This window comes from Vanellus vanellus, assembly GCF_965231255.1.
Source record: "Vanellus vanellus genome assembly, chromosome: 15".
Classification (NCBI taxonomy): Eukaryota; Metazoa; Chordata; class Aves; order Charadriiformes; family Charadriidae; genus Vanellus; species Vanellus vanellus.
In genome coordinates this window covers 5,344,834-5,416,766 of record NC_138920.1, presented here as the reverse complement: position 1 = coordinate 5,416,766, position 71,933 = coordinate 5,344,834, and positions in this window count along the sequence as shown.

Genomic DNA, 71,933 nt, shown 5'->3' with positions numbered 1-71,933 from the left:
CTTGCTGACAGCTGAGAGAAGCAGAGGGATCCTTTCTTACAGAAAACACGGAGTGGGAAGGGAACATCCTGAGGGTCTGCGCTGCTGTCCGCTTGGGGTCGCTCCCCTAGTTTGACTGGAAAGGGACCGCGTCCTGTCTGTATCCCGCCGTCCCTTGGGGCCATGCTGCTGGGGCAGGGTTTACCAGCACAGGAGAAGGGGAGCGCTTGCGGCACGCGTTGTGTGCAGCGGGGAAATGATGCTCAGCCAACAGTGACCTGTGCTCTCGTGACCTGTGTCTGTGACAGGTATTGGTGGGGCGGGGGAGAAACCCGAATGATTTACTTAAGAATGGGAAAACTGCTCTCAACAAGTTATTTTGAAGAAAAGAGGCAGAAGTGTGATGACAATATCTGATTTGATACCATGAGAAATTATTTTCTTTTCCCAGGAAAGTGCATGAGATTTCAAATCAGAAGGAAGAGCTACAATCTGGATGGTTTTGCTAACCAGTCAATTCATTTTGTTTACTTGAACAGAATTAACATTATCCTGCAATTTTTTTTTTTTTTAAAAGTTCATCTAACTTTGAGAATTTTTTATTTGAACTTTAAAAATATCTTTCTGACCTTTTTTTTTTTAAAATCAAGAAAATATATGAAAGTTGCTTTTTCTTCTGATCAGCTTCCATTTAATAGATGTGTATTTTTCAAAGGGATGATTACATCAAACTTTTCTAATGAGCTCCATGGATTGGACATGGCCAAGAAAAGCACCTGGCTTAGGCCCTGCTTGGTTTGGTTTCTCCCATCTGTGGAATAAGTGGAGAAGCAATTTTATAGGTGACAGGATGAGATGGTGAAGAGACCACGTGCGAAAGAAAGTCCCTCATACCTGAAAATTTTTTGTCAGAGATCTAAAGAAAGCTGTCAGCCTCCTACAACAGCATTACATCTCATTAGTGTGACCACTCCTGGATTTTGATCTGCCCTGATACGTCTGGAAAATTACTTGTAATGTTTAGATACTGCCATTATATCTCCAGCTTTGGGAGTTCATTCCGGCTTGTTCTGGGTTCGAACTTCCCCAAGATCTAGAGGTTGTCAGAAGCCTGGAATGGGCTAATCTCTGGGGAGGGAAGCGGAAGTGCTCCGTGTTGTTTCTGTGTCTTTTAAATGTAAGTTCAGAGCTCTCTTGTTTGGTGCCTTGGAAAATAACTGATGACAAAAGAGATTTGGAGTTTGGATAAGATAAGAATTAAATTGAATATTTGTCCTGAACCAACAATGCACTTGAACTATTCCGGACATTCAAAGAGTTGCGCTTGGTTTTAAAATAGTTTTTCTGCTTATTTTGTCTCTTAGAATTCTCTGTGTTGATGTTGGACTCGAGCACTAAAACAATCAACGGTCCCAAACACTGTGGGACGACCGTAAATTTGTCACTTTAAAATTTGGTAATAGGGAACTTTCCCATCCCTCTTTTGTCATCGCAAAGTACCGCAGGAGTTACAAACATCACGTGGGACTCACAGCACCCCTGAACGGGAATTACATGCTGTGGTCCCAGGTCGGTGTCTCTGAGCCTTCTTGCTTTGGTAAACTGCTGTTTATTCCTCTTGGACCGAGGCCTAGTGCCTTCCTCCTTGGAGACGATTCCCATAATTCCTGTGTAATTAGATTAGCTCTAACTAGACGTACCTACAACGCACCGGCTAAATTGTTTTTAACCTCCCCAGATCCTATTGAAAATGATGCCTGTGGTCCCACCACGTGGGACCTTGTGCCCAGCAGAGATCACAGTGACAGAAAATACCCTTTTTAAAATTAAGAATTAGATAGCATTAATTAGCAGGACTAGTGAAGCTTAAGAGAAGATGTGTTAAATGATAAAGGCGCTCTGTTTTTGCTTTTAGTGCCTGAATACAGTAAACCGGAGTCCAGAAAGCAGAAGGTTCATCAGGAGGTTGGGGTAGGTACCGAACTGGCTGCTTCTTCATTGTCTCTTACTATTTATTTAGAAGGTGGTAGAAAAAATGCTGCATTTTCTGACAAACCTGCCAATAAAGTTGCTTGGTAGGCACCAATAATGAGCAGCACAGGGACATGGCTGACAGATGATAGCCCTACATGTTTGCAAGCAACTCAAAATCCATTACTGTGTGATGAAAATTAGGTAAGAGCCTAAGGAAACTCTGAATCAGTGTCTAAAGTCCAAGATATCTGTTGTGATATGCTACCTAGTAATCAGCTACAAGAAAACCTATCTTCCTCAGGTTGTATTTCTAGTTAGCACAGACTGTGAAAATTAAAGAATTAGCATATTTGTGGCAAATAAAATATTACGCTTTCAAGCAAGTGACTGTCCTTATTTAATGCCCCCCTTTGTATCTAGAGTAGCTGCAGAGGTGCATCCTATACACACTCGGTACAGCCAGCTGAATTATATGTTTAGAATAATTCATCAGATAAAGTCATGTCCATGAATAATCTGCATTCAGATCATGACCTTTACCAAGCCGTGCCTTTTCCAGAGCTCAGAGCTTTCAGCTGATGCTGAGAAGGAGCAGGAGGAGCGCAGAGAAGCTTTCTTCCTACCTCCTTTTTGGGAGCCCCTCATTTTGGGAGCAGGGCCGGAAAGCCTCAGCCCAAGGGATGTTTCAGACTGGAAAGAAGGGCTTTCTGAGTGCGTTGCCGAGCGGTGTTTTAAGTACTGGCAAGGGGTTGGGAACATGGCCCTACTGTAGCGAGCTGAGCTGTGTGTGGCCGGCAGTAGGCGCGTGAGTGCAGCCTTAGCCTTGGCAGCACCGTCACTGCCGAGCTGTGCCTGCTTTCACTAACCGTGGGCTGAGAGCAGAAGTGGCATCTTGCCAAACCCGAATCTCCCGTGTTTGAGCCCTGGGAGAGGCCAGAGGAGAGGGAGCTGCTCAGGGCACTGCTGGTGGCTCTTGCCCCGAGCCTGGGCTGCAGAGGTGGATCCATCCGGGCACCGGACAGTGCTGGAGTTGTGTTAAATTTTGTCTCACGGTTGCCGGACGCTGGGGAATGGGGCAGGGCAGCCTGTTCAGGTGATGTAAGTCCACATATGTTTATGCGCTGGACCAGCTGGCTGCTTACCCCAGCGCTAACCTGATGGGAGAAGCACTACTGAAGCGGCTCTCTGCTGATGGCAGCTCTCGCGGTGTGAGCTGAACTCATTTTGCACACCTTAGTGCGTTAGAGAGAAGAGGATAAAATTAAAATAGTGGCAGGACCCGCAGACGGAAGCTTAGAGAAACGCAGGTTAGAGCTACAGGCGGTTGTGAGCCTCGGTAGGTTTTACTCATCGTGCCAAAAACTGACAGGAAATAAAATAGGCAGAAAACAACGGGGCTGCGATGTGTCAGGGGCAAAAACTCAGTCAGAGATTTCCATTTAGCAAATATTATATCTTAGTATTAGATGAGTTTGGTGTTAGTGGTTTTAAAAGTGAACTTTAGCATTTTTAGTATGAAACATTTACATTCTCCCTCATTTGCTTTCGGCAGTTTCACAGAGCTTTGTACTGCTCTCACGCAGAAACGTCTCGTGAATTCTGCAGTGTTCTTTATTTGCTTCTCGTGTTTAAGATGGTAAGTAAAATAACCAGCTGCTGTGGGAGCGGGCTTCGCCTGTGGCACGTTCCTCAAGTCCTCTGGCTCATCTGGGTGAGGGGAAACTTCAGAGACCACAAGTCCTGGCGTCACTGTGACAGGGGACACCGTCTGTTTAGCTCGGGAGACCTTGATGGTTTGATACACTGGCTCACCCGAGGAGCCGGTCCTCCTGCAAAATGAGCAGGAGAACTCAGTCTTGGGGATGGCTTAAGTGTAGGGGGTAGTCCTGACTTTGCTGTTGCCCCTCTGGATGAAAGCGGTGCCTCAGTTTCCCTGTCTGTAAAATGGGGGACTCGTAATGATGTCTCATTGTAAGAGTTTGCAGAGTGGATGAGAAGCTCAAAGCAAAAGATATTGTCCTGTAGAAAACGTGTGTGAAAGAAAACTGAAATGGTTTCAGCATTCAGCCCTGTGTACAGTGAGGTTTATTTGCTGTTTCGGCTTGTTTGTTCTTTTGTGAAGAAATAGCCGTGGAACAATAGCCAAAGAAGGGGGAAGAGCTTATATTTTTTTACAGGCTATTACTGTTCCTGCGCCCTTGAACCAATGAACTGGCAGCAGGTTTGTGGTGCAGAATGCAGCAGTGTTGGATTCTTCCCGTTGGCACTTTTATGACTGCTGCAAAAGTATAAGTAAAAGTGGGCTTTCATTATTTCATAAATTTTTTTTTGTATTTATTTTAGGCTGCTAAAGAATTAACGTGACTAATTTTCCCATTTCACCATCTGCTTTAGGCTCCATCTCAAAGGGCTCCCAATGAGCGCGGCCCACAAAACCCTTTAAAAATGATCCTTTCTGTATTTCCCACGCTCAGCAGTCTGCTAATGTGGCCAATAGATCTAGGTGATGGGCCTGCGTGATTTCGAGAGGATCATTAGGGTTATGATGAGCTCTGCAACTGTCTTGTTTATTCACAGTTAGCAATTTCATCGCAGTGCCTTTTGTCTCAGAAAGATTTTTGCATTTAAGCTTTTACAGACAAAGTATTGCCAGAAACATTCAGTCGGTGAGACTTCCACCTTGGGCTCGGGAGCACGAGATGCTCCAGTGGTTTCTGCCTCATTTCCCTCGTGCGGTGGGCTGGGAACATCTGGTGAGCTCTCCGTGACTGATGGGAGGGTAAGCTCCCGTCTCCCACTGGCGTTCAAAGGGTTACTTGCAACGAATTTACGTGTCTTGACTGTCAAGTCCCTGTCTCCACGCATTTCCCACTCCTCCTCTCTCTTGGGTCCCAGGTTTTTTGCTTTCAGTCTTTGCCTCCCAGCGTCGAACTCCAGCGAAGCCTCTATTAAACTTCCTCACCACGATGCGCCTCGGTGCAGTGCACCGATGCCCACCTTCCCTGCCAGGAGGAGGAGGAGGAGGATTAGAAAGCTAAAGTATTTAACCTGCCTGTCAAACAAAATTATTCATGGCAGGTGAGTGGCTGAGCAGCATTTTGCAAGGTTCCCGTGAATAATACATAGGATGGTCAGTCTTAGCACGGGAGTATTACTCCAACTGTAGAATAATTCACACGCTTGAAAGAAAAAAGGGGCACATCTTAATTTTGTTCATTTTCTGTAAGCGATAGGAGCGAAGGGATCCTTTGACGGTGGGAGCTTGAAGGGATGCAGCTCTGCCCGTTGGGACCACGCGTGGGGTCTGCGCGCGGCTGCCGCCGGGGGCAGGGCAGAGGGGCAGAGACACGCGCGGCTCTGCCCCGCGCGGCCCCGAAGGGCTCCCAGTCATCGCGCATCCCCCGGCAGCGCCGGCGCGTCGGCGTGTGACTGTGCCCGCAGCCATGTGTGCGGAGAGATTTATTAGCGTGGGTAAAGTTGGATCGTAATGAGGTTACACGGCTCTGGGACTGCACCTAACTCATCTCCCGGCATCGTGGGACCAGTGGGGAGATAAACGTGCAGCTCCCCTCCGCCCTTCCCTCCCAATTTTGTTTGCCGTTCGGAAGACAGATGGACAGCCTTGTACACAAATACACTCAGACTTGTCCCTGAAGAATGATGTCATTCTAGGATTTTTTTATATTCGGGGTAAAATATTATAATGGCACCGTTTCCTTCCTTCAAGAAAGAAAATAGTTGAGCAGACCTGCTATTCTTATGAAAAGCCTGTGAGTCTATTACTTTGCGGGGAATTGGATATTTCTTTTTCTTGAAAGGGGCTGCTTTCCTCACCTAAAAAAATACCTTATTTTGGCTGAAATACAATTTTTACCGCCTTTTGCAATAGAATGCATAAAGGGCTCTGAATATTTTCTTTTTTGATTATATACAGAAAGTCTTAGCTCTACATTTTGGACTACTGGCATCATATAAATTAAAACAAACAAACAAAACCCCTCCAGCTTTTTAATTTGTATAAACTTTTATTTTTACCTGCCCTTTCCTTAGTGAACCTGCTTTAGCTTTTTACTCACCCTGGCAATCTACGTGATAACAAAAGTGAATACGAGTGTACTTGGAAAAAGCGCATCGTCCAGCACTTCACAAAGACACACACACATCCCTCATGGCTTGAAAACTGCATTTTGATTACTGATTTGTTAATGCTAACAGAGACGAGTCACAAAAACCTGTCTATTAACTTATTGGACTTTGGCTCAAGCATTTGATGTGCAGAAGGAAAGAGACGGAGAGCCGGGGCTGATCTCGGGAGACCCCATTGCCACCAGCGGTCCGTGGCGGCAGCAGAAGGCTGTGGTGGTCGGACAGATCAGTGGAGCGGGTGGGGGACATGGCTGTAAGGTAGGGCCGCAAGGGCGTTGGAGTGAGGCCTTTAATTTCACATCAGGAGTCTTCTCGTATTTGTTAGATAGAACAATATTAACCTTTTGAATTTATTTAGAAACTCATTAGTGCTTTTTCTATAGTCCATTCTTTTCCTGATTAGCTCTCCTCATTACAATTCAAATTTCTTTCTGCTACATTTACCACATTGTCCTGCTTTCTCTCATCTCTATTGTTGCTCGGCCTAATTTATTAAAGCAATGAAAAAGGAAGGAGGGGGCGGGGATCAGTTGACACAACAGCCTTCCCCGTCTTTGGCACTCGGGGAAGAAGAGAGAAGACGGGAGACCCCGGTGAGCTTGCCCCCCCCGCCAGGCAGGGTGCCCGGGGCGGGCCGAGCACGGTGGCCACCCTTTCTCTACAAGGCCGTGATGCAAGCGGGCTTCATGGCAGCAGCATCAGATGAAAGACCTTCTGGAGGTGCCTTAGCTTTTGCCCAAGGCCGCCGGCGAGGCGAGGCACTGAAGCGCTGGGGGAAGGCGGCTGCCTTCGCGGGTGCCGGCAGGGACCCGCGCTCCCTGCGCCGCTTTGGCTGGCGGGGGCTCGGCTTTCCTGCTCTCTCCTTTCCGCCGCTGCTCGATCTCAGAGTTTTCGAATGGAGTTCACTCTGGAAGTTCAGTGTCCTCATGGTGTCCTGGAAACGTATGCGGCTAATCCCTCTGGCTCCTCTGGCATCCCCTTTCTAAGGGGATTTTTAAAATGATGTCTATGCCTTTAGTAACATTTCTTCTGTGTACTTTTCCTCGATATCAAGATGGAAGCCGGGGAGTTGCTGTAATTGCTCTTGACTGCACGCATCTCCCATGGAATACGAATTGCCATCTTGGTCAGGTTTTTTTTTAGTAAGAGACCTGAGCATGTCCCCTGTCCCTAAGCCTGTCCCAGGGGGAGCTGGAATGGGGTGATGCTAAGCTTCAGACGTACATTTAAGCACCCACCGCCTTGCTTTGCAAAATATTTTCTGTTTGGAACATGGAATTTTTGCCCTTGGTTTTGTTTTTTCTTTTTTTTGTTTTTTCTTTTAGTGCAGCGCTTGTTTCTCAAGAGCGATGCTGCTATATCCCATGTGCTTGTGATTAAAGATGCATATGCTTCTGACAAGAGATGATTAAGTACAGCCAGATGATTGTAACCGTCCCAGGCGTTGTGGTTCTCTGATTATTGGTGTATTTGAACATCTCGCAAATGTGAACGAATGTGTTTTCGCAGCAGCTATCATAAAACAGGCAAGTGCCAGAGTATTTCATTTGAGGCACAGAGGGATTAACTCACTCGGCAAAGGTTATAGAGGGAGTTTTTGGCAGGACCACAAAAAGGATCTAAATTTCCGAGTTTCTACTCCAGTGCCTTAATCATAAAATCATCTTTTCTCTGAATTCTTTTCTGTCTGTGGTAATTATAGTTTTGGCTGGTTTTATGTCCTTTATAAAAACCTGTCTTTCACACATCTTGTGAAACTGAAAAAAAGACGAAGATAAAACAATCATAATTTTCCAAGTGTATAATTCTGGACTCCAGCAGAGGCCTAAAACAAGTAAGGTAATTATTCCACTCAGTTCAGCACCATTTGGAGAATTAGGCTATTTTGTGAATTGTAGTTTTAAAATAAGACACATGAACTGGAAAAAGTTCAATGAGCAACGTGTAAAATAAAATAAATGCTTGCAAATATCAACTGAAAGAGAAAAGGAGTCGGCCGTAAGCCTTTGGCATCAAGGTGACTGGAAGAAGACAGGAAAGATTAATGACATTGAGAGAAGGTTAAAAAAAAAAAAAAGAAGATTTTATTATTTCCTTTAGGTTATGGGGAAAATGCCAGGGCATACTTTCAGGGCTAAATTAATTCCTGGTGCAAACTAAAGATGAAAAGACTTTTCTTGAGGATGAACTTGGCCCGTGGGCAATCACAGGAGGTCAGTTGGGGGAAGCTGCCAAGAGGAGGTGGAGCCAGCATTAGTAGAGTTGTTAAAGTCTAGACTAGCCGTGCATTTGTTAGTGATGGTTAATTAACTTGGTCCTGGCAATCAGCCACTGGGGCAGGAGGTGGACTTGATTTGCAAGTTGTGATTGCCAAGAAAGTCACCCAGAATTGCTTGTGATCTTGTGGCTTTCTGCTTTTCACCTTGGTCTTGTGTTCCCCTGTAAAAGTTTTTTGTTTGTTTGTTTTGTGGTTTGTTTTTTTGGGTTGTGTTTTGTTTTTTTTTTCTCTCATTGCTTCACATAACACCATTTTTATGCTTATTGCTGCTGACGTGATTGAACGTCTGCCACAGCCTTATTTTGGGTGCCAGTACCCGTGGTGACTGGAGAACATCAGCCATTCACCCAGGTAAGAAGAGCAAAGCTACCTATGGTTGCGGAGGGGATTCAGGACTGTTACCCGAGGCTGAGGAGAGCACAGTGTACTTGTTTGTGAGCTGCAGGACACCCTTAGAGTATTTCTTTCTAGTTCTGAATAGCTTCTAGGTGCTAACAGCCCCACAGGATTGGTTTCTACCCCGTTCACCCAGGAAATCCTTCACTTTGGTTGCAGTTCCAGTTTATATTCTGTAGTATCTGAACACCCTCTGTTGTGCAGTAAGGGCCACCACTGAGATGCTACTCAGTTGTCTGGGGATGACACAGGGGCTGCCAAACAGGACCAACGTAGCTGGAGGATCATGTGTTACACAATCCTCCTGCCCTTGGTGGTGTGTCAAACCGCAGAACGGACGGGGCAGAAGGAATAACGTAGGCTTGGAGTCCCCACGTAGAAGGAACCAGCCAAAGGCTGAAATAATCACCTGTTTAATTAGAGGTATGAGTGCGTGTAACAGAAAGTAGGTTGACTGCACAATGCACGAGTAATGCAGAGCCAGAAGCTGAAGATCAGGAGGAAAGAAGGTTTGGGTTTATTCCTCTGTGTTTCTGGAGGCAGGAAAGCGGTGGAAGTTGCCATGCTGCAAGTTTCCAGTTGGCCAACCTTGGACTGTTTCTTACTTTTAAATGAAGCAAATCAGGAAGGAGGGAAAATGCAATAGTCTTAATTGTTTTGGGTTTTTTTTATTTCTATTTTCTGCATACAGAAGTGAAAGACAAGGCTGAGAAAGCTTGAATGCCTAAGTAGATCTTTCTAGCAACAGATGTATTGCTGGTAGGAAAGAAATGATATGAGTAGCATCTCAAATTACGGTCCAGCCTGTGGCATGGGCATGGAGAAGTCCTGGGGGGCTTACTGCTAGGGGGGCTTTCAGGCAAAGAGGTTGCTGGATCAGTGATGGTGCTGGGTTTGGGGCAGAGAATGTTGCATTTTGATGGCGGAGTGTCCACTGTCTGAAGAGAGAGTGGTATCAAATCTGTGCGAGGGGACCGGTTGCAGATGCAAGAAGAGACTGAGGGGAGTGGGTTGCTGCTGAACTGGAGAGGAATAAAAGCACGAGAATGACATTAGCATATAATTTCTGGCAGTTGTTGCAGCACATAATAACTTCAATTTAAAAGCTTCTCATTTCCCTCACTTTGTGCCTTATTAAGGCTCCAACCTATATTTAATGGTGCGAATATCACTTTTTGCTTCCCTAATTCTATGCCTGCAATTGATCTGCGTAACCTGCTAGATCTCCACTTGGATTTCTGAAGCATGTGAGGGCTCTCACTGTGTCCTGAGAGACACAAAATCATAACTTCAGCCCTCTCTTATGGTGCGTGTGTTATTTTGGTCCTTTTGAGCAGAGTAAAAAAAAAAAAAAGAGTGAAAAGCGTTGGTTTTGTTGGATCTCAGACATTTGTGTCATGTTTCCAGGGGTGTTTCCAGCACGCCGGGCAGGTTTCCACTCAAACCCTTCCCAATTTCTTTTCCTTTGCCTGGCAAGGTGTGGGTCCAGGACTAAGGCCACCCTGCTGCGTGGACCTGTAGCACCGTGGCAGTCCAGCCCAGCGGACACCTTAGAGGAGTGACTCCCTGGGCTTTCCGAGGCTCTTGCTGGGAAGAAAAGGTCTAGCTCTAACTGTGGCTTGGCGAGTTTTTCCCGCTGGTCAACACCTTTTGAGCTCACAGGTATCTTTTGTATATTTTATGTTTTAAAAGAGGTATATATCCAATTGATGGTTTTACGAAGCAGTTTTCATAGAGACTGAGCTTGGGGAAATGCCTCCTTCGGCAAATTTTCTTTAAATCTGTAGACTACTCACGTTTCACATAGTCTGGACATTTCTACCCGTGATGCATTGTTTAGTGTCAACTTCTCCTTTCATTTCCCTGTCTGTAGTTGTGCTGTAGATCTTCTCCAGAATATATTTTTTTTCAGTGTGACTCATCCAGCTTCCTGAGAGAAAGTGCAGCTTATTCAAACTATTCTAAATCTATTTATCCAGGCAAATATTTGGACATGTAAAACAGTAGTAAAGTGCTACGATGTCTATCAGGGCATGAGAGCACACAGAATCTTTGAAATTGTAAGTCTCTCCCTGGTGTGTTTTATCTGAAGGTATTAATTGGCGAAGAGCAGTGTAGAAATTTGAGTCGTTCACATACACATGCACACGCAGCGAGTGAAAGCTTTGTATGTGTTTGAGCTCCGTTTTCTCAGCACTAAATTTAGTTTGCACAGGCTTAGTGCTGTATCAGATGCTCCAGCACGAGGGGGCCTTGAGGTTAGGGAGCTGCATGTAGATCTCTCTCCTCCGTGTCGCTGGTTCAGTCTTTAAAAGCCAAGAGTTGTTGTGAGCTGATGGCTGTGTAATGGATTCCTCAAAAGCAGCTGGTATCACAGTTGTATTTTTCAAGTTCTTACATTTTATCCAGAATAGATTGGGTGTCTGCAGCTTGCCCTTGAAGAGGATTTCTCATGCAGCTGCTGATCAGTCTTGCCGCTTAGCATGCCTGAAAAGCCCTTAGAGCGGGGGTTGTCCCTGGGCTTGAGCCCTTCTTGCGGCGGGACAGGCATCGCACCTGCAAGAGAAACATCTGGGAAGAAGTGGCGAGGGATTTTGGACTGGTCAAAAATCCCTGTTTAAATTTTGCTCAAGTTCGGTTCAATGGGTCTTGACGATTTCATGCTCTCGTCGTGGAAGAGACTTCAAGAGAGGCTCCTCCTGTCCCCAGAGGGAGAGTGGCCTTTCTTTTCTGGAGACTTCTTCTCTGAACTGTTGACATAGGCAACTAGAACACACATGGGGCGATGGGAGGCATAAATTGCCATATAAGTGGTTAGGAATTTGGCAAGATTTCCTTGCTGCCAGGGCTACAGATGTGAAAGACTGGGGTTTGTTCTCTTTTTTTCAGCTTTAAACTTCTGGCTGTCTGAATTCCTGTATTTCTTATTGATTCTGTAATGAAGACAGAGGCCTGAATTCATATGTTGCTTTTTATTTGCATTTTTAGTAGAGTTCGTCTCATTTCCTCGTTGCTGAAGGCCATTAGTGAGGAGTTGGTTGACTTGTCTAGGTTTCTGCTTTTTGTAGTTTTCCAAAGCTCTATACATAATAAATCAGGCACCCTTTTTGCTTCTGCAATTAACTAATCCCCGATGTAACAGGAGCAGTAGAATTGATTGAATATATCAAGTTTTAAGCCTTAAGAGAAAAATGCAACAAAATAAACACATTTGTGGTGATGCTTTTCAAAATTGTTATCCTCATTCTTACACAAATCTAGCCATGAAATTAGGATGAATAAAAAATTTGGTCACGATGTCACCCTCCAGCCCACCCTAACCTGTGCTTGAAATGAACTTTGATGTGACACATTCATCTCTGCAGCGCCCGTAACTTCATCTTTCTGTTCATCTCACCCACAGACGACAACTCTCTTTGCTTCCCGTAAGGTAAGATGTAGTCCAGCAGCAAAACCAGCAGACACATTGTCTGGCCTGGGTATCTTAACTTGCTAGTTATAGCTATCCCAGGGCAAGACCCTGTAAATTTTTCCTTTCTGAAGACCTCTCAGTCTCATTGCTTTACCCTATTTCCCTGAATAAGGAAGATTGAAGCCAAGGGAGGTTGAAGAACCTTTCTCAGAAACCTCTCTGAAGCTGCTGACTGGCACTGAGCCATGATAGTTAGTCAAATTTACATTCAGCTGCGTTTCAACAAGAAACCGTTTGAGCTCAGTCTGGCCTCCTTTCTTAAATAAGGATTTGAAAGTCCTCTCTTGCATAACGGGATGTGTTGGCACAGCATCGTGAAAGCGGAGTTGGATACTGGGTTCCTTCTGCACCAGCAAAGAGTTCCTAGGTCAGAAACTACTTCTGCTAAGCTAAAACCTATTTTCTTTAATATAGGCTTGTCATTTATATGGTTAAAATAGTTTCCTTCCTTGTGATAGTTTATCCCATGAACTTCCCCTTTTTTGGACAGAAAGCCATGAGTCGTTTATTGTGTGATTCGTGCTCTGAGGTACTCCTGTTCCTTACTGACGTGCTCAAACCTGAATTCCTTCTGCGGTTCAGACTTAGTGAGCTTTTGCAGTTCTGCTTTACAAAGTCATGCTGCAGAGACACCCTGCTCATGCCCTCGGGCGTGTAAAACTCCTCCAAATCAGCCCTTGCGGAAGGGTGAAACCTGCATGGAAAGAGTGAGGCTCACATCAGCTTCCATATTCTTTAGTGGTCCTTTAGTGGTCCTGTCCACTGACCAGAGTGAACTAGCGGAACAAGAGATTTTATATTTCCTTACAAAGAGACAACTTATCTAAGTTCATATGGGCAAAACGCACAATGCTCACTAAACCGCGGTTATTTTTGTGCAACATCTTTCCTCCCAAAGACAAGTTACTGAGCGCTGGAAACCTCCTTTCCTCCAAGCGGAGAAAGAGCGTTGGCAGTTCCAGCTCTGTGTAATTGTTTCCCGACTCCCATGTACACCTGCAAAATATTGCCTGCAGCAGAACGTTGGAGATCATTAAAAGAATATTCTTTTGCAAAGATGAAAGATTTTATACCTCTTTGGTGAATGTAAAAATATTAATTGAATAAAGTATTAATTGTCAGTAGAACAAATGTAGCTTAAAAAGTATGTAAAGACACTGGAATTTACAAATTAGATGATAATGTAGGAAGCACAAAGTGCTAAAAATACTTAATTAAAACATACACATTTGAGGAGGAAAAAAAATCTGTAATTTTGAAGTATTCTTCATTTTAATAGATATTCTCTCAACTTCATTGAGCCTTATTGCTTTGTGTTGCAAATAGCTCATGTGCACTGTATTTTCCATTTATTAAGCAATGCTACGTTTGCTACTCTCAGAACCTCCTTTCCAGGCTTAAGTGAAGAGCAGCTTCCACCAAAGCCTAGAAGTTGGGAGCTGTTTCACAGCTGTGAACATAATGAACATTGCAGTAAGGACTATACATTAGGGTCATAAAGATGATCCGAGGGCTGGAGCACCTCTCCCGTGAGGACAGGCTGAGGGAGTTGGGGGTGTTCAGCCTGGAGAAGAGAAGGCTCCGGGGAGACCTTATTGTGGCCTTCCAGTCCCTAAAGGGGCTCCAGGAGAGCTGGGGAGGGACTCTTGATTAGGGAGGGGAGCGATGGGACGAGGGGGAATGGTTTTACACTGGAAGAGGGGAGATTGAGATGAGATATGAGGAAGAAATTCTTTGCTGTGAGGGCGGTGAGCCCCTGGCGCAGGCTGCCCCGAGAAGCTGTGGCTGCCCCATCCCTGGAGGTGTTCAAGGCCAGGTTGGACGGGGCTTGGAGCAACCTGGGCTGGGGGGAGGTGGCCCTGCCCAGGGCAGGGGGGTTGGAAGTTGATGATCTTCAAGATCCCTTCCAACCCAAACCATTCTATAATTCTATGTTCTGGTATTCAAACCCTGAAACAGCGACTCAGGGAGAGCGACGGTAAGTTTTGCCTGGGCTTGACAATGAAAACCAACCAATGACTTCAGCATTTAACACCTAAAAAGGCTAGGACAAGTGTCACACTAAATTTCTCCTCTGGCCTGCACCTAGGTTAATCCCTGCGGTGCACTGCTGCAGGTCTTCGGTGTACTCAACATCTTGACACCTGCCCTCGCACCGCTGGCCCTGCGGATGGACCACAGACGGGAGAGCTGCCCTCTGTAATCTCTGATGAGGAAAGCATTTATTTTTACTGGTCAGAGCAAGCTCTCTCTTAAACTGTCACAGCCTGGGTCAAGAAAGCATGAGAGACTGTTTCCTTGGGAGCTGGTTTGCCTTCTCTCCTGGGAATTAGCTAGGCATTAGTCACAGCTTTGCTGGGACCTCTCCGTGGCCTTTCCGAATAAATGGCTTTGGGAGAGGAGGGCAGGGCTCTGAGTCTTGGGAGGGATGAGGCACCCTCCGGCCAGCCTCTGCTCGGGACGACTGATTTACAGAGCTGGACGGAAGCTCTGGGGAAGCCATCTCCCGTTGCTAAGCGGGAGGTCAGTTTATCTCATTTCAGCCTGGGCCTGCTGGGCGGTGGTCGGGGATGAGGTTTGCTCCCTGGACGTTACGGCAGCCTGTGGAGGCTGTGTCAGAGGGGAGCAGAGGCATGCTATCGTGTGCAGGGCAGAGAGATCGTTCCCTCGATCCCATCTCACCAGTTTGTTAGGAAGCATTCATTGAAAAACATCGTTTTTGTGAGACGGTTTTTTATGCTCCTCATTCTGAAAGAAATGTTAGAAATCCTGTTTAAGCAGGAGACGAAAAGGCTCTATACCTTATGTTATAGGCAGTAGAGGAGGTCAAGAGGCCATAGCCTCCTCCATATCAGAGAAGCGCTGTTGGCAGGACGGGGGGACCTTACCTGGTCTCTCACCGTGGTGATGGAACTGCAGAAGGAATGATGGACAGTGTGAACATAATCCTTCCTGATAAAATTTTCTGGACTTGTCTGGGTGTTACTGATGACAGGAGAACTTACATGAGTCTCTGGAAACCAGTGGGAGTTTTTTGCCATTGCCTTAGAAAGGCCAGGATTTCACCCCATGGTGCTTCAGTTACTTTTCTGGTTTCCACTCTCTTTTCTAACTGTTTTTACTGACTGTCTTCTCCATGCGCTATTTTCACTTTGGATAGAAAATATTTGCTGCTATCGAGTCCAGAGCAGCTAGGGACTCCTCCGAGGTACTCTGCCCATCAGAGAGGCTTATTTCAGAGGTGGGAAGGGCTGAGATGCTTGAATAATGGGAACTCTCAAGGTATTCGTTCCCTCACCCTTTCTTTACCAGATTTCCACCACACGCGCTGGGTTTCTGAGTTTGCCACGTGGAGCTGACGGATATTTGGCTTTTATTTCTGTGCACATCTGCTTTTGAAAACCGCATTGGAACAGTCTCTACAAAAGCGATGCTGCGTTTCATTCTCGGAGTAACAGAGGAGGTTCCGGTCCCAAAGCTCAGACCCAGGGCTGGGCTGACCTCTGCTTGGAGAGCGGGGGTCCAGGCTGCCACCGCCAGCCCCATCTCCCATTCGGCCCCACACCTCTGGAAAAGGGGAGGAAGGAAGGGTGAAAAGAAATAACACGATAACATCTTCTTAGTGACCTGCCATTAACCTCCGTGTCTTTTGTAGCTTAAGGCAACCTTGCACATGAGAAAAAAAAAAAAAAAAATCAGCAAATACTTTTCCAAAGGCAGTCAAACACTGTTGTTCTTTATCGGCTCAGATCTTTGTTGCCTGGGGCTATCTGAATCATTCTTGCTAAAGTGTAAAGATTATTTTCTTTCTTTTAGTGTGAAAAGTTTACACTTATAAGACTCACGCGTGAAGGACCAAAAGGCATTTAGTTTGGCTGCGCAGTAAAATAGTTTGGTGGTTTTGTTGCTTCGTTACTTTAAGTTGGTGGTTACAAATCAGCTTCATCAGAGCTACTGCCGCTGCTCAAAATCTGTCTGGGTCTCTGCACACTGACACATACTGCAAAATGTACAGTTTGCACCGATTGTTGCTGTGTGCTGGTAACAGCCGGCGTGGAAAAAAAAAAATGTTCTCTCTTCTCCAATTCACGTTACTAAATTTGTATCGTGTGGGTGTGTGTCTCTATTCTCCTATTTTAGTGACTTTGGAAATGGGGCAACAGGAAGCATCAGGGATGCGATAAGGAGAGAGGAGATGCTTGGGGGAGCGTGGTTAGGGGCGCAGCAAAAGAAACCACCGAGTGGAGTGGGATTGCACAGTGGGTCCCCCGTGGGTCTGCCCCCCTGGCGGGCAGGGCAGCAATCTTCCTTTTCTGACCCAGCTGAGATGCGTTCCTCTGCAAGAGTGACCGCGTCGCCTCCGTACGTCGTGGTCCTCTCCCATCCTCCGAAATAGGCTTGGTTATTTTGGATGTGTGCAGCTAGTGAGGGTTAAGTGTCACAGTGAGACAAGCTTTGTAGGGAGAGATAAAACCTTTTATTAGATGAAGAGATATGGCCAGGGGGGGGAAAAAAATACGTATTTTTCTGGGTGTATAAGCCTGTCCCTCTTGTAAGCATCGGGCTGTCCTCCAGGACATGGTTATCCTTCACATGGCAGCTCTGGGAGATTGACGGGTAACAGCAGCAGCGGGGTCGGTAAAAGTTTCTGTAGATTTACTGTCAATAGCACCTAGCCTGCTTTCCCTGAGAGTGTTTTTCCTTAACTCTTTTCTTCACCTCAGCCTTAGAAATGGTTGGAAAATTAGATTTTATTGATGGAAGAATTGCACATAAGCCTTTGCTTTCACCTGCGTTTTCAATGGAAATAAGTCTGCTGCAACCTAACTTCTTTTTCTGGTGGTGCTAATCCTTTTTGGGTTGGTTACTCAATGCAAACTGAAAAATAATAACAATTTCATGAAAACTGGGGGTTGTCCCTGAACATGTCCTTTTGTAGAAAATACTTCTTTTCCTGGGGCAAGGGAAACGTTTCACTGGAAAACTTTCAGCCTGTCTCGATTTGATTTTTGCCTTTTCCACATTTTGGCTCTGGTTCCACATCGACAACTTCGGTTTTGTCTGTGCCCCCTTCCTCCCCATCTGCCGCGCTCTAATGGGAAATAAATCTCCAAGCTCTTTTCTATTCCTTACCATCCCGTAAGTCTTCTGCTCTCACCGAATGACTGAGATCATACATCTCCTTTTATAAAACACTAAAAGTACCATTTATATTTTTTTTTCCCAGAATCCTTTTTGTCTGGTGTCAGATACAGAAATACTAACAAAATAAACCTCAAGGATATAAAAATCCTGGTGGTTCTATCTGCAGTAAAGATAAGACCCTTTTTCGATGGAGATGGATGCTCTGGCTTCTCTCCCCGCTCCAGCCACTTTTCTGTCTCTCCCAGACCAGAGCAGTCTTGCCCTGTGTACGAAGGGACAAAGGTTGGCTCTTGTGTGGGCAGTGGTCACACCACACCACCCGCTGTGTTTGCCTCTGCTGTGTTTTCTAGTCCAAACTTCTCCCTAAGCAAGTGGAGCTGGGCAGCCCAAGTTTCACACCCCAGGATATGCCTTGGAGCTCGGTCGCCTTGGAGCGTGGCAAGCCCTTGCCCTATATAGGAGATGCATTGGTTCTTGGTGGGATTGGAGTTTTGCAGTGGTTTCCGAAGCACATCTGCCCTGTTTTGTGTCAGCCTGCCAAGGACCTGTGAGTCAGGCTGATGCTCTCCAGCAACCAGCACGGTTGTCACCACCCTGCGTGTGGCAGCATCCAGCATCCATTGTCGAATTGGAGCAGTATGATCTGCTTTAGTCACCTAATTGGTATGCTTAGAATTGCCATTTCGGAGAGCTTAGCTTCCTGATTGTTGAGCTGCTGAAGGTACCTGAGCTAAGTGTCTAATGCAAGTTAAAGCTTAGGCTGTGAAGTCCTTCCTCTTCCCAGTGAGCACATCTCCTGTTGGCACCCTCTGTGGAAGCCATGCCAGCTTGCGGTGGGGCAGGCTAGGGTCACAGGGCCCCACGTTCTTGTGTGCAGTTGGTAATCAGACATAGTTACGAGTACATCCAAGGAGAAGGAAGGTGTTATGTCTTCATTAACCCCTTTTCAGTGCAGAACTGCACTTGAAGTCATCCTTCTTGCTTGCGTCTTCCACGGGAGGATGGGCTCCCAAGCAATGCGGTGTACCTTCAGCTAGGGCAATGTCATGAACCCAAGCGCCTCGTGCTGGCTCCTGAGAGCACCTTGGCTGTATCAACCAGACCTAGTTTCGGTGCACAGCACAGCCTTGGGGAGCTAAGACAGTGTCAACATTCAAAGGCTGGAGAGTGATCCTTACTCTAAGGAAGGGCATCACAACCTTCAGAACTACCTTTTGACGGCACCAAACCTCCCAACTTTCTGATGGATCTGGTTCATTTTCAGCTGTCCTGAGCATGTCCACCTGCTACCAGAGGCCCTGAGCCTCACTGCTAGCGTGGGGAATGAAATGCGAAAGGAAAAGGGGAAAAAAAAAGCATTCGATTCCTGTCAGGTAGACGAAAACTTAGTTTTCCTCCTCCTCTCTCCTGCCTCCTGGAGAACATACCGTATGTAGGTGACCTTTTGTCTCCTTCCTCCCCACCCGAGCTGAGAGAGATTCAGCTGACACATCCGATGACAGATAGATACCAGCATGAGCAAATTGTGCTTGAACTTGCTCCAGAGAAAATTGTTGCAAGGCGTGCGCGGGCTCGGCTGCATTAGGGAGAGCACAGATCATAGTCAAATGTTTGTGTCATTTGCAAACGCCACTGCGAGAGGGGACTTGGGGGGATGAACAGATGAGCGTTCTGAACTCTAAAGGTTACTGTAGAGAACGTGAAATAGGGCTCCATGTTTGACTTTTGAAGAATATTCTCCATTTGGGGGAAGTTTAGGTGAAATCAGATTAATCCCTACCACCTGGACTGTTTTTCTATCATCTTCTGGTTTCGTTTTTGGTTTTATTTTATTTTAAAGTTGATTTCTTGCTTTTTTTTCCACAGGACATTCCTGAATTCTTGATGTTCACCAAAGCTTTGGTTAATGTATATGCTGAGCCTTCATGTTATAAATAGAAATTAGGGGAAATAGATGTGAAGGCATTTTAGAGCTGTAGAAACTGCTTATGAGAATAAAACTCTGATCACAAATCCCAGGTGCAAAAAAAGGAATTCAAATGCAAGAACTTTGAAAGCGTATCCTTGCCTGCCCAAATAGCACTTCCAGGCTGATCTGCAGAAAAGGGCCCAGTAACTCTTTAATTCATTACATTTTAGTGAAGAACTCTGCGTTATGGCCACCTCTGTCACTCTGCCACTCTGGTCCGAGCAAACTCACTGTCTACCTGAAGATGCACAAACCCGAGCCCTGCTGAGCTCTGCTTTCAGGGTAGTGGGGACTTCTTTCCAGGCATCTTATTTTAAGATTTGAATCATATTTGGGGATAATGCATACCATATTAACGATCTCTCTCAATCTGTCATGGCGATACCATGCCTCTCCACCCTTTGACCTTAGAAAGACAATCATTTATGGGACTGCCTAATGCTCAGCCATCCTTCAGGATGCTCGGGGATGCAGCTTTGCTCCTTCCACCGGGCACCTATTGAATCTGTTGAGACCACGTCTATTAAAAAACTGGACTCTGCAGCCAAGAGGACAGCGAGAGATGGATGGTGCTGGCGTGCAGCCACTTTGGAGGACAGAGGCAGGATCAGCCCGCAGTGGACAGAGACAGACTAATGAAACCTGCAGGACTGGCATGCAATTACCTTGTTTGCCAAACTCATTATAGAGAAGTCACATATTTCCAGCATTCTGCCTGTACCCTGGGAGGCGAAGCTGTCATCTGGATTATGAATAGTTCCGGGCCAAATTCAGGGAGGGCTGGAGCAGCTGGAGATTCGATGAAGCTGGTTTGCTTGGCCCAGCTGAGACCAGGGTCTGGTCCCTTGCATGGTGGCTCCATCCCCAGGACCACTCAGGGTGGCCTCAGGACCTCTGAGTTACACAAGATAACGTTGGCCCTTGCTGTGCTTCTCCGAAACTTGTTAGAGCAACGCACCGCAGTAGCACCGTCACCCCAGCACACGTGCTTCATAGTTCGAACCTTGCTGATTCTTAAAAAACACAAACTACAGGCGTGGGAGCCCGAGCCAAATCTGATCTTACAATGTTAGCGTTAAAACCAGCAAAATCCATAGCATAAGAAAACCCTTTTCTCTCAAAAAAGAAATGCAGCGGTATGTGGATTATTTGGCGAAATGCCTGTATTTCAGATACCAGATACTATTTTGGCCTTGTCATATTGGTCAAAGTCCAGTTAAATTTCTCAGGGAGGTGCTGGGCCTTGGCTTAAGGCAGAAACCAGGTAAAAAACCCCTTTATAAGAGCCAACATAAAAAGCTGCAAAAAAGGAACTGTTGGTAGTGCCAAACAGTAAGTTTCCAAGCCCCAGGACCACGGCTTCATATTCCTGAGTGCCTTCTACTAACATTTACCCATTAACTCCTCACCCACAAGGGTGCAGGTCCTCATCCCCTGGTGTCCCCACAGCAGGTCCAGCTGCTCGCGGCACCCTCTGGCCAGGTCACCTCCACGGTGCTGTGGGCTCACCCTGACCCACCTCCCTTTGGCGGGTGGGAGGCAGGATTTAAGGGAGCGTGGCAGCCTGGTTCCGGCAAGGAGAACGCAGCTCTGATGGTGATGTGCGTGGACTTGTCTTATTAGCAGCAGCCTTGAGATTGCCATTGCTGAGATGGTCCCAACCACTGCTCGTTCACAGTCTCCAGACAGCAGCCTGGAGCCTGAGCGAGCAGCCTGGGGAGCTGTGTCGGAGACAGCAAAATGCACTGAAACATATATTATGGCCGTGAAGGCTTGTTTGTGGGACTTGCCCCGGTGATGGGCTGTTATGGGAAATGACACATTGATGTTGAAAGGCTTAGATGTTCCTCGGGCATATTGACAAAAACTGCATGATTCTCCTTAGGCTGCTGAAGCAACAGGGAAGAGAACATTTGCTTTCAGCAAATAAAACCCGATTTTAGTTGTTTTTGTTTTGTTTTCTTTTGCCGCTGCTGCTGCTGTGGAAAAACAACCCATCCTCCTGGAGTGCATCAGTGGGCTGCAGGCATGTTTCCCATCATCTCATGATCTCCTCGGGGGTTTTCCTGGATGCATCCTACCCGACTTCACCCTTGCTGTGGTTTTGATGCTGGTGCCGTGTGCTTATTGTCCTTTATCCATCAGGTACGTTGTCATCACCTGGGACCTGACCTGCTTCAGGTGAGGACAGAAACTCCAGCCCCGGCAAGGAATGACAGTGATCCAAGGTCAGCAACAGCTCCTTGCACCCAGCCTCAGGCAACCTCCTGACCAGCTTCTTTCATCTCCACCACATAATTCCATGTTTATCTCCCAGTTCAGATGAAACTGCAGCAGGACACTACAGGAACTGGCCAGGTTTCGTTATTCAGGCAGACACCAGAGCACTCCACAGGGTCTCAGCTTGGAATTTCAGAGGAAAAAGGTGGCCTTGTCTTCCCATTTTACTCCACAAAAGCAGTAACGGCCCAATGGAACACGTAAGTAACTTCAAGGAAGCGTATACAAGTGATACTGGGAATCAAAGCTGTCTCTAGATATTTGGAAATGCCTCACTTAATATTATGTGCATAACTTTAAATTAGCTTATGCACTTACATGTATATGTGGCAATACACAGATTTTTCTGCTGAAGTTCAGTGCTTGGGCACCCCTGCAGCGTTTCTCCCTATTCTTCTTGGATCCTTCTTTCTTCTCAGACCCTATGTGGGATACCGGTTCACTGCTTCCTACCTGGCCTCTCTGTGGTACCTGTGCTCCTTGGTCACGATTAGATTTTTTTAATTATTTTTTTAACAATATCGTATGCGTGTTGTACAGTGTCTTGTTTTGTAACTGGGGAACTGAGGCACAGAAGACCTGTGAACAGTGTCCACTGATTTTCCTTCTTCCAACTTGAAAATTGCTGGGGCTGATGATTTATTTATTTACGGCACTATTTTTTTCTCGTGGATTTTCACAGCTTTCTGAACATTCAAATCTTTAAAACTGTCCCTGGATGTCTCAAACACTGGGAATAATTTACCAGGAAATTTACCAGGGCTCAACCCTGGGATGTTTTTTGCCTCATTTGTCTCATGGCTTTTATGGCAAATAACACTAGGGTTCCACGGACAGGGCTCATGTTGCCATCAGAGCCCTGATGTGAGGGTGTTGGTGATGATGGTGCTCCCTCTTGGCTCCATTTTGACACGTTCACGCAGAACTTTGTTGCTTAAGCCAGAGGATGATACAGGGAAATTTTGTCAGACTTTTGGTACTAAAACTGCTGGCTTATGCTTATAATATTTCTTGTCTGATTATGTACATGGTTGGTGAGTTAATTTACTCTGTAATTAATTGCTTGCCTGTTTGCCCTCGCTAATCTTCTCTTCCTGTTTTATCCTTTATGGCAAGGGGTTTTGTTTTCTAACACGCAGCAGCTCTCATTCACTTGGGTTTCTGTTTCTGGACGTTTCATGGCTTGTCTGTATTTAGGAAGGCAGCTGGTACAGCAAACTCTGGCTGCAGTAAAATGTGCCGTATCGTCAGTGGTGTTGGGCTCCTGAAGCAAGATTTTGTCGGTCATCATTTGCTCTTCTCCGGAGCCAGGTTCTTGCCTGAGTTGTGTGCATTCGGTGCCCCATGGGGACTGGGCTGGGGCAGAGTAAGGGTTTCAAACGGTCTGTAATTTCTATGGTGGCTGGGAATAGCCTATGGAAGATGGTGGCAGGGCAGTATCCTGTAGTTCAGTTCGCTTCTGCCCTCTTAAATGCCAATCTATGCTGTAAAACCAATCTACCATCTTACCCAAGCAGCTTTGAAACCTATCCAACCCCAGTATCCAGACTTTTACCCCTGTTCCTTCCACCCCTTCCCCTCTCTGAGCTTGTTCATCTCACTTCATCCTCCCCCACCTGCTTTTTCTGCATCTGGCTTTCAGCTGCTCCGGGCTATGATGAGCCACCACTCATGCCTGCCAGCAATTTCAAAGGATTTCTTGAATGTCAGTATCATTTAGGATACTTTTCTCCGAAAATACCTTTGTTCCAGAAGGACTCCTGTGAGTTGGAAGGCACCGGTGGCATTTCCAAAAGGACCTATGTAGCGCAGGAGCTCGGGTCTCGATGAACAGCGGTAATGAGGGGGGCCTTGATCACTTACATGCTATTTAAAATCACTGCCTGTTGTCTTGAAGAAATCCAAGCAGATGATGAAACATCAGTGTGCAAGGATTGGCATTTCTCTCCTGTAGTCCAAACCAGCAAATTATCAGTTTATGTAGACAGTGAAGTTGCTGTGTTTGTGGTTGCTGAAAGAGTTTTCTGTTGGATTGGATATATAGTTTGAGGAGAAATAGTCAGGTGAAAGAGATTTGGGGTGGAGTAAAAGTGTAGCTTTCCACCTTGTCTGACCAGGAGATTGAAACGACCGTGTTCAGGACATACTCTTCCTCCCCAGATGACACAACCTTAAAGCAGTTTCTAAAAGCCGTGTTTTCTCTCCGGGACTGCCATGCACCAAGCTGTACACCGTGGGTTATGTGAACCTGAAGCTGCTCTAGAACTGCTGTACGATAGACTAAACCAGCTGAAACCCTCTCCCTGACCCAACAGCAATCGCACTCCACTGATGAACTGCAGCGTTGCAGGTTGTGAGCCAGTGAGAGGGTTGGTTTAATGTCTGAACAGGTGGAACAGAGGATGGTTAGAAACCATCCAGTTATGGGAAATCTTGAGTCATGAAAGCTATTGGATAAATTTAAATACATTATTCTAGCTTGGAGGAGGAGACCATCTGGGAAAGTAGAAGGTTGTGTGTCTGACTGAAGGAAGAGTCCTTTCAAATGACAAAAGAACTGTCCTGAGCCTGAAAAATCTCACAAACCCAAGATAAAAAGACAAGCTTAGAATGACACCGACTTAATGTTTGCATGTTAAGAATCCAGCTGAGGGGCATAATATTAAAATATTTTTTAAAGTGATAAAAGACTTTTGCTGGTATTTGCCAGCTATATGAAGAAGGAAGGCCTGGGAATTTCATCAGAACTTCACATTATAAAGTCTCTTTTAGAGATTTTTAAAGAAATCTTGTATTTGAAGTCCAAATTCCATGACAGCTCTGCTTTAAACAAAAAGCTGGGAAAGAATTTGGAGGATGTCCCTGCAGCCAGATTGCAGTGGGCTCAGATAGGCTGGTAAGACAACCTGGCTTGTCCCTTGTTTTGGAGTTAAGGCTCTGGTTTGCCACCTAGCTCATCCCTGTAGATCAGGGTTAAAGGTTGGGTAGCCAGGTGGTCTCCTGACGCACGTCCTCCGTCTGCGTTTGCCCAGGACCACTGCCACAAACGCATAGCCTGGTGTTCTGGCCCTCCCTCTTGCAGTGGCTTCAGACAACATGTAACCGGAGTGCTAGCAGTACGCTCGGGTAAACTCCAGTCCGGCTCTGTTAATTTTCACAAAGAGCAGGTCCTGCATGGCAGAATCCCTCCTGGATGCCGGCTGAGACAAGGCAGAGAAGTGGGAGAATCAGAGGGGCAGTGGAGATGTGCTGGTTGACCCAAGTAATGATGGAAAGAGGGGTGAGCAGCTCACGATTTACCCAGCGCTGAGCTGTGATTGTGACTGGGGAAACAAAAGCAGCATAAGGGAAACAATCTGAAGTCAATGGCTCCATCCCTCTTGCTGTGTCAATGGATTGATCGCCCACAAAGTGCATAACAAAAGCACCTTCTGTCATCATCTCCTGTCATCTTCTCAGGAAGTGACCTGCAGGGCTTGCTGGTACCACCGCTCCTCAGGACCCAGCGGCAACAGCAGCCCCCAGCGAGTCTAACCTGCACCAAGGATGGAACGGCCATTGCCAAGGTCAGCAGGGGGGACCCAGGTCTGATGCCACGGCAGGGCAGGCTTTGCAAAAAAGAAATCTGTGTAGGTACTGCTGCAAAATACGCAGAGGCCCATGGGGCTTCCTCTCCACCCTTGCTTTAGGCAGTAATGGTAGTTCTAAGTTTTGTGATATTTTTCACAGACGTGGATCTCAAAGCCCTATGGTACAGACTCATCGTTACCATCTTACAGATGGGGTCACTGAAGCATAAAGAAATGAAATTACTTCCCTGGAACCATTAACTGGGCGAATGACAGGGCTAAAAATAGAGTCAGGATATTCAACCTTTTGTACAACCCATTGCCATTCCGAACTCAGAAGCAAGATGCCAAGGAAGTTAGTTAAAGCAGGTAACAGCTATTTAACTGAACAGTTACAGAATCCTCCTGGTAAGATGTTTTCATGAGATGTTCCACCTAGATCGCCCCGATAAACCAACACATTTTTGGAGAAAAAGCCACTGACAGAAAGGAAAGTGAGCCGCATATGGCTGTAGCGTACGTCAGTCACACAAACCTTAATACGTTCAGAAGTTCCAAATGCCTTTTAAAGCTAATGGTCTGTGCACTAATAGCTCCTGGCCCTGGCACCCAGGCTAGCAGCTGGTGCCACTAATTGGTAGCCCCGAGGAGGAGCACGTGTGCAGTGGGCAGGCGACTGGATTTTGGGAGCGGCGAAAAGGATTAGGATTCCTGCCTTGCTAATTCTATCGTTCAGCATAGTCTTTAATCAAGATGAAAAGTCAAGAGACCGCGAGGGGCTAACAAACAACAGCTTTGCCCCATTACCGGAGTCCGGCTCGCTCAGACCTGACAGCCGTTGCCTGGAACAGCCGGGCCGGGAGCAGCTTGTACAAGTGCCTGAGCTGCAGCTGGTCTTCTTCCCTGTGGTGTCTGCTGGACAATGCTCGAAATAGCATCAGAGAATAATACGTCTGTCTCTGGCCTTTTTGGGGATGCAGAGCCGATTATTTGAGGGGTGGATGTCAAGTCGTATAACAGCATCCAAACACCTCCAGCTAAGCCCAGCAGAAGTAAACAGCCTGTCTGATGTGGGCTTGTAACACCGCCTAGTGAAGGCATTAGCATCTCTTCTTATTCTCCTTCCTGGTCTCTGCCTTGTGGAGTGTTGGAGGAACGTAGCCTTGTAAGGCAGGGCCATGGCAGAAAGAGCAAGAGCACCGAAATGGCTAAAGAAGGTCATCAGAGAGCTGAAGCCGTTCAAGGAGATGCCGTGCATTGCTGAAGCTGGTACGGAGTCATCCAGCCCACAGCCGGAGGGCAGTTTGGAACGCTGATGTGTTACTCGATCTGTGCAAAGCAATGGGCACCACCTGCTTTCTTGATGCCAGGAAGTTACAAGGCATCCTCTGGTGTCCCTTTTTAACCCTGATAATTAAGGTTTTGATGTTCCCTGTGAAGCCTAACAGATAACCGGGAAGGAACCCATCTGAACACCTTCCATCTTTGTCCTCTTGCAAGCTGAGCTGGCCCAGACTTGGGAGATGTAAAGTCCCTGCAGCTGCTGAGAAGCTCCTTCTGATGCTCTGCAGATGATCTAGTCTCCTGGGTGGGATAACTTCAGATTGAAAATCCTTTGGGGAGACTCCCCCTGCATTGCTGACTGAGGTTTTGTAGTCCCCGATTCCCACAGATCTCAGAGCTCTTGTTATCTTCCCAGTAACTTCCACTTAGTGGTTCCAGATCATGCAGTGGAGACCGGAATGTCACAGTGAGGTACAGAAAGAGATCACCAGCTCTAAGCATACTCATCGTTAACCTTCCCACCATTCTCCAGAAATATCCTTTCCCGTTATGCTTGTGACTGAGGCCGAACCTTGCTCCAGATGGCAGTGGGCTGAGGAGATGAAATTTTACTGCAAACAGAGCTCAAAGATGCACAAAAGAGGGAATTTGTGAAATTGCAATGACAGGGTTGTTTGGGTAGCTTGTGATGTTCAGGCTTTAGAGAAATCCATGCCTAATGTGCCTGCATGGCAAGGTAAACTAAAGACCATATAATTCTATTTAAGCTTAACATAACAGGCAGAAACCCCTGTCTGCTGGACTCCTTGCTGTCTGCAGGCGTTAAGGCTGGCTTCTACGTGTATTGCTCAGTCACTCCATGTTAAAGAGCTTAGGATAAGGTATTTCTGGGACTTGGTTACTAGAGAGCTTAAAGGCCTGGCTCGGCCATATTCATACTTTCTTTAGACGACATCGTGATCAGGTACAATGTGACCATTCAGGAGTTCATGGAGGAGAATGACCCCCTTGGTCCTTGCACCACCTATCCTTTCTGCTGCACCGCTCTGTAGGGTGGTCCGGGTATCCCGTGGGGGGAACTGAAGTCCTAATGTGGCTGAGGAGGGGAGTTTGTGGCGTCTGGGCACACCCCACACCTCCACTTCCCCTCTCTTTGTTTCTCCTTCTACTTCACCATCCATTGGCATTTGTCACTGCATTTCCTCCCCCCCCCCCCCCCCCCCCCCCGCTTTGTTTTTGATTTGTTTTGTTTTCCTGATCTTAACAGTCCTGATTCCAAGCCTGGAACATTTAGGAGTGTTTGAACTCAGCAAATGCTTCTTGTTCTGTTCAGTGTGGGATTTCTTAAAAGGTTAGCTGCGTTTTAATACAGCATCATCAGTAGCAGTGCATTGAGGTTAGACCATGGTATATTAAACATGCAAACAGATACTTTTCCACAATAGCTGCCTCATCTTTCACCGTATATTAATAATGCAGGGAGTTCTGGATCATCTGTCCCTGTCATTGCTACTGCATATTGAAACAGTCACAAGGACTAGCGGTTAGAGAGCAAAATATGCGAGGATGTTCCCTGACCTTTTCCTTCCTCTCCACCAGTAAATTCTATGCTTTCTCTACCCCAGTAAAGTCTATACTTTCTCTATACTTTCTCTACCGACAACCACTACTGTATCCTTGCAGCAAGATTTTGGTAATGTCCATAGTGCACAGTCTGGGTATAACCAAGCACAGGGTGATGCTATTCAGAAATGTTATGTTAGTGCAGAGCTTGATGGTCCCCTGACTTATTTATATGATCCTCTTCTGTGCAAAACAGAGGAATCTAATTCCCATTCTTGTCCCTGATCTCTGTCTCGCATCACTGAAGGGTACGAGCACCCATCACTGCTCACAGTCCTACCAGGAAAGATGCAGGACAGTAGAAAGGAGGGTGTAAGGGACATGGGCAGGTTATTTAGTCCACCCCATGACCCTGAGGTTGTGGTGGGCTTCCTCAGGATGATGTAGTTTTTTGAAGACTGGGTTTGTGGAGAAGTGGTGTATGTCTCCCATAACAACCCATTTTGTCGAAGAGGTGGGAGGGAGCTGCATTGCTGAGCTCCAAAAGCGGGCAGAAGCTGCACAGCCGGGGCGGGTTGCCTGCCTACAGCTCCCCAGCTACTGCCCGTACCTCCCCAGGGAGGGTCTCGCTCCCATCTCCCTGGAAATGACTCAGGCCGTAGGAATCTGGGCACTCTCCTCACGCACCGTGCAGTGAAGGAAAGCCAACCCTCTATTTTTCTTCATGAAATTCAATCTCCCCTCGTTTGGATACCCGCAGGTGGCAGGACTGAAGTGGATGGTACCCCTTTGCGGCGGCACCCGTGCAAGCAGGGCCGGTCCTCGTGGGTGCTTGCAGGCGTACCGCGTGGGGTCCCGGGGTCTCCCCTCCAGCTGGCAGGCATGGCTACCACCTGCCTGCATGGGCAAACACTGGCAGCTGCCCTTGAAATGCTTCAGTTCCCCTCGCTCTGAAAGCCACGGTGCAGCGCTGCCTCGTTACTCCAAACACACCAGTGATAAACGCTCCTCCTTTAGTCTCTCTTATCTTCTTGCAGTGGATGGTGGTGGCAGGAGCTCAGCTCGGGGGCGGGGGGGGGTGTCCCTGGCTGGTGTCACCCGTGGGGTGAGCAGGAGGAGGCTCGCGGCCTGGGGGGGCAGTTCACAGGAGAGGTGACATCGCTGGAGAAACGGGTGCTGGCACCCACGGGCAGGGACATGGCACGGGTGCTGGGAGCCAGACCCCGAGAGACGGCTGGGGTGGGAGCGATGGGTGACTTTCTGCAGAGAGACGCTGTGGGACTTTCTGGAGCAGCGAGGACAAGGACTGAGTCTCTCCGAGCTCTTCCAGGCACTGGTACATTATAGCCCCCAGACTGATGTAATTAATGAGACATCCCGCTTTATGTAATAATGTGTTTTGTGTGACTCACCCTAATGAACAAAAACAATACCATGTGCCTCCTAATGGGACTCCTGGTCTTTATGTCCCAGTGTTTGCTATGAATGATTTAAGGCATCTGGAGGGATTTGTGAGTAATGAAATCTCTGCTGATTCTGTCTCACCTCAGATGACTCCAAAGGTCTGGTTGGCAGCTTTGGTTCTCTTTCAGGCTCGTCCTTCGCCTGCAGATCAGCCAGCTTGAACATTTCTCCGTATTCTTGTCCTCTACTTTCATAGCCTTTGAATATGTTTCCTTCGCCTTCCCTCAACTTAAAAAATAAGGTGTGTTTTTCCATATTGCATGTCTGCTTTGGGTGCGCTAAGGCTGGATCTGTCAGAAAAGGAAGAAAAGCAATTTAACTCCTAAATTTAAGCACAGCAGCAGTAGTCACAGCAGGATCTTAATCAGGGAAGTGTGGTGCAAGGTGTGCTTAAGTGCTTTCTGATATTCAAGCTCTTGGACCTCGTGGGCCCTCTCCCTTTCATTGAGATCCTAAGGGCTGGAGAACCACAGGAGTAGCCAAGGCTCTGGGTGCCCTTTGCTCGCGGCCATCCAAGCTTCAGACAGCCAAAGGCACCTGGAGCTCCTTCGAAAAGCATGGTTATAAACTCCATCATGGATGAGCCAGCGCTTGAGTTGGTCATGCCGACCAGCAGGCTCAAGGCAGGCAAAGCGGAAGGCAAAGCTGCCATACAGCTTGTACGACCTGTTGCAAACCCAAAGGTTCAGTGCCTCCATGGTTGGTGCTTCTCTGGCAACAAGGAAGTTTGGTGAGGGGAAAAAAAAAAGGGATGAGAAGGAAGCACAGGACTTTTTGGCGCTGATGTTCAAAGGAATGAGCAGATCAAGTCTCTTCATGGGCGGGGAGGCTGGCAATCACTTTAATTTAATGGTAGCGGGGTTTGTGGTTTGTTTTTTTAATAAAAAAACTTTCACATTCACTTTTTCCCTCTATGCCTTGAGGTGGCATTGCACTTCTGGACTTTGAGACTGTGTGAAAACATTCTTCTAGCTGCGGCCTTGGAACAGAGAGCCTGAAGGGAACGTTGGGAAGATTAAATATTGCTTCAAGAGAATGAATGAGAGCAGACAGCCGGGATTTCCCAGAGCTAAGAGCTGGTGCAGAGCCTCAGCGCTTTGTAGCAGCTCTGAATCTGCCACTGCCAACGGCCAAAAGGGATAAAACCAAACATCTGCCATCTGTGACTTTTGACCAGAGAGGGGTGATCCTCCTTATTCCAGAGAATGAGAGTCTGATTTAAAGCACTACATGCCCCGCTTTTATTGACATTAGAAGGGCAGAGATGTTAGAGTAATGTTTCTATTTTTAGGAGCCTGCTTGAGATTACAAGCCTACAATAAAGCAATGGCAGGGGAACGGGTCTCCCTTGAAGGAAATGAGTTCAGAGGCTTTTGTGGGAGCAAAAATAAAGGGAGGGATGTTGCAGAGCCGCAGTGAGTGGGGCTCTGATACTTCCACCAGACACAAATGCCTCGAGTTCTTGGCCTTTTCTCTGATTTGGTGCACATTGCCTAAATCCTAAAATATCTAACCTGTCAAATGCTTGGAAAAAGCAGTTTAGGGGACAACACCTTGAAATACCTGTCCTCAAAAAGCAGTGGCTGTGACAAGTGGCTAAGTTAACCAGGTGTGCTGGGATATTTTTATCTTTTCCCAGAGTAGGAGGATTTAAGAACACTTTAAAAACAAAGCCAATGTTAGTTTTAAGCACAACAATTTAAATAACTCAGATTTTTTCTACAGCCATCAGACACCAGACCTTTGTAAGGTCCGTCCCCTTTGTCTCACATTTAAGGTCACACAGGGGACTTAAAAACAGAAGCCAAGGGGGGGGGGGGTGTATGCCAAAGTGGGGAGGGGGAGCGGATCCCAGATGATGGTGTGGCCTTTGGCAGTGGTTATCTATCACTATTAGTTAAAGAAGACTTGAAGTGTTTTTAAATTATAGCAGGAGCTGAATCAGGAAAGGTGGTAAAAGTTGAGTTGCATCTCAACTTCCCCAGTGTTCCTGACCCAGTGCTGGCAAGGCTCGAAGGGATGGATCCATGCAAATACCTGTCCTCAATAACCTTAATCGGACATCCTCCTGTTCTCACCTTCTCATTCCTCCTCTCTTCAAAAAAGCTCTAAGAAAATTAATCTATCTTGTGTATAGTTAAAAAGAATACAAATAATCACGTTAACAAGATTTGCATTCCTTCCTGGTATAATTTTCCCCACTCGCGAAGTTTTTCTTTACCTCTACAACAGACTGCAAATGCTTTGTCCAGTAGATTGATGTGCTCTGTGAATTAACGGGTCTTAGTTAGAAAATGGGTCAGCTCTGCTCCCCTGAAAGCAATAGAAACATATGGGATATTACAGGAAGAAAAATTTAAAAAATGTGGAGACTGTAAGAACAGGGATCCACCAAAGCATGATTGCTAATTCTTCCCAAGTTGCAAAGTTTAAAAACAATTAGACGGAGGCACAAACTGTGCTAGCAAATCCTTCTCCACGTGCAAAATTTTCTGTTAGTAATTGCAAATTGGACAGTGAGTTGAAATTCTCCCCTGTGGAGAAGGGAAAAGCACAAAGGCTTCTGCCCCTCTAAAATCTTGTTTGTCTCTGTGGTACTTACAGAGCCCTCATTAATGAAGTGAGGATAGCATTTATTTTGCAGGCACAAACTGAAGCACAGGAGCTATGTTAACACTTACCTCGGCTCGGCTGCCCTGGGAAGAGCAGTCTGCGGCATCCCAAAATTCCCGTTTGCACATCCGCGTTGCCCTTATGGGCAGGCTGCACTGCAAATCCCATCTGCTGCACTGGAAGGTAACAAGATCCTTTTAAGATCCATAGGCCGTTTTATCTCCCCAGCCTCAGTCATCAGGTGACTCTTACAAAGCAGATACGTGGGGGACAGGCACAGCCCCGGTGGCCCATCTACCCCGCGCTCCCAGCCTGCCCTGCCCATACCGGGGCTGAACCGCCACCAGGATGAGCAGCCAAATCCTGCACGAAGTGAAGAACATGGGCCATCTGTAAGATTGGCCTCCGGCCAAGCCTCCGGGGTGATCTTTCACTTCAGAGCAGATGCAGACTTTAAGTGCATCTTGTTCAAGGTTAGGCAGAAGGTCTGCGGGCAAATCTGTCTTCAAGTCCTTGAAAGCCTGGGGAAGCGGCTACGTCTGAGGTCCTTCCTTGGGTCTTTCTGCCAAGTGAATGGCTCTTTATGCCCTGAAAAAGTCTCCCTGCCTTGGAAAGTGTTGTGGATGGAGCACAGCTCAAAAGAGGCAACGTTCAGGGCACAGCCCACTAGAAAAAGGAGCAGATTTCCCAAAGTGAGGGAAATCCTGCCTGGGCAGGAGCCCCTCCGAGCCACAGTAGCCTTCGGTAACCTCAGGAGGAGGAAGACACTGTGGTCCTTCCGATCACAGGCACCGGTAAGGATGACCCAGGAAGGCCTTTTTCAACGCTGAATTCCGATAGCCATCAATCCTCTCTTGAGAAAAATCTTACACCACCGCTGCATTGGGGATGATTTCCATCCCGTTAGTGAATGCCTTCTTGCTTCCAATAATGCAGGTGGCTGAATGCTCACAGATGAATCAATGGGGAGGAAAAAGACCTCATTAGCCGCGTGCTTTGTCCTTTCAAGTAATGACAAAGAAAGATGTTTGAAAGTTGAGGCTCAAAGGTGATTGGTAAATAAGATACCTAAATACAATGATTTTTTTCATTTCTGTTAGGTGAAATGCTAGATGGTTTTGAAAAGTCCCAAAACAACAGGACAAAGATAGGACAGTAATACATGAAAATGTTGCTGAATTCTCAGGGAAGTCAGGACCAGATGATCTCCAGAGGTCCCTTCCAACCCTGACCATTCTGTGATTTTGTGATGCTGTAATTTTCCTATTTATCTTGCAGTGCTTCCCTGGACTGCTTTAAAAGCCAAGGAATTAAAGATCATCCTCTAGTGTTGACCACCGGAATATATTTAACAATAAATTTAACATGAATCTTCAGTTCTCAACTTCCACCAAGAATTTTGGTCCTGAGATTTTCTGCCCAGGGTGTTAAGGAAGTTTTTTCAATGGGCAAGAATTTGTTTTAATAGGAATCAGTGACTTTAGATACAAGTTTCCTTCCAGAAGCAGCTGAACTCAGCAGCTGCCATCCCATGGATTTGAGCGTGTGACTTATTTGCTGTTGCTATGACTTTGAACATGTTATTTAATCAGTCTGTGCCTCAGTTTCTCAATCTTTCTGGAGAAAATAAGTGTCCACATATCTTTGGGGCGTTTACTGATCCATAGAGAAAAAAACCACCAGCAAAAATGTTAAGGATGGTTCATGCTGTTGTTGTTTTTTTAATTATTTGCCTTACTGCCATGCCTAGAAATTGCAGTTGTGGATAACTTCTAGCAGTGCAAATGTGTGGTCCTTCTGCCTCTCCTCAGGGGACCTCCAGGGACCTCGTGGGAAGGGAGGCAGATGGGACAGCACGCTTTAACCGGCTCAACCAACTTCGCGGGCACTGTTGCTGCCTTTCAATGTCCCATGAAAATCCACTCATTCTGGCTCAGCTTGCTCATTTGATCAGTCTCCCACCTAACTTGTTTTAAAAATCCATCTCTTGTCTCGGGTAATTCAGAAGGAGGAGCACTGGGGAGACTTTCTGAAGGGTCCCTAAGCCAGAAGAGAAAGCAGCTCAGAAGGAAAACACAGGGTGGGTATGGAAACCCCGGAATGCTACAGATGCAGACCAAATTAAAATGCTTATTAAAAAGCAGGAGAGAGCTTTCAGTAGGGAGAGCACTGGGAGCCGTCGCTGGTAGGATACCTGCACTGGCAGGGAGGCAACGGCAGCTTTTTGATGGCTTGTCGTCTTAAACAGGCACAATATAAAATTCACCTAAACCCCAGAGCAGCCTTGGGCTATGAAATTAAGCAAGTCCAAAGAATGCTGTGGGGAGAGTAAACGAGGACAGCCCTTGGAATTATTTATTGCTCTAGGATATGTGCTTTCTGGAATATGCTTATGAAGAACGTAAAATAAATTATTAGCAGACTAGAAATCAATTTCCTTTCACACACAGCTATTCTTGGTTGTGATAGCCCCTCCTCTCAATAATTTTAAAATTCAGATATTGGTTCAAACTTTGTTCCTCAGTGGGAATATATGTCAGTATGAGGCATCGGAAATCTTCTTTACCGCTTTCCCGTAAAGACCAGTTGACAAATATATGAGTCATCATGGGAGTGGGAAAGTTTATTTCTATTTTTTCAAGACATACTGAAGATCTCCTTCCCCCCTTCCTCCAACTTTGGCACTTTTTTCTGAACTTCTTGTTGACACCTGCAAGGCAAAGAAGAAAAAACAAGGAATCTGCGGGGCTCAAGCAACCCTTGCCAGGATAATCAGATTGTAGCTGTAGCGGTTCGTGTTGTCACTTGTGGGCCCGATCCGGCTCACATCTGCAACCCAGCCTCCCCCAGCACCTTGCGGTGCCAGCAGAGCACTGCATTCTGGCTCTGGGCTCTTAATGTTTCTCCGTAACTATTTTTACACCCACTGTATGGCTTTAGGTAGCATGGAGTAAGAGGATGTAAAGTGACTTGACCATAATTGAGATTCAAGTCCTGTTACTCCCAAGAAGTCTGTTAGCAAACTCACCAACGTGTGGTAATTAGAGGTGCTTAAGAGTTTGTCTATAAGGATAATGCAGTCTCTGTAAAAAGATCAAATTTTCTGTGGAAAAAAAAAACCACCTGATTTTAAATCAAATCAATGCATAGACTGTTGTCTTTTGTCAAGAAGATTTAAATGAAACATATCATTCCAGTCTAGTGGATCCAGATCGAACTATCTTGGCATATTAAGCCAAATCAAAACATGTCCTTTTCAGTTAATTCCCCATTTCTTTGTGTTTGCCAGAGCCCTGCAGGAGCTGTAGTTCAGATGTCGTGTGCCATCCTCCCGCTGCCCGCAGAGCGCGGTGGCTCACGTGCCTCCCCGGCGTTGGTCTGTCCAGGCAGGACAGAGGGACAGAGAACCGTCGCTCCGAGGCTCTGCTCTGCAGGATGACAGGGAGATGAGCCCCGGCGGTGGAGGTAAGCTGCTGCTTGGCTGCCGTAACAGTTCAACAAGGCAAAGGGAAACTTTGAGATTTATGTATGTAGAAATGTTTCTAAACAAAACACATTAAGGTAATCAGATTTTCTGATGGATGGGAGCTCCAGTTCGCAATATTCTCTAACAGCGCTTGCCTGTGACTCATACTCGATTTACTTTTTCTTTAGGCAAAACTCCCACTGCGCTACACCTTGCTGTCTTCTGGTCTGAACCAGCACCGGCCAGATCAGGAGGGACCACTTACAAACCCTTTTTTGCAAATCCTGAATCATTTTCAGATTCAGCCATATCCGAACTCCTTTTCTCTTTTCATCTCCTGTGTTGCAAAGTTCACGGATACTTTTCTGTTCGTTAGCTTCTGGGAAAAGACTGGATTTCAGCCTTGAGCTGTAGGCTTGCAGAGATACTTGAAACCGCACCATTTGTGCTGCTAGTAACAGGTGTCTAATAGAATAAATAGTCTGTGTGCACCTTATAGACTGATAGAGCCAGATCTACCTCTAAGCTACCTTCTTTAAGTGAGTGAAATCCTCTGCATCTCCATGAACTTGCACAAATATAAATCTGAAGCATCACTGTGCATCGATTAAGTTGAATGAGTCCATCTAATTAAGCAAAGGCTTTTCCTACACACGTCATTTGTAAACACTGGTTGCGTCCACGTGAAATGTCAACTGACTTTAATCCAAACTTTGCCCCCGGTGAGGAGCGAAGCTCATAGGGCTGCCCAGGGATTCTGATTTTCTTCCCCAAACTGCGGTGTTAAAGCTGTGAAGGATTGGGATGGCTGAAACCCGCTGGGTTTGCCTGAGTAAATGAGTAATGCTGACTTTCCCTCCCAGGCCCACTGGGTGCTGAGTGTGATTAAAGGCAAGTCAAGAAGGACTGCGTGCTATTAATTCTATAGAGGAAATCTCTTGCATTATTCATTAGATGTATACGGCGTATTCTAGGAGGAGAGAAAATAGAGAAGCACCTTTGGTTGCATTGTAACATCTGTGAATACAGCTGGCTCTTTTTCTCTGTGTTCCACTTATTATGTGCAATTTGTATGTTTTCTTCTCCATCCTCAGATGTAAAAAAAACACCCAGCTCTAAAGAGAAGAAACTTGCAGTGCTTGTTATTACCAGGGCAAAACTCCCACTCCTCCTGTAGAGACAGGAATGGCCAAGCTCTCGTTCAGCCTGGGCTGTAATATCTGCTATCATTTGTCAGCCTTCACATAATCAGGTAATTTAATGTAATTCCTACACTTTCAATCAAGCCTGGCGAGCAGATGGCAGAATTCAAGTCCGTAGATTTTGTCTAATGATGCAGTCTGATTCCAGACCCGAAGCCGGCTGCCGGTGCCATCGCAGCAGAGCTGAGCTCTGCTTACACCGCTGCAACGTGGGTTTGGGAAAGGGGATGCTCAAGGCTGGGACAGGGTCATCAGCCAGGCAGGCAGCCTCACCTGTATGGAAATGGGATTAAACGTCTTCCCTTGCGTTAAATGGCTGGAACCGTCTCTTGCTGTATGACCACAGAGAGAGGGTGACGGGTGACGGGCAGCCCAGGGTTTCACAGGGCGGTGGCACTCGGCCGGTGCTATGGGGCTACTGACCTTTCCGCGCCGGAGTGGAGGCGCAGCTCCCTCGGGGTGTCAGCACCCTGCTTTGAGCAGGACACTAAGCGCGCGCCCTCTCTGCTTGCCAGCAGAAGTCAATTAATGACAGCGGTTTGGACAAAAGCTTGATGGTGTCTCCGGCACTGAATGAATACTTTCCAGGCAGCGGGTAAGAGAACAGTCACTGCGTTTCTCATCAGCATCTCGGCTGATGAGAAGGAGCAAACGCACGGGGATGAAGGAGCACAGATGTCAGGGGTTGGTATGAGCTCTGCTCTGTCTTGATTCATAAGTTTGGCCAAGAAATGTGATCCCCCCCCTCCCCCCCCATCTTATTTCTTCTGTCTCTAAAGAGTAACAACACTCACCTTCCATGCTGAAGAAGTAAAGCTTAACCTACAAATACACATGAAATGCTTTGATGAAAAATAGTGAGGAAATTTGAAATGTTTGTTATTGGGCAAGGTTTGAGCAGCCCTTCCCAGACAGCTGCTCCAAAACAACGTTTTGGTTTTGAAAGAGGGAAAGCCACGTGTGCGCTGCCTGTATGCAGAGAGGAAGGCGGACCAGCTTCTCCTGGGCAGTTTGTCTCCACCAGCCCCCTTTGGGGAGCACAGCCCGGTGCGGCTGCTGCTCCAGGCCTGGCCGCTAATAGCGGCATCTCCTACCCAAAACACACGACACCTCCTTCCAGCCTCATCTGGCTTACTGCTGCCTGACCCCCCCCCCCCGTTTGCCCCCCAGCTTCTCCCCATTGCCTGGCTGATGCGTCTGGCTCAAAGGCAGCTTTGATGGGCAGCGAATCGCTTGTGCGTGTGTTTGCACAGCAGCGGCACGCTCGGGTGTGTGTTTGCACACGCTGCTGGGGGTTTCGGGGCTTCGAGCAATGCCAAGTCAGATGGGCTTTGCTGCTTAGGACCACTTTATTAAGCGGTAACTAAAGATGTATGATCTTTTGATGCCTGCTCCCAGAGGAGGGCCGGAGGTGGTTGTTTGGTGTGTTGCATTAACATTACTTTTCTGATTCTGAGTTGCCGAACACCCCAAGAAACGACTTGAGGGCTACCTTGAAGAAAGAAATCCTGGACATAGCGATGTTGTACAAACTTCAGTGATATCCCAGGAGAGCTGCCCCGCACGTGAGAATTATGTGCAGAATGTGGCAGTCGTCTGCCCCTCCTGTTTGCTTGAGGATTTCTCTGGCTGCCGCGGCGGCACTGGGGGAATGTGGCCGCCGCCAGAGCACTGGGGCTTCTGGGGAGCGGAACAGAGGGTGGGGGCCACTGGGCATCACCAAGCTGTCCTGGGGACAGCGGGGTTTGGAAGGGGACTCCCAGGGGTGCGGTGGGTCTCACTGCCCTCCCTGAGGTCGGGTGCTCATTTCTCCGGTGGAGCTGGTGCTAAGAAGCACTTTGTGCCCAGCACAGATGTGCTAATGATTGTGGCTTTCTGCTCAATTAGAAGGACTAAAAGGGGCTCAAAAAGCCTCTTCCAAGAACTCATAGCTCCTGCAAGGGTGGTCATTGTTCCGGAGTGACTAGGGCCTTATAAGCGAAAAGGCACAGATGTACATATGGATATATGCATATATAGGCACTCTTGCGCTGGGGTGTTTGGGTGCTGGGATGCCATTTGTACAGGCGCTTCCCAGACGTCTGGCTGAATCAAGGCAGAGGTGGGCTGTTTTCTGCACACGCGGCTGCTCAGCTGGTGCGCTTTGGGGGCAGAGCTTAACCGGGCTGTCGGAAACGTTACCCAGGGACAGGAGAGATGCATTTTGTCTGGTGGGAAAAATGACAGAAACAAGAAGGGCGACGAGTGCGTTTCCGTGTTGCTTTTGTTGGGTGTGCTCATGTTTTGACGGATGGTCCTTCTGCTCCCGGGTGCCCGTGGCTGGTGTCCTGACATGTGCGGTTGGACGACTGGCAAAGACCAGAGGGCTTCACTAACACCCTGATTCCCCCTCCCTCCTCCAGCCACGGAGATGAGATTAATTCTCAGCTGTGATAGTCATTGTCTCCTTGTGCAGGTTCATCAGGTGCAGCACGGACTCAAGCTTGTCTGAACCTTGATGATAAGCTCTCCTTGTTAAAAGCCATTATATTTGCTACTAGCTGAGTATAATTCTGACTGACTACTGCAGTTCTCCTCTGCATGTAATTGAATTCATATTCATCATAAAGCAATGAAAAATAAATTGTGTGTGTGTTTTTTTCCTCCTCATAAAGCAAGGCATGCCGCTGGCTCTGCCTTCCCTGTAATCTTCCCCTTTGCAACGTATTGTAATAGAATTCACGGGAATAGAACAGCCGAAATAGATTGTGCGTTTTTGACCCACCTAGCAGAAAGCGAGCTTTATTTCAATGCCAAGGAGGAATTGATTAATTCAGTTGTCTTCAAGGGAAAGCTAAAGTCTTAGTTTAAGATGCTTCAAACCCAAAGAGCAGAGCTGGCTCAGTTGCAGGCTGACTACGGTGGTGTGGCAGAGGCACTGTGCCTCGAGTTGCGGTGGGCGGTTGCCAAAATATGCCACTGGTCAGTTGGTTTGAGTCTAAGGTCTGAAAGAGGTAGTGCGTTTCCATGCAAGGTGTCCGAGTTCCACCCCCGCAACTTGTGTGCTTGCAGCCTGCGAAACATCCAAGCCCCAAAAAATCTGTCAGTCCTGTGTGCAGTGCCGGCGGGTCGGCTCAAGGAGCCCATTGTACCATGGTTATTTGCTGTCCCCATGGCAGTGACGTGAGCGTGGGGTAAAGGAGGAGGAGAACTGTCCTGGGGCTGTGGGGACCAAAGTGGAGGGCACAGGGCACTGCTGTACAGGGTGCTTATACCCTTACTCCTCAGTCCTGCCCCGCAGCTAGTGGCTTGCATTGTGTTGGTCTACTGTAGAGATGTCCTTCTCTGAAGCAGATGTGCCCACTGGTGCCCTCTAAATTCTTTTTAAAACCCTTTTGCATCTCACAAACGGCGGGTAGTTGGTGGGGAGCTGGTCAGCTGAGGCCGTTGCCTTGTCCCCGTTCACGTTTACCTTTTTCTTTTGTTCTCCTGTCTTTGATGGGATCCAGAAACCAGGAGCTAACGGTGCCTGTGAGCAGAGCTGCTGCTGCGCTGTGGAGGCCTGTCAGAAAGGCTCTGACAGGAAAAAAAGACATGTTTTCTGCAGCCCCTGGCTTGCTGCCAGCTGTGGGATAGCGGCTTCAGAGACAGACTGGCCCAGACAGTCCTAATGCGTCATAAAATGAGTGAGTTTTGTTCAACAAAGGGTCCAAACGTCTTTCCAGTTAATTATTAATTTCATTATGGTGAAATCATTAATTACTTTTTAATACGGAAAGACGTTACTTCTGCAGTTCGTGAAAGGAACGTTGGGAAAAGAAACACGGAGGAGCTCATTGGTAACAAGTCCTGGGAGTCGCGGGAGTGAGCAGCAGGCGCTCGAGAGGTTGCGGTCCTCTATGAGGGTCTCATTCCTCAGCCTGTCCCTTTCCCGCTGCCTCCTCCCAGCGCTTGTGCTGGCAAGCGCGTAGGAAGAGGGTGCCAAGCGAGGCGGGCACGCCAGCAGTGTCGTGCTTGGGCTGCCCTGCGTAGGATGTACTTTCCATCCTAAATCAGTGCTAGTTGCACGCCAGAAATTCCAAATCCTTCCTTAACCTCGCTCAGGTTGGCTCTCCTCCCTTCCCTGTTGCAGTGAAATTTCCTTAAAGTAATAAGAAAATGTAGAGCGGGGTTTCAGTCTGCAGGTTCCTGAGGAAGACCTCTGCCACAGAAGAAATCTGGGCCCATGACTCGGGAGAGGAAGGTGTTCCTCTCCCGTCACTCCAAATGAAGGTACATGACTGGGCAATGGGATGAGGAGGGCTGATACATGACTGCGCTGCAGGAGGATACAGGCAGAGCCCACCTCTGGGGACCGGACTGGGCCACCTTTGCACCAAGTAGGTTCCTCTGATGGCCGGGTCGTTTCTGAGGGAAGAGCTGAGGCTGTGATGATATAATTGCGGTCAGTAATTGCTAAAATAATTCGTCTGTTTTTATGAGGGAAGTCAAGAATTCTAACCTGCAAAAGGGAAATCTGATGCATGATACACTAAGTCTACTGGGCATTTCACAGTCTTCTCTAAATTTGAAGTCTATTTTGATGGCTGTTCCTTGGAGTATCATATTATGCATAAATACTCTCTCTGCTCTCACCCTTATAGTTTTGATATTTTCTATAGCTCAGTAAACATTTGCCACTGGAGATAGGAGTTGCCATGCAGGATCAGAAAAGTGGTTTCTTTAGGTCAGAACCTTTTCCAGGCCAGTAGAGAGGGTTCAGATGACACCAGATATAACCCAGTGGAGCATTTTAAATTAAGTGTGTTTGCAATATGAGTGTATGATCCCATAGTTTGTATAGTGCTTCGGTGGGTATCTTTTAATTTTTTGTCAATACTCTTCTTTTCTCCCTAGCCGTTGGGAACTTCCAGCATTGTTAATAACCAGAGAGTGGCTGGGAAGAGAACCCAAGGCGAATCGGTGACTGAGCCGGAAAAAAAGAAGCAGGAGCCCTAAGGCCCAGCTCCTTCAGGAGAGGGAATTACCATGAAATGCTGTTTGGACTGTGGCTTTCTGAAGTTTGACGTTCAGGATGTAGAGACCTAGCGCCTGGATTTTCCCCTGGAACCACCAGATGGGGTAAGTAAAAAAAAAAAAGGTGGAGAAATAGCCAAAGTCCTGTTCCCATCCCAACCGCCCAGGGTGCGTATCCTCGCCCAGCTCCATGGTGGTGGGTGACTGCCAGCCGTCCTCCCTCCGCTCAAGAAGAAAACCAGCACTTATTCTCAGATGCTTAAGCTGATTGCATCCATGATCTGCCTGGTCAGCCTCTGAATGCCACTTCCCCGTGCTTGAGTCATTTAATCACCACTGCCAATCAGCACTATTGAAGAGAGCAACAATACGTTTCAAAGCTCAATCACCTTCATAATCGCCTCACTGTCAGCACATATGTCTCCCTGGAGGGCAGAATTACTGACAGATGAGATGCAGGGTGTTTTTGCAATTGAAATGTTCGATCGTGTATGTGTGTGTCTCGTGAGCACACATATGACTGTATATATATATAAAAGTATGTATGCTATGCTTTTAAATGCAGACTAAGTGTTGGGAGCAGCTTGCATGCAAACAGGGAACTATGCATTTAAAGAGGAAAAATTTTCCCAATGAGAACATTCAGCCATTGGAATAATCTCCCCAGGGAAGAGGTGGATTCCCCACCCTTGAATACTTCTAAGATTCAGCTTGACAGGGTGCTGGGCCATCTTGTCTAGACTGTGCTTTTGCCAAAAAAGGTTGGAACAGATGATCCTTGAGGTCCCTTCCAACCTGTTATTCTGTGATCCTATGAAACAGAATTTGCAGCTTCTTAAATGTTCGGTCAGCTGAGGAACATTCTTAAAAGCGACAGAAATGTTGCAAGGCTTACAGTGACACTGGTCAGTGTTTAAGTGCACTCAGTGGAGAGGGCTCGTGTGGGGATGAGTCTGTGATAGTCACTGTGCTGGAAGGTCTTAATTTTGTCTTTTTAAATCAGCATGGACTGGGGCCTCAGAGAACCTGCTGAGCTTTGTGGAGATGGTCAGCCATGGGACAGACCGTTCCAGCCCGTGTAGATGCCCCAGGGAGGCTGGGCAGTGTCCCTGCCTGCCCTCCCGTCTCTTGCCCTTCCATCCCAGAAAAAAAGTTCTCTGGAGGCTTGTATTCCTCTGTAGAAACTTTCAATTTCAAGAGATGGGTATTTTCCTGCAAAAACCACTTCAAATGAAAAATTTCCAAGTCTCATAGCTATCCGCTCATTCTTTTCCAGCTTTCTACTTGCTTTCTCTCTACTTCATCCCTCCTGACATGCCGCAGCCGGAGATAAGCCTTCGTAGTCTCCATGCTCTGGAGCGGTCTGTCTAGCACCCGTCACAAAGCCCTACCTTCCATTTCGGGGAAGGCGCGAGAAGCAATGTCACCCGTTAGCTCTGAGACGTGAGCACGGGCATCCGGCCCTGCAGCGCTTGAGCTGAACGCCATTACTTGGATCATTAACTTCTGACCTGCAACGTAGTGCGAGGCTGATGGCTTGTAACGCTCTGGCGTGATTCATCACCCAAGAGTCTAGATACTAATTATAATCTGCCTCTTATATATGCCACCATCCTATAATTTTAATCCCAAACATTTGTGTGTGTAATGAGGCAATGCTTTTATGGCTTACATCCTGGTGTAAGCCTGTGATTTGTAACATGCTGGAAGTACAAAATCAAATAAGAGGGAATAAAAATAAAACAACAGCAAACTTTTGCCCTTTGAATTTGACATATAAAAACTGTTGTGATGACTTTAAGGTTTGCAAGGAAAACAACTGAATGTGCACGTGTCTACATCTGTGAATTTCTGGTTTTATACGCCTATATAAAGGCAACTTTCAAGGTCCAGGCTCTCTCCCCTCACGCTCGACAAAGCAAATCCTGATATCCTTTGACCCAGAGGGAATGCTGTGAGCAGGATCAAATCAGAGCCATTTCTGCCTTTGACTTATCGAGACAGAGTGTTAGTACAACTCGTTGCGTGCAGAGCTGTTCCCGTTGGCCATCTGCTTCTCCCGGAGGCTCTCGGCAAAAGACTTTACCGTCCCTGTCGGTAAGTGCTGGGCTGACACGCAGCCTGTGCTGGGACGCAGACTGCGGGACGCGGGGTCCGGTCCTGACCCAGGTGGTGCTTTTATTTACCGCACACATAACTTTTAGGGTTCAGATGCAGCTTCTGCTCTGTTATCGCCACCTTTAACAACATGATTCCCACAGCAGACATAGAAGGGCCCGATGGCTATGCAGACTTATGGATGGTGGGACATATGGGCTGGGGAAGAGTGAAGAAATGCGAGCTATAAAGAAGGGTGGTTTTATTAATCTGTACCAAATCAGGAAAATGGCCCAGAGGGAAGAAGATTATCAGGAAGAGTCTGGGGATTCTGGGTGCCTTTCCAACAAGGAGCAGTAGAGCATCTGGAAAGGAGGAGTCTGACCGGGAGGTGGATGCCACCGCGAGAAAGAGAGGCAGGATTAGCAACACCACTGAGTGCGAGGCTAAACACAGGGCCCTGTAAACCGTATCCTAAAATTTCTCACGCCACAAGGCACGTGTCGCATACCTGGCAGAGCTGAGGGGCCGGAGAGCTTTAGGAATGGCTTTTGGGAGAGATCGGTCCCGGGGATGTTGCTGCTTTTCGGATCGACCCGGTATGAACTGGCTCAGACGCTGGCAGCGTGGTGCCCCTCAGCGGGGGCAGGAGCTCCCCTCGTGCCCCCGTGCCAGCAGAGCCGCTCATGTCTCACAACATCAACCCTTGGACGGTCAAGGCTGAGGGACCAAGCCCTGAGGCTTTGCAGCGGGGAACCAGGGGTCTGAAGTGCCGGCCTGTGCTCTCTTCTGTGGGTTCCACGTTTGTCATGGACAACCCACCAGTTTAACAGGAATGTGAACTAGATAGACATGGGGGGAGGGAGAAGCATATATTTTGTTGGTGCTTTTTTCCTGAAGAATATATTTGATTAAAAGTTGAGATTACGTGAGAGAGTGAGCAGACAGCAAATAACAAAAAAAGTTGGGATTTGAGCGCTGGGAGAAAACAGCTTTCCTTGGAGAATGACAATGAGGAGGAAAAGAGAAAGCACCGAGCTGGAAACAATCAATGTTATATGTTTTAAAATAGCAGCAAAAGCAATAAACTATTCCTTTTGGCTGCTTCTTCAAGCAAGCCACTTTGGATGGAGGCTTTTCCCTGTACTGAAAATTATATGATCTCATCTTGGAGACCGGAGTGATGTAATAACCATGTAGGGAGTATTTTGATGCCTTGCATGGGTCATTGAAAAACTGCCTGGCAAATTGGATCATGGACTGTAGGGAACATTCCTGCCACAGCAGGAAAATGGTCTGGATATAGGAAGTGACCAAAGGGTTTTGAAAAATCCCACCATATGTAGTAATTGTTTCTAGTTGCAGTCACAGAAATATACCTTTTATTTTCCCTCTCTTATTTTTTGTTGTCTTTTAATATAGCCTTTCCTTCTCATTCAATAACCCTTCTTATACCTTCATTTTCCCTCTATATTAAGACCTGATGATCCATTAAGGCAAATCCTATATTGCGAATTGCGTCTAAATTGATACTGGAGCATGGACCGCCTGCCTCAAAACCACTTCCATTCTCTTCTGCTGGAGATTAGATGGATTTTCTTTCTGAAAACAAATGAAAATTTTGATTATATGTGTCATTCAAACTGCAATTCCATCTTATTAAACGGTTCCAGGCAGTTGGTGCTGGGAACATTGTAATAAGGACTCCAACATCTGAGACTGTTTGGCTGAATCTGTTAGCCAATTCCATGCTCTTAGTCAGGAAATTCTGGCTTTTGCTAAGTGTGCAAACTGGAAACCATATGAAACAACGAAAATAAGTGTTTTATTATGTCACTAATATTTAAAGTGGTTTAGGATGGCAGCTGTTCATTTCTGCATATTTCAATGCCTTAAGGAAAAATGCTCTCTGGACTTCTTGTTTTTAGTGTATGCCTTGGCGTTACAACACCATTCATCTTCCCTCTCTAACATCCCAGATGTCCCTAAAGTCGTTGAAAAAAGAAACCACGCATGAGAGAAATGCTGGCTTAGACTAAAAGATTATATTTCAAGTGTGCGCTAATCTTTTTCTTTTTCTTTTTTTTTTTTTTTCCCCCAATCAGGTGCCGATTGGTCAGCCTAGATCCAAGGAAGGATGTGGGCTTTGCATTCTTCATTTCCAGGCATCAAGGCCTTCGAGAGGGACCGCGCATCCTGGGAAGAAGGTGCCTGGCTCTATACAGCACCAAAGGAAGGTCCACCTGGGATCGGAGGGGGCCTCTCTCAGACCTGATTTTCTCCATGGAAGGTCCACAGCTTGGAACGCTTTCCTGAGGAAGGTACTTCCACCTCCTTGTTTCAAATCGCACCAGTCAGGCTTTTATTAATTAACACATAAACACACATCTCCAGTCAGTCTGCAAGTCACCAAGGAACAGCCTGGGATGTGCATTAAGGTGAGCTCCTGCTAAACCAAGGTTACTGTATAGAGAGGAGCAAAATTCATGGAGGGAGGAGAGGAACGAAAGCAAATAGGCAGCATAGCACCACTGTAGGTTTCTGGAGGTCAGATTAAAAAAAAAAAATAATACAGATGATATCAGTTTGCACAGGTGGGTTGCATAGAGCCATGCGCTGTGCAAATAAGACAAACCTCCCTGGCCTTTTGGTTAGTTGGTCCAGCTGGAAGGGAGGAAGAGCGTTTTTCTCGGTGATTTTTTTTTCCAAAGTCTAATCTCTATTGAATGTGAAGTGCAACTGCTGCTGAGAACTGCAAACGGCCCAGTACAAAGAGGATGTGCAACACTCGGTCCTGGTTCAGGGGTTGAGTTAAGGAGGCTGGAGCCATCAGCAGCACAAAATCCCTGGCATCTTCTCACTTCACTGCCTCCTGCCTAGAACCTCCACAACACCTTCCAGATTAAAGCAAAGGGTTTTTTCCCCCCTATCAGCGCTCCTTCCCCTAAAGGCCGGTACAGAAGCTGTTTTCTCCCAGCAGCGTCAGAACAGGCTGGAAAACATCAACTGGTGGTTAAGTGAAGGTTGCCCGCTGCAGAAAGGAGGTGAGAAATACCCGCTTTGCAAGTCCCTCCATCTCTCTCCACCCTAGGCAAAGAATAAGTTTTAGGAGCCTTTCTTGTGGTTTGAGTAAAATCCCATTAAAAGGCCACCAGAGGGGGTAGCTGCCAGCGCTGCGCAGAGGACTCAGAGAGCTGGTGCCAGCATGGCACACATTACCGCTATTATTTATAGCACTCTACCTATACTTATGTAAGTGGTGCTAATTAGTAGATGGAATTAGCCTACTGCTCTCGGCAGCATAATTGTAAATAATTTCCTAACATTTCACTCACTGAGTAATGAGTTTCTCCTGGAAATACAAAAGATGAACTAATGATATTCTGGCAGTTTACAGCAAGATGACAAACATTAATTATATGGGATTACGATGTGATCCTCCAATTTAAGTCAGTTTGTCATTTCTAGGGAGAGTTGGATCTTAGGACTTCAGTGGACGCTCTCGTCTGCAGCATTTTATGTTACTTTTTTCCCCGATTTCAAGCCGCCTTTTAGCTTTGTCTTTTACCCACAGATCTAACCACCGTCAACTACTTTGCTGGCAGAACTGCTGGGCCAGACTTTTTGACAAGGCGGTTGTATAATTGTGCATGAAAAATATGTACAGTACCAAGCTTAATTTGCATTTTAAAATGGCCATGACAACAGAGCAGACCGCTGCGTGTACAGGGATGTAGTTTGGCTTTGATTGCATTTACGGTTGATAAGCTGTAGGCTTAAACATGGGATGTGCGATTTACTAAGGTCAGCTCAGAAGAGAGGAGCAAATAATGCTGGGATCCAAAATATTCATTGAATAAGGTCACGTCAGCAAACTGGACCGTATATTTGGTGTTTGTCAAGGGACTCTGCTAACTGCTGATGGTCCTGGGGAAATTCCTTTGAGCTAAGGTGTGAATCCTGGATTCTCCAAATTTCAGGGAAGATGGTCTCTGCCTGATCGCAAAGAGAAGCTCTGCCTGATGACACAGATGCATTTCTTCCTGATCCAGGAAGTTTTTCTGAGGTTCCTCTCACCCAAGCGCTGGAAAATCCATCCTCCTCCTCTGTGATGTACAGAGTTATCACTCATAGGGAAAGAGATACAGATATGAAACTGGGGATAATGATGTAGACTCAAGCTGAAGAAGTTAATTTTTAAATTTTTAATTGAGATCTGATCATTCTTATTTATTCTGAATCAGACCCAGCATAAGTATGGTTTCTATATTTGTAGGAAACTGGAATTTGGAATACAGTAGCCTTGCTGTTTTCTCCGTATTCACTAGTTTTCTATAAATAATACAAATGCATGGTAATCACCGCTGGAACTCTTCACTAGAACGAGAAAGGAGACTTTATTCACTGAAATAAAAAGATGTTCATAGACACCGGTCGGCATGAAATCCCCAAACATCAGGATATTCAGAAACAGTGTTTGGTTTGTGAGCCTGTGCACACAGCCGCCGCGCTGGGCGGCAGCAAAGCCGGTTTCTACTCCTGCTGCCGCTGGTTGCAGCGATGCGATCCCGGGCCCCTAACAATCTTTAACTTTCTCCATCCACACGCTGGGGATAATGATACTTTGTCCTTTACGCAGAGCTCCGTCCCTCTCTCCGGATCCCGAGGTGGTATGCGGGGATGCATAAGGACCGCGGTAGTTGTGGCGGTGCTGCCAGTGTTCGCTGGGCTGGAAGGACCTGAGCTGACTGCACGCTCGTAACAAAACGCCTGGGCTGCATCTGCTTAACCGCTTGTTTTCAGGTCCCACCAAGCCCGTGTGGACCCAATCGCTGCTAGGAGTATAACTACAGCGTAGTTCTTGCTCCGTCTTCCCAGACCTCTTCCAGTGCTGGCTCGGCTTGCTTCGATCTGCTCTGATTTCGCTATACGCTCCAGGCCGATGCTCAGACCTTTCAAAACATTTTGATGCCCAAGTCGCATTGATTTAAAAGAGAATTAATGCTTTAAATGCCTTGGAAAACCTGCGCCTTGGGGCCTATTTGCACAGCTACATCTGCAGACTCAGCCCTGACTACCAGACTGGGTACCTGGGTATTTCAGTGGGGAGCAGTCAGGGAAGAGCCGGCTGATGTCTTTGACCCGCAGACCATTCACCATCTTGCACCGTGACAAAGGAGAGCCAAATCCGGCCTCAGGAGCCGATGTTTCCAATTTAAGAATCCTTATCGTATCATTTACTTTCGCAGCTGTTTGCTGAAAAATATTTTGACCTCTAGCTTTCCCGTGGCAGCAGGTGAAGTCGAACGGCGCTGGGTGCGTCGCGTCGCAGCTGCCCCTTTCCACACAGCGAGCACGGAAGGGTGCTGGAACCCCCCTGGGCGTCGCACCAGCCTGCGTCCCGGACCCACCGCGTCTCACAAGGCTCCTTCCATCTCCACAGAAGAAGAATGGTATCGGTTTTCCCTTCCTGGGACTTTCCAATCAGTGGAAACCTCTCTTTCCTCAATTCACCTCATTAATCGTCAGGAGTTGATCTTTGGGCTGAAATTGGTACCTGAAGTAGAAATGTGTGAACAAGCTTTGCTGACAGATTTTGTTATTTGTTGGCAAGTCCAATACAAGCAGCCAGGGAGCTGGCTCAGCTGAAGGTTACTTAGTCTGTATTTTGTTTGTTGTTTTTTTTAAAATGTAATAGCCAGATATTGAATTAATTTGTTTACCACACTGGCCTGTCACGTCCCTCCTTTTAGGCGAATCTTTTCTGAGCCCTTAAAATTACTGGCAAAATCAATCTTTAATTTTACTTCTATCTTTCAGTCTCCGTCCACTCTTCAGCCCTTCTTCGTGGGGGGCTGCTGCTGCTTGTTGCTGAGCCCCGAACGCATCTCACTGCAAACGCCTTGTGACTCCGCCAGCCTCTGAGTATTTGGGCTGAGATTTTCCTCAGCGGGTGCCTGCCCCCAGCTGACACAGTTAGGAAAAAGTTCAAGCAAAACCATTTTTAAGTTTCCAAGAAAGAGGAGAAAGAGAAATACGTTGTTTTACTCATCCTGACAGAAAAAAAATAAAATACCTAGCAATCTCTCCTTTTAGAAGCTGCACCTTGCTTTAGAGCTGGGATTTGAAACCTCTGTCGGGGATTTTCCTCTGGCTTGAAACTACACCAAATATGTCCCCGTGTGCCTTCAGAAAAAGGCAGTGCACCAAAAACAAAGATTTGAAATGTCTTTGTTGCTGAAAATGTTGTCTTCTCGTTTCATTTGCCCCGAAGATGCTCACGTGTGGGAGAGTGGGGGTCGGGCGCTGCGGCAGGGAGCGCAGGCGCTGCGAACGGGCAGAAACCAAACGCACATCTAGAGCAAAGAGCTTTCCCTGGCATTTAGGGCCCTTTGCTGATGCTCGAGCAGGGGGAAATAAGAAGTTTCTCTTTCGGATGAGATAATGACTAGACCCGTGGAAAGAGCGTGGTGATACTGGCTTGGGATACGGACTGTGGGGAATATGAGCGAGCTTAGAGCTCAGTGACAAGGAAGAATTCAACATACATAAAACCCCCAGGATCTTAATTTTTTTTCTTTTTACCCATTGGCATTTTCTGTTATTGCCTATCCTCTTCCCTTTGCGTTCCCTTTCATCCTGAAAGTACCACAAGACAAGGAATCCCTAATGACTAAAATGATTGAGCCTCAACCTGTATCTAAATGAGAACAGTCCAATCTCAGAAGCTGAGCTGTCAGCTCCGTATGTATCTCCTTTAATTATGCTTATTCGGAATTGGAGAGCCAAATCCTCTACTGACAGAAGCTGCTGACACTAGAAGAACATTTGGCCATCAAAATCATGTCCGTTTTATTGTTGTGTATTATTTACTAGCTTATATAGCACCGTTAGTAGATGCCGCTGCACAGTGACGGATATCCATTAATTTTGCATTAATGCACACCCCATCAAATCTATTCTGGAGTCTGGCACTGAGATTTCTGGGCTGTTTTGCCTCAGATACCAACTTGGGTGTGTCAGATAATCACCCCGTGCCTTAAAGGAGCGCTGTGAAGTGGGAGGGTTAATGATACCTGCCTGACATGATGCCGTGAGACTCGATCGATTCACCCCTTTACAGCAGCACTTAGAGATCTTTTCAGAGACAGCATGGTATGAAAACAATAGTTAAATCTGGATGGATTTTTATGATAACCCGTGGTATTCTGGGTTTGTAAGGGAGGACAAAACGATTGACAGGTATTTCGTTTTGCTTTTAAAAGCTCTGGGGATACATCTGCACAGTAAAGCACTGCGCTAAATAGCAAAAAGGGTGTGACAGAGGTAGAGGAAGGAGAGCTAGGAAGAGCTAGGAAGAGCTAGGAAGGAAGCTTGGATAACTCGGAGAGGGGTCCCAGACTGGTGCAAAAGGGTTTTTGCATGATGGAGATGCAGTCCTGCCTCTCTCAGGCCTGGCCCCTTTCTGCGGGTGTCTGGGCAGTTCGGGGTTTCTTTCCAGAGCTGCCCAAGCAAGAGAAAGTTGAAACTCCTGAACAGATGCGAATTTAAAGTTTACTTAATTCACATCCTGCCAAGGGGGCTGGAGGAGCAGTCCCGTCTGGGAGACTGCCCTGGAGCGCAGCGCAAGCGTAGCAGGACTGGGGAGTCCCGTGGCAAGTCAGAGAGCAGAGGAAAATCAGAGCGGAGAGCGAGCGGCCGGGCATGGTATGCTCATTGACATTTGTGAGCTGCGTGGAGCCTCAGCTGGCTGACTGCTTATGGATTGTCTGCCTGCCTAAAGGAAAAGAAGTATTTATTTCGCTTTTGTTTATGGTCAGTATCTATCAGGGTCCATTTTCTGGCTGCTGTTCGTCTTGTGCTGCCGTGTTTGGATCACGGAAATAAAGAGACAGTATTTCACACCCTGGAAATGCAGCATGAAATCCTGTCCCTCCTGAGCGCTGCGTAAAGATGCTGTTAGCTCTTGAGAAGCTGGGACTTCACCCCCAATCCCTTCACTGAATGTCTCGTCTTTATTGACTCCAGAAAGCCTTCTAAAAAAGATATGCTTCTCAATCAGTCATCAGGTAGTGAAAATTATCTTTTGACCCCTATTTGGTGGGAAGAGATGGGGTTTGTCGCAGTATCTTCTGAGCTGGAGCACAGGAGACATTGGGTGGTAGCAGCCTTGGGGGAAGGTGCTATGGCCCCATAATTCAGTCCCACTTCTCTGTTACTGGGGCTGCGGTGGGGTGGGCCCAGGGAGAGTCTCTCACCAGTGTGAATGTAGGAGCCTTGAGCTGGACTCTGCAATCCACCACTGTCCCCTTTCGGTTTTGCCTTGTAAGCTCACGGTTCAGTAAAGCGCCTTTAACAGTATCCTCCCCACTCAGAGGGAGGTGCTGCCTACCCTGCACACGCCGTGCAGCTATAGCCATGGTGGCCTATGGACTTGTGCCAGGGGGAATATCTTTCACTGGCTGCTACAGACGGAAAACCGGACACGCTTTCTGAAGCGGGCTCGTGTGCCACCAGCTCTCTCCATGCAGAGGTCAGGTCTCCTGGCAAGCACCGCTCCATGCTGAAGGGCGCTGTGCGTAGTTACTGCTCCCTCTCGCTGTTTGCTGCTGGCAAGATGGGTCCTTCCACAGCTCCAGACATCCCTGACATGTTATTTCCACCTTTCCCTTTCTCTGCTTCTACAAAACATCCCACTTCAAACAGGGCAACGAATCTCCGCAGACGTGTGCGATGATGCCCGCGTCCTCCCATGCGTGCCCCACCGAGTGGAGCTGACACGGTCCTCCAAGGCTGCCCCACTTCTCTTCTCTTGCTTCCCTCCTCCTTGCCTGTCCCCCTCCTGCTTTGCCATCCTCCCGTGTGCCATTGCCGGCAGCAGCGGGTGGCTGGCGGCGGAGCAAGTGCTCCGTGAAATAACAAAGCACTCCGGCACATCGCAGCCCGGCTCCTCTCCTCCCGCCGGTGGCTTCACTCTCTTTGCGCCTGTTGGGCTGCCGCTGTCCTCATCGCTCAGCCCCTGCCGCGTTCCCCTTCCCTCTCATTCTTATGGGCTGCCACATCCCCCAGCATGAAATACTCGTGTCTCAGCAATGGGGAGATTTTGGAAAGTCGCTTTTTTTCAAAGCACTGCTGCTGAGAGGAGTCTGTTTTATCTGGGCTCTCCTTGGACTCACCTCTTCCTCACGCCTTGCTCTGCCTCTCACCGTCTCTTCTTAAATCAGCGCTGACTTTTCAACTCCACGCTCTTCCTGAGCCGTCAGTGTTGTCTTAGTCCCACCAAGCCGTATTTGGAGGAGGAGCTGGGGAGGGTGTTTGGAGGAGGAAGAAAGCTGGGAAGGAGACAAAACCCACTCTTTAAGACCTGCCCCAACTACGCTTTGTTCGTGAGAGTGAGCGTGGCCCGGGAAGGAGCCTGCGGGTGCGTTGACTCCAGGCTGCTCGGAGACGTACAAAGTATTTTATTTTTGGAGCCATGTCTGCAGGCAGCATAGTAATAGGATGGATCCTGATTGTGCAGACAGTCATCCAGCCCCCGCGCTGGTGGGCACGAGGGAAGAACAAGCGCAGGACGGCTGAGACTAGCCCGGAGTAGACTAGCAGTCAGATCCACTGTAGGCGCCCATTTATACCAACTAAGGATCCAGCCTGTGCAATCTGGTTGAACCTTAATTTCTGCTCAGATTCTGCTTTCCATTAGCACTCTGTGAGCATTTATTTGACAGCAGAAATTTTTCACTATCTTAGAAAAAGCAGTCACGTTTCAGGGCGAGCTACTGCGTTCGGTTCATCTACACACCCGCACGCGCTCCCAGACGTGCACAGAGCTTAATTTTGCATAATCACATCGGTTCTTAACCATGGCAATATATTCAGATCTTCAGACACCTGACAGTCAGACCCAGCTCTCTAGCAGCCTGCCTGCAGGAAAAGCGATTATATTTGTGCAAAGGCATCAGTGGAGAGTTTAAAGGTACCTGTCGTCCCTGAGGGAGCGGAGAGCCTTTCGGGCTAACCGCTGCGAGGGGGGCAGCCCACCCAAACGTGTCATCAAAGTAAAACTCAAGTGTAAACTACATCCAGCAAAGGAGAATGAGCTTGAGTTCACCAGTAGGTGATTTGATCGGCTTGTCTTTCACTCTGTGGTGATCAATCTGCTTGCTGAGATACTTCAAACTCCAGGAATGAGATTCTCTGTCTATCCAAAGGGGAGGCAGAACTCCTTTAGCTGAGTCAAGGGGTTAAAAAAAAAACAAAAACAACTAGCCATTTCCTACCTCTCCTGTCCAGCTTCTTTTCTGTGCAAATCAGAATACGATAACACTCCCAAGCTTTACCCACTGCTGCTCACTTGGGCTGAGCTAACGATAATTTGGTGTCCCGCTCACAGCGCTTTTAAAAGAGACTATCTCCGATGAAACAATCCCAACTAACGATTATATTTTCAAATCAATAGTCACAGTTGTTCAATCCTGGTGTGCTTCAACGAGTTTCAATGCCGTTCCCTGTGGTCTGACTGAAGACGTGTGTGGCTGACATCTGTCGGGGATGATGCAGGGAGGACTCATCCAGGCCTGGGGCAAGAAAATAAACTAGGTGATCTCCTGAGGCTCCCCCAGGCCCTGAGCTCCTGCGATGCAGGAGGCACACACGTGCTTTGCCTATCTCTATATATTTAAGTATCTAAAAGAAAAAGCCCTGCCATATGACAGAGAGGTGGCACTGCCACAAAGCTGAGCAAACATACTTCTCGGGTAGAAATTAAGTAGAAAATGCGACCGTCCCCAATGCAAAGTTTTTTGTGGACACTGGAAGGCAGTCTCCTTTCTTTCATCATATGATCCAAGACCTTAAGTGGTATAAATGAGACACTTAAGAAAGTTAAAAGAGGAGAAAATATTTTGCTGATTTTTCCTTTTTTTTTTTTTTGAACATAAATATCACTTGGGTACAACAGACATGAAGAGCCGTAATGCTCTCTTTCCATCTCATCTACAATCAAAAAAAAGGAAAACATTTAGGGATGGAGCCAGAGTATGATCTCGATTAATGCATCCAGGTGTAAAGCTGAAGTGAATCTCATGCTGTAAGTACAACTGTTTCAGGCTCCCACTTGTGTGGGATAAAAATCTAACACAGAGGTTCCAAAAAATTCTCCCGAACCTTCCAAGGCTCAGTCATGCTCACACGCAAAGTCCAAAATAAATTGAATTTACTGGAAATTCCCCAAGATTATGTCTAGAGTGATTCCAAGACTTTTCTTTTTTCCAATTCAAATGAGCCCTATTACACATCAGGAATGTCTGGAGGAGAAATACAGCCTATTTCATAAAGCCTTATTTTATATTTTAATGCACACAAGGTAAACATGGAAATGTCTCTTGGGCATTTCGTTGTCTCAGTTTTATGATTTCATGCGCTCTTTGGTTACTTACAAAAAGTCTTAAAAAACCCCACTTTTGTGATGTTTATTTTATCTCCACAAGGACTACAGCTGCTGAATCAGACTCTGTACTTCATGGGTGCATTTCACTGACTTGGTTAAGTCAAGTCACGCCATTTTGGAGACAACCCCCAAACCCAAGTGGCAGTAAGCCTGCAGCAGATGCCCATCCACCCCACAACGGGTATTAAAGATATTCCTTCTTGGCTTTGTATGACATCCAGCATCAGTTGGAGGCTTTGCTTCCATCACCAATGAGTGTCAAAAAGCTGTGTATACTTTAACATCACCATACACCACAGGTGACCCTAAAGATCGCAGAATCACAGACTGGTCAGGGTCTGAAGGGACCTCTGGAGATCATCCAGCCCACCCCTCCGCCAGAGCAGGGTCACCTAGAGCAGTTGCACAGGACAGCGTCCAGGCGGGTTTGGAACGTCTCCAGAGTGGGAGACTCCCTCACCTCTCTGGGCAAGGATAACCCCTTCTGCTTTATACCGCTTGATCAGCACTGGTGGCACACAGTGCCTGTCTGAGAAGGGAGATCTCTTCCCAGAAGCCCTGTTAGAGACTTTCACACCAGGTGCTAATTGGAGAACAAGGTACAAATATCTCCTTCTGGAGGTACTTCTGGGTCAGCTTTTTAACCTTGCCTCCATCATCTCTCTGCAGCTATCTTTGCTGTGTGCTGCACAGCATGGTAAAAATTGAGGTCAATACTCAGAAATAGTCCATCCTTCAAAGAAGCAGTGATGGGTTTGGTGTGCACCTGCTCATGGTTTGGTTCTAGGCTACAGGACGATCTTCCAGGAGCAGACAAAGACGTGAAGAATGAAGCCCAAGTGTGTTGGCTTGGAACAAGCAGTCTTGTAGTAGGATCCCACGTCACTCTGAGCCAGGAGGTTGGGCTGACCCTGGTGAGCCAAAAGCAAGGCAATGGTGTCCATGCACCAGCATAGTCTCTATAACTAAAACGGGCAGAGAAAATCCTGTTGAAGAAATGTATGTCTCAGGGGCCCAGAGATTCCTTCACATAGTCCAGAGAAAAATTTTCAGCCTCCAGAGAGATGCAGAAATGAAATACTCCTGTAGCACTAGGACAGTGATAGTAGAGCAATGCAACTGATGTGGAGTTGCTATCGTTAGGGCCCTGTATGCACCAACAGGCTTTGATTGTCCTACGAGCCACCTGGGCCTCCAGCCCTTGGCCTGGGACTGCATTTAAGCTCAGACCTTCAACTCCTCTTCTTCCCTGAGCAGGGCTGTGTGTGTGCTGAGCCTGACCTTGCTCCTTACTGCCCCTGACCAGCCTCGACCCTTCGTCACCTCCTGTGGACTCTCCCGGGCTGTCGGCTGGACCTGCTTGTCTCTCCCTGCTCGTGTGGCCCCGTGCCTCCATCTCAGCCTCTTCTGCAGAGCAGCTCCTCGCTGCACCCAGCAGGTGTCTTGTGTGGTGTCTCCTGGTCCTACTTTAGCACTGCTTTCCAGGACAACACCGTGTGGGACAACATTACGGGAGCAGGTACGCAGATCTATGGAGGTTCAAATGCCAGGTAGAGAAACACCCTGATCCCCGGGACTGTCCCCTTTCCATACGCAGACTGAACGATTCCCCGGGATGAGCATCTCCACAAAGCCCCGGTGGAAAGCAGGGATGAGCTGTAGCTGTCCCCTGAGCTCCAGCTGAGAAAATGGCATTTCAGCTGAAATATGACACGGCTGTTAACACGTTTCTGGCACTGAACTGAGGGCAGGGTGACACTGCTGTGTCTTCATACCGGAGAAGGTTGGTGACCTTTTAACAGGTTCCCTTTTTTAGTAGGAATCACATTGCATAGACAACTTCTTAAGTGCAAAATAATACCTTTTTCTTTAAGGTGCAGAGAGTTACAGTACCAGGGCTCTGACAAACATCTGTTTCACTTTGCATTTTCAATTCTGGCTCCGATAATGGGAGCTCTTGCACAAGAAAGAAAAAAACAGCAAGAGTCCCCATTATTTACCAATCTAGAGAGGTATAAATCACAGAGCTGGTACAGCCCTGTTCCTGTGATTTCAGTTTTACGGGTCATTACCGTAACTGGCTTGTGATGCTCTTCTTTTAACATACAAATGGCACCACTTTATTTATTGTGGGTGGGATTGATTCCCCTCCCGAGGGGTCCCCATTGAACCTAGCATTATTTGCACTGAGCGGGGAAAGAGAGGCTTTATTCCTTCAGTCATGTGAAACCCTCCTTTAAGGCCTGGCTTTGTTTTCTCCGTGGCTGAGCACCCGCACAGGCTGATAGCTATTGTGGCACTGTAAGTTCCAGTAGGAGCTAAAAGGTTAGTGGGGGTAGGAAGGGTAGGAAGGCTAAATGTCACTGCCCGTGCGTCTGCTCAGTCACACCGAAGGCGGTCCTACTTTGTGTTTTGTAAGGGAGTTTCAGGGTAAGTTGCCAACGTAAAGAATAACGGTTACAAAAAGCAAGGTAGCCGATTTCTTTTAGCCCCGGTAAAAATTTCTAGCCAGTCCAAGCCCTGCAGCTTGAATTCTTTCTCTTTGCTTTTGCAAGTGACTGGGAACCTCTGGGTCTGGTTCTGTGCCGTGGCGCCGCTGGGGCACAGCTCCCCTCTGCAGTAGGTCCCGGGATGCTCTCAGACGCAGCAGTGCGGTGTGGAGCTGCTGCTCAGGGGTTGCTGTAGTCATGCAGAGATTACACCTGCACGTGGAAACTGCCGACTCGGTTAGTTAAGGGAAGGGGCTGTTGCATCTTTGCAGAGAACTTTGCTTGGGATTTTTTTTTTTTTTAATTTATTTTACGCCTTCAGCTTGGTACAGTGCAGGACACTTGGTGTTCTTGGGTCTACTGGAGGAACACACTCTACTTTGCTCTACCTACCTGAAACCATATATATATGCACCTATCTCATAAGATTCCTAAGTGATTGGTTACTTAATAAATCTGTGCAGACGTTCAGCATATGGATTTCTTTTCTATATTTCTAGAAAAAGAGAGATTGAACAGTTTCCAAAATCCTGTGCTACAAACTTTATCTCACTTTTAGAAGTCAGATCTAAAGAGGACAACTTTGTCAGCAGTGCCCTGGACAGTGGAGTCCAGCTGAAGATGGTTAAAGGTCTTCCCAGATGACTTTTTCAGTGTGAAACAGCAGCAGATAAGATAAATAAGAGGATAAGTTGTAGGAGGAGGGAGGGGGCAGGAGGGAGCCTGCAGGAGAGGGAAGAGGGATGGTTGGGTCTGCAGCTGAGTCAGTTCTGATGCAGCGTTTATGCTTTTTCACTCTCCTACAAGTGGAATGACAAGGGCTGCAAATATATTCGTTTTCTTTCTGTAATAAAACTGTCACTGGACAAACCAAAACGTCAGGCAAGAACACTGCTGCTTTCCAGACGGGGAAGCAGGTCTGCGGCCTGAGAGCCTTGTCCTGAGAATAAAGTATTGATGATGGGCTTGGGGGGAGACGGGTGTTTTGGGCCTTGGGTTTTTTGTTTGTTTGTTTTCTATTTTTTTGGCCTGTGGGGTTGGTTGGGTTTTTTTTGCCAGCACACAGAGGGAAATGACTGCACCATGTTGCTGACTGCATGTCAGTGAAGCTGCAAAAGCTGGTGGTCTAGTTAAGTGGACAGCAAAACAAACGGAGGGTATTGGGGCATAAAGCTGTCAAATAGTTGCAATGCTGGAATATTGCACAGCAACAATAAAGATCCTCCGTGTTTTTAGAGTCAGAGTGTGCATTATACCCCGGCCTGATCTGCCGTTCCGTCAGTGAAGCATTGCATCCAAAACCCTGAAGCCAGTGGGCACAGAACAGCCAAACACCGTCAGTGGAATTGTTTACTTGCTGTGGTCTTCTGTGTTTGCAGTCGATGTTTTCAATTGATCCCTCTTAAAAGCCTATCCTTGATAAAGGTGTTAAATTAAAAAGCAGTTCCCTATAGCTGGTGAATACCTTTCTCCCTCTTTGTCAAGGGGATGAACCTTCCTACACATCACTCCCCGTCTCAGGACAGCCACTAATCAATACAGTTTGTTTCTGAAGCACGCGGCGCAGGTTCGCGTGCCCGTGCCAGCACCTTCTGCACCCCCACCTTTCATTTGGATTTCTTCCTGCCTTTCGCTGTAATCTTTGTCAAATAAGGAATCTCTTTTTCTTCTGCCAGTAAGGTACTGTCGGCTCAGTTCTGTGAGAGCAGTGATTAACAATAGTGTTAATTGCTCAACTGTTTAAATCAAAAGCAGCGGTGGAAAAAGTTCCCGCACTGCGCTCACCCTCCTGCGCCACTGAGCCCTCTGCCCCGTGTTTGCCACAGCAAATATTGACTGTTTTGATTGTTACTTAATGTACGTGGCTCTGCTTTGGCATGAAGCATCTTGCATCCTGCATGGGCTCACAGAGGCATTTTTAATGGCCTTTTCACCACTGCAATTAGAGGGGCAAGGTCAAATAAACACACAACAGCACTGCTCTCTGCTGCATCGCAGTGGTTCTTTGAACCCTCTGTACCTCAGCTGGAGATGGCTTTCACGTGACCTGGAACTACTCCAGGACTCATAAAAAAAAAAAAAACAACCAAAAACCAAAACCAAAAAACATCAACCCCAAAACAAAACAAAACAAAACACCAACAAGGAGGGGAGGGGGAAGTCCAAACCACAAAAACCAGCTTTAAAGGTATATCGCATGTTATTTTTTGGACGTAGCGTTCTGCCTCCCACTGTGAAGGTCAAAAAGCAAAAGCTCTTTTTGTCCTCTCCAAGTGTCACGCTAGCAAAAGCTAACCCTGACAGCCTTGGAAATGAAAGCTCAGCTTATATGGTCTGGATAATGTCGGTTTGGTCTTTCTCAAGCCTGCATACATTGGCCAAAAGCCCCGACTTAGCCTTAAATAAGTTTCCCTTGGGAGGGAGCGGTCCTGTTAGGAACGCATCCCTCGGTTCATGCTGCGGCTCTGACTGCTGATGGCGGCTGTGGGTCACGCCACGATTTGAGTTACCTGCTTGGAGACATCCCTCAACTGATTTTACGAGTCCACATATTGATTTGGATTTGCAAACAACTCACATATTGACTCCGGGCTTTTGATCCAAAAGCTCAAATTTCTATAGCCTCTCTTGTGTTGAATCAGTTGAAGTTGATGACAGCCAAGACAAAGCCACCTAGGCTTTTTTAGTCTTCCTACTCCAAGCTGAAGGATGTTCAAATAATTCATTCCCTTTACTGCTAGGATCCTTCTAATTTCCAGCCTAAACTTATTCTCCCCCAAGGCATTATTTCTCATTTGTTCTTGTGTCATGGTTGTATTTTATATCTGCAGCGAGGACAAATTGCAGATTTAAATAGCACTGATGCTGCAAAGTTTTGCATTATGTACAGATGGAACAACTTTCTTGCAATAATTACAATATAGTTACTGTTTTCTTCTGATTAGCTGGAAATACACTGATTTTTCTCCTCCCAAACTTTGCATAATTTTTTTTTTATCAACAGTTTATACAAATGTTACTCCATAGGGGGTTGCTGTAGTTGATCTAGGTTTAAAAAAACACAATAGCTTGTTTGTAAATATGCTGATCATTTGTAACACTGTCTATTACTCCCTTTATGACATTCTGGAAAAGAAACAGGTGAGGAGGACGTGGAGATCTATAAAACTACAGGAGGGAGGAAGAGAGAGGGTGAATTGAGATTGATTGCTCTCTGCGTCCCCCCATCCAGGGATTAGGGGGCCTCACATGAAGCCTGAAGAAGCCAGCCCCAAAACAAATGCTACAAGATAATTCTTCTTCCAGCTGATAGAGGGTGCCTTTGCTGGACTCCATGCCACAGACGTGGGGGATGCAGAAACATTACGTGGATTCAAGCGGACGTGAGTTCATGGAAATTAATCTGAGGGTTTCAAAGTATACAGAATTTCTCTCCAATTCAGGAACACCCTGAGCTGGCAGCAGTTTGAGGCTGGGAGGGGGGACGTGTCACAAAATCATAGAACCATAGAATGGTTGGGGTTGGAAAGGACCTTAAAGATCATCTCATTCCAACCCCCCTGCCCTGGGCAGGGACACCTCCCCCCAGCCCAGGTTGCTCCAAGCCCCGTCCAACCTGGCTTTGAGCACCTCCAGGGATGGGGCAGCCACAGCTTCTCGGGGCAACCTGCGCCAGGGGCTCACCGCCCTCACAGTAAAGAATTTCTGCCTAATATCTAGTCTGAGTCTTCCCTCTTTCAGTTTAAAACCTTTCCCCCTCATCCCATCGCTCTTCTCCCTGATCAAGAGTCCCTCCTCAGCTCTCCTGGAGCCCCTTTAGGCACTGGAAGGGGCTCTAAGGTCTCCCTGGAGCCTTCTCTTCTCCAGGCTGAACCCCCCCAACTCTCTTAGCCTGTCCTCATGGGAGATGTGCTCCAGCCCTCGGATCATCTTGTGAGTGTCACACAAGTTTGCCCTGTTGTTACTTTGTCCTGGGCAAATCACACCTGAGTTAGCGTACCTTTGGTGGGCTTGGGCAGAAGAAGAGCAGAGCTGCAAGGGCGCCCGGGGCTTCATAACCCCGGTCCACAACAGCCTGGCTAAAATTGGCACAGTATGTTCCCGCTCCAAAGGTTCAATGAGCGTCTTCACTTTATTGCATGAATTTATCTTATCTCTCACTCTATTCATACTTGTAACTTGTCTAAAATGGAAGCAAAGCCCAGATTTTTAAGGCACATTTTAAAACCAGAAGACTTACAGAAGTGGATAAGAGAATTTTTAAATGCACCAAAGCACCTCCATCGATTTCAGTTGCAGTCAGCTTTGTAAAAGCACACAGTTTACAAGTGTAAATAAATAATTTCAACAGTGTGAATCACTGCAGTTGTATGCATCGAAATTCCAACTATAGTGGCTTCTTTTTCTCTCTGACCACTTAAAAACATTTAAAGATACGAATGAGCTATTGTTTGAGCTATCACAATAAGAAAAAAAAAAATAATCATTTTTGCTGAACCTATTCCAAGGTTAACTCTTCTGAGCAGCATATAATTGTCCCCACATTGTTTCTGAATAAGCTTGATTTGAAAATGTCAGGAAATCAGTTTTCTTCCCAGTAAAAGTCTGTTCCTGGTATCTTGCTGTTAGGCAGAGGCTTGTGCAAATGCCATTCCTCAGAGCCCCCCTTTGATGCCGTTATGTTGCTGCTGGGTACATTTCCTCGCTGTCTGATGTTAGCTTGAATTTGAGCAGAAAGTCCAGAAGAATTCAAGGAGACGAGTGTTAATTCTCCACCAAGCAGATGGAGAAATATGGAAGCGACTGCCCATGGCACATCTGTTTCATTTGATGCTCAGGAAAGGAAAAAGGAAGGTAAAGCAAAGGTTTGTATAGTGAGGGGGGTTTGGCAAATGGATTTTGTTGTTGCCTTGCTTCTTTTGCTAAGTGTCCCTCTCTAAAGTAGTGAAAAGGGGAGGTGACTCTGTCTTTTACTCTCTCTGCGTAAAATAAAATAATCTGGTCTCTCTGAAGGCAGTTTTACACCAGTGCAGTCTTGTTGGCTCCTTCTAGAAACTCCTCACCAGCACCGGATGGAAATGAGCTCAGTACCAGGTACAGTTTTGTAAATCTTTGGTACGTGCAACGTCTCAAAGTACATGCTGGTGAGTCTGCCGCTTCATACACACCTTGGGAGGTCTGGTTAATGTTCCAAGGCACACCATTAAGACCATTGTAAAGGGCCTGGTTGTCCCAAACCGTGACAATGGTTAATGACGGTTAGCAGAAAATACGCTAGTGTTTTGGTTTATGACAAATTGCTGGGGGGTGAGGGGGCACAGGATGGAGAAATGGCACTAACACGTACATGCTCCTGAGTGAATGGGTGTAATTAAGGGATTGCCGTGGCTGGGGAAGCTCGGGTGAGCGAGGAAATGGAGCTCTGCGCTCTGCGCTGGCCGCTCTCCGGCCAGCTAAATTCAATTATTGGAAAATGATGAAGCCCAACTCTGGAAGCTCTTATGCAGGTTCAGTTCTCATTGAAAGGATGGAGAATGGTTTCAGAAAAAAATCCTTTTGGAATCTAGAACTGGTATTTCCAGGGCAATATAATGGCTTGGCTTTTCAGCCAGTACCTGTGGCATATTGGTGATACCATAGCAAAGAAAAAAGAAAAAAAAAAAAAGACAACATGGGGCAGCAGGTTGGGGTTTCTCTGGGAGTTTTAAGGATTCAGTTAAGGAGGTATGGATCTGCTCACTAAATATTGAAGCTTCTGAGTGTCTTCCTGCAGTCAGGAGATCTGTTGTCCAAAAATATTACATTTTTTTTTTTCCTGATACGTACAGTATATTTTATAGCTTATAGGATTATTTGCATCTTAAGGAGTTCTTCCCTGGGCCTAGATATAGGCCGGTTTGACTATGTACCGAAGCCACAGTACACAGTTACGCTGGCCCAGAACCTCCCGCTACAAGACCTTTTTATCCTCTTTTAAAGAAACAGCTTAAACTGAGATTTTCTGTGCTGGGTACCTGTCTCAGTCTGAATCTTTTTGAAGGTCTCGGCAAAAAGCGACTGAGCTGTTTCTGTCAATAGGGGTATGGGAAAAGGATTATTTTATGAGTGTTAAGGATGCCTTGTGTTGTCTGAAGAAGGAGGAGAGCCCCTGTGTGCTGGAATATGGTCTTGAAGTCTCAGAGTAGGTTTGCTCTGATGACACGGTGTTGACCAGCCCTGCTCAAAGTTGCCCACGTGTTTAGCTGTCGACAGTCACAACTGCTCCACCTGCCCCACCGCTTGCCAAGCCTGACCAGTTCCCAGCTGGGAGAGGGGACAGCTCTGCTCCGGGGGTGGCGGGATTCTCCATCACAACATGTGCCCATGGTATAACCATCCCGTTAAGGGCCCAGGACAGCTGGGGCAGAGGCCAAGACGAAGGTTTTTCACAGCAGACACTTGGCAAGATGCACTGGGAAGCTGGCAGGTGCCAAGGGGACACTGCGGGGCAAAACTCCACAGTGGTGGAAGCTTTTATGTGGGGGGGGAAATGGACAGTGGAAGCAAGAGGTTTATTTTTAATATTTCTGTTGGACTGAATCCAGAAAGGCAGATGATGCTCCTTCTGATAGGCAAATGTGTTTTAACTGGCTGCAGCAAACCCATGTGTACAGCCAAGGAGTTATGTTTCCCCTAAGTAAATTCACCTGATGTGAACTTCCAGTCTGAAAAAGTGGTTTAGCTACAGGACCTTCTTAGTGAGCACATCTGCTCTACAAATTCACGCAGCATCACATCTGCCGTGTAGTTTAACAGAACCTGCAGAGCTCTGGGAGGAAAAGAAAAAAGATGGCTTGCACGTTGCCAACAGAATGAACTCAGGACAAGTTGTGGCTTGAAGCTACCTAACAGGCCACCACTTATCTTCATGCAACCGACTAGTTCTGCTGAGCAGCGTATTGCAGGGGGGGGGGGAGGACACACGACTGCCAGCAGAGTTGAGCCAGGATCCGAGCCTTGGGGACACTGTGGGAAGAAGATCCTGCAGCTTTTGAGTATGGGACCAGTCTACTTCAATCTCTCCCAATTGTTTGTGTACTGTTACCATGGTTTTGGCAAAAAAACTTTTTAAAGAAAAAAAAACAAAACCAAACAACAATTCTCAATTAAGAAACTTCATGTATTGCTGCCACAACTACTACCAGAACTCAAACTGTGTACCTAAAGACCAACTTCTGGCTCATTTTTTGCTTCCAACCACAGTCCTACCCTTTTCAGTATCATCTGAATTGGTATCATATTTCCTCCCAATATTCTTCACTATTTTGTTTCTTGTGGCAGCAGTTGCTGGTCTGCCACAGCCGGATCATTGCTCACACGTAGTAAGGACTGTGCCCGGCAGCAGGTCCTCAACTGCCGCAGCCCACCGACATCCCAGCCTCACCAGAGTGCTAGTCTGTGGTGTCACCTCTTATTTTTCATTTGCATTTTTAGTCTTTCCATTCTGAAGTTATCTATCTTCTACTTCCACCTGCTGAAGCCACCACCTGCTTCATTCGTAAACCTCGTATTTTCACAGTCACTTCTGGCCAGCTGATGGCCAGACCTTCTACACACTCCTTACCCCACCTTGTCTGCCCCGTTGCCACTCTGCATCTGTCTGCAGTGCCATCCTCCTCTGCCAGTGTCCCGTGATTGCTGTCACACTGCAACAGGAGCCTCTGTTACAGCTTTGGGGCTGTGCCCTCAACTTTCTTTTGTCACGGTTTGTGGTCCCACAGCCTGTCTGCAGCACGCACCCAGAGCTGAAGTGGTAAGTAGGTGGTTGTACAATGTTCTGCATGCTCCAGAAAGCAAAGGTATTATCCCTATTTATATTTGGTCACCTTGTGACCGTTCTCCATAGTCCCGGGCCACTTATCTACGTCAGTAGCTTCTGCACCAGCTGTTCCTTCACCAGACCACAGCAAATCTCCTACATGTGGTGCTGTGTCCTGGCTCTCCAGGTCATCGGCTGTTCCCTATGTTCCCCGTGCTCTCTAACCTCTTCTCCAGTACAATTGTTGGAAACACACCCAAGAGGGGAAAGAGGAAAGGTGCCTCCATGAGAGCTGCAGGGGGGAACCTTGGGGTGGAGTTGGTGGGAGTGAGGTGACAAGTAGGCTCTGTTGTCCGTGCAGAGGTCTCAGAGGGTTTCTTGTAGAGCTGTTTCTCCTGCCATCTTTTTCCATTTGTGCACACACCAACATGCAAGTGCTCCCACGTCAGGGTTCGCTACTCCGCCAGTGACAGGGAAAGTATTTCTCTCCTCCTAGGCTACAGCTGCCGACAGTTGGCCTTCAGTAACGTAATGACCAGCCAGTGTGAAACTGTTAAAATGACTTCATAAATAACCCTTAATGCACAGAGAACTAGGAGTTGCTGTTGCTCATAGATAAATTACTCACTGCCATTATGGAGCATTAAACCATGGCTAATATGGAGGTCTCCATAGGGGTTTCATTAAAAAACAGAGGTTTCCTATAGATTTAACCATTAGGGATCTACACAGCTCTTGCTGCTTGTCAGCTCTACCGTGTTAGAGGTAATGCACTTCTGCACAGGAGTACCAGGGATGCTAATGGCCAGGAAAATGCCTCTTAAAAAAATAATAAATAAAAATCCCAATATTGTGAACATTCAGTAGCGGAATGCAGTTTGTAGCAAGATTTTTGATCTCTGTACAGTTCGGAAGTTGTTTCTTTTTGCGTGACGACATTAAGGGAGTGTAATCGCAAATGGTCCGCTTCCAATCGGGAACCAGGGTGTCCTGGTTTGAGGTAAAACAGAACCAATTTTGTTCAGTAACTTCACTTCTTAGCTGGGCATCTTCTAACTACTGAAATTAACTGCATATTGTGCAGAGAGTGTTCACTCTCTCAGAGTGATCAGACCAATGTCTACAGCTGATGCCCGGGCATGGTATGCAGAGAGGCTCTGCTTATACTCATTGCTATAACCCCCACAGCCAACCGACTTTGTTATTTGCCCCATTGGAGGGTCGGAAGTGGAAAAGCATAGTGGGGTCCCACCTGCGGGGAGGAGCGGACAGGACAGGTGACCCCAAACTGACCAACGGGGTATTCCATCCCATCTGCCTCACGCTCAGTATAAAAGCTGAGGGATCAAAGGGTCAGCGCTCTTCCTTCAATGGCCGATGTCTGAGGAGGACTCTGTTCATCTGCCTGTGATCCCCACCCTGAATCCAAATCTGGAATCCAGTTCCCGTCCATCACTGAGTCCAGCCTGGGACTGCCCCAGTGCCAGCCGGTGACCTGATTGTCATCTCGGGAGCTTGATACGGTTTTGTATATATTTCATTATTTCTTTTTATTTTATTATTAATATTTCATTAAAGTAGTTTAGTTCCTTCTAAACTGATAAGTCTCTTTTTCCTCCTCTGCCTCTCTCTTTGAAGAGGGGTAGAGGGGAGCATCTGTCCATCCCGTCTGGGGTCCCTCAGGTCCCCAGTAGTGGATTTTGGCCTAAACCACGACACAGGGAAAGGGCAACACTTCAGACTTGCCTGCACTGCCAGCGGTGGAGGTTTCCAAATCTCTGCAGTCAGCTTGGCTGGGAAAGACGTGCTGGGGCATGTTCGTTTGTTGCCTGTGACAGATCAGAGCTACTGCAGGCATGTCTACCTGCGTTACCATCACCCCCCCACGCTGCCTGGTACATGCACCCTCTGACGTGACACATCCTCATCTCCACCTACACCGCCATGTGACTCCACTGGCGTGGGGCTTCAGCCACCCCGACTCCTTCCACCCAACCATAGCCATTGAACCATGTTAGAAGACCACCCAAGCTCCCTGTGACCAAGGGAGATAGCAACTGAGCCCATGCATGATCTAAATCCACTTTTGGAGGCTTTCCATCAGTTGTGGACTGAATTGCAATGGTGGCCCTGTGCACAACTTCACTGTGCGCTGAAGGTGTGTTGGGGACACTCAGCTCCTCAGGCTGAAGCGGGGCCGTGCAGCTTCCAGCACACGAGAGGTTCAGGTGCATTTGTGCTTGCAAGTCACACACACCGTCTTACAGCAAAGGCCAGAAGAACAGATGGTGCCTACCAGACGTGATTTGGGAAGGCTTAATGACCACCATGGAAGTATTTATAGCTCCATCTTGTAAGAAACTTTTGGTAAGTAATTACCATCAGTCTAGTACTATCTATAGCTCTACAGTGTGTTTTTCCTTTTTTTGCCATCTTTTCTATTGTTACTGTAATATGCTCAATTTTAATATTAAAATATTTTAATCACAATTTATTTCTTAATAGATTCAGTATTTGTGTTAAGTCAAAGGTATGTCCTTTTTGGCGCTCCGGTAAAATTGTACCTATTCTCAAAGCTATTGTAGCTGTCATTCACGTGTAATTAATGTGACTACACCATTGATGACTCCACTGACACTAATTAGAGGTGTGAATAGGAATTCATACCCAGTGATGTTCTCTGTTTAAGCTCTCTGTAGACCAAGCCAGTGGACAGTTATTCAGGGCTTCTATGCTATGGTTTTCGCCAAGTGAGCTGAAACAGCCCACGTGGCAGGATGGATGTGCTTCATCCTTGTCTGCTGCCTGTCCTTAAGAAGATCTGGCTGAAACGTGCCCCAAGTCCCTTCTGGAAAGCAGAAAGGGAGGTGAACCATAGTGGAAAAGGAACAAAAGTTGGAATAAGACAAGGATGGGCAATGCTTATAAGTTTTGTGGTTTAAGCAAACTTGAGTCTCCCTCTAGAATAACCACCTTCTTTCACTGATTATCTAGAGAAATATGGCTTCTGGCATTAGGAGACCAAATTAGGCGATGTGATTACTCCTTTAAACTCGAATCAGATACTAATCCTTCAGGCACCCTGATCTTTCTGGCTTCTCTTCCATTCCACCCTCAAAGTACAAATTGAAAAGGTGAACTATTATTACTTCAATAGTTTTCAAAACTCTGATTATTTTTCTGACCCCCATTTCTCCCTCAGCAGCATAGAAATGATGCTCGCTGAGTCCGGAGCAAACCCAACCCTTTGCCACAAAAAAAGTCTGAGATCTGAAGGGAGAAGATAGAGGGGAAAATAATTAACTGGGCTAGCGAATGATCAAGAATTTAAATCCTTACCTGCAGCTGGGCTGTGTTTTGCTGTGATGGGGAGGAGAACGTGATCCAGTTTAGCCAGTCCCACAGCACTCTAAGTCCTGCCTGAGTTCTTGTCCTCTGGGTCCATTCCCCTGTGCTGGCGTGGGCAGGATCTGGCCTGGTGCTACCATTTCTAGGTCATTTTTTTCCATGCTGTGGCACACTCAGGTATGAACAGGTAAAGAGAATCTGTAGAAATACCGCAAGTCTTCAGAAATGTTTTATTCTGGTATCTGCATAACCCTGAGTCTGCCCCGGTAAGGTTATTGCAACAAATAACTGATGAAGCAGCATCCATTGGCCAGTTATTTTAAAGTGCTCCCAATCTTGTTTGGTTGTGATAAAGAGGATAAGTAGAGAAATGCACATATTCACGTCGGCACGAAAGCCAAAATCACATGTGGCAGAGATAGTCAGAAACAATAAAGTCCAAAATTGAAAAATGAAAGAGAAGGATAAAGCCTTGTGGTTTAATATGAAGGGAAATATATGACAGAATCTTTCATCTCTGACCATGTTTGCTGCAAAGTAATAAGATACGTTGGCTCTGAATGGAGAAGATAAGAGAGTGGGATAAAAAACAAACTTCAGTACAACAATCATGGGAGCTAAATTATTGCCTTGGTTTTATTACTACAGGCACAGAAATATAGTGGAAAGCTGCGGCTGCAGGGAAAAATGCCAACAGCTGGCAGGATGGGCTGCAAATACTTGGGGTACGCTTTTAAAAGGGTGAATGCTTGAGATATTTCCCTCTTGTAAAACTATCAGAATAATGCTGCCTGCGGACAGGTGCAATGCCTTGAAACAGCGGCTGTAGCTTACAGATTTGAGTGAAAATGTTGGGAAATTGGGGTCTTTTGAAGCAAACTAGTAGCCCCAGTCAGTGTGTGCCAGGACTGAGATCATGAGAAATCCAGGACTGAAGGGTGCTCACAAGGTGACCACCTCCTCTGCCACTGCGGAGCCCCAGTGCCCCATCCTCAGCCCCTCCCACTCGATTCAATTTTGGAGACCTGTGCAGGGTTTAGAGGTTTCTTCGTCCCCATTTCAAAGCTAGGGAAATAGAAATCAAGCCAGAATGACATTTTCAAGTGCAGGAGCGTACCGCTGAGTTTCCGCCTTTGCGTGCAGTTTCCTAAACAAGCAGGCTGATTTTCCAACATGCTGAGCAGCTTCTGAAGCCAAATGGAAACTCATCTGGAGACACAGCTGGGTGGCTAATGTGAAAAGGGCTCGGGATGAAAGGCACCGCGTGAAAGTTTCTGTCGTGTTGTTGCTTTGACTCCATAGACTTCCAGACAGCCCCTGAAGCTTAAGCGAGTCTAAAGATGCAGGTATCGAACAGCGCTACTGGGCCTCTCGGATCTCATACGCTGCAAGTCTGAAATTCTAAAGAAGTTGAATATTCTTCCTATTCTAATTTGTCATCCTAGCTTTCCTTCACTCCCAGGACAGGAGCTTCTCTTTGCCTGCGGTTCTTATCTGGCTGCTGGGAGACGAGGCAGGGACACGCAGATGGTGGGTCTCTCTTCTGCTCACCCTCTGCGCTGCTCTTTGCTCACCGTGCCCAAGGAGACGTCAAGCAGAAATGCTCCATCCAGCTCTCGGAGCACCGGGGAGGTTCAGACTTGCAGCCAAACATTTTGTCTTTGACCCTTTTTTCGTAGCAGGTCAAACCAGTCTTTGGCCAAAATCTCCATGCTCAGTCCAGCCAAGTTTGGGGGATGTCTGGATCCTGAGGCAACGTCCATCTATGCCGTTAATTCATTCCTGATGTGGTCCTGCTGCCCACTGTCCCCACACTGCTCCCCAGCACACACCATATTGCAAGGTCCACACACACGCACTTCCGACCGCAGGCAGTGCTAAGAGGTACCTGGAGATACTGTTTTCTATTTATCACAGCACAGCTAAATCTCCCTGCGTAGGGGCACTTTGCAGCCCAAAGCAGCTGTGTTTGGTGATGCAGATTATACCGCCTTCCCGTGGTGAAATACTGTGCTGTATTTTAGTATATATTATATATATGCACTATATATATATATATAAAAGTATCTAAGATTATAATGCCTTATGTCCCAGTGGCAGCAGTCTCCCAGGTTCTTTATTATAGGAGATTTCCCGGTTTAACAGAGGAGAATATGACAAATTTTGTCAAAAGTAGAGGGTTTTTCTAAAGAGCAAATCTCCCTAGAGCCTGTTGTTCCCCTCTTTCCACTAATGCCTTTAATGATTTGACATCTCCAGCTCCCCCGGGTGGGATTGCTCACTAGCTTGTAAGCACTTTAAATTTGGACCATATTAAAATGAACAATAATATGTTGATTAAAACAGCATTTCCACTGTAGTTTCAGGAAAAAAGCTTTCAGAGAACCTGCTGAGATGAAAACAGTTTCTGGACTTGAATGCAGTTAGACTTACGAGAAATTATCCTCACAGGACCTACATATAGTTTTGTGATAGGAAAGGTAGGTGGGACACTAGGGGTAGACATCAGTAGACTTCAGTCTGCATCTGTGGGTAGACATCTGTGCAAGCTGACCCATGGCCCTACCAGAGGCCCTGGTTTACCTTTCTCCACGCTGAATCTAATGGTCTGGGAAAGGACTTGAAGAAAGAAGAAGCACCTGCGACCTGCACAAGCGGTGGAAAAATAAGACCTCTTTGTGGCATGGTGGTGCTTTTTCTCCACACATCCATACGTGCTTGTTCAGTGCTTCCTGGCATGCGTCCGGGTGGGGAGGCAAAGTTACTGAGACCGGAGTTCTGACGGCTTGGAGGTCAAACCTCCAGCCTCTGTCACCAGAGCTGGGATGAAGGGAGCAGGACAGTGTGGATTTCCTCGGGTTAGAAGTTGAGTTGGCTTTGGACATGAAAAAAAAGTGAGGGTATATCAAACTGATTTCACGGTGGCAAGAAATGGTAATGTAGAATTGCCACCATCCTCT